The following is a 72,089-nucleotide window of genomic DNA, read 5'->3' as shown; positions in this document are numbered from 1 at the left end:
TTTAAAGATTTTATTTATTCATTTATCTTTAGAGGAGAAGGAGAGAGGGAGAGAAACATCAATGTATGGTTGCCTTTCATGTGTCCCCTGCTGGGAGTTGGCCTGCAGGGAACCGGCCTGCAACCCAGGCATGTGCCCTGACTGGGAATCGAACCTCGATCCTCTGGTTCGCAGGCCCGCACTCAATCCACTGGGCTACACCAGCCAGGGCCTAGAAGGATTCTTAAACTTGTTAAACCATCAGGAAAAGCTAGTTTATCCTCGTGAATCCAGGGCTATGTTTCCTCATCTTTAAATCTACACACCCATGACTGGTAGTATACCTGGTCATCGTATAAATGTTTATTAATGAAATGATGCTTTTCAAGAGATAGGTATTTATAATGTCAAAAGTCAATGGGGTGTAAAGGGTGGAACTTTTTGATAAGCAATGTAAAAATCTCAGTAAGACTTGGAAAATATTTTGAGCATTTTAAGAATGACATTTACTGATGAAATGCTTTCTTTCAATAATAAACAAGAAAAAGGACAGAAAAAAGAAAATGCTTTTAGTAATGTGATTTTATTGTCATATGAGATTGACCTTTGATTTCTGATATGTTTCATAAAATATTTCCTGTACTATCATGTAGAGTTTAGCAAGTTTTTAAGTTCAGAGCCAAATTTCAATTTCACTTATTTTTACAACACTGTAAAGTACAAATGCTGGGCTACCTACAGCTTTTAGATTCCTCTCAGGTGTTACTTTGAAAATTTAATCGTCTGGGCCATTGAAGACCCCCTTTCTAATTCTTGAAGATGACACCGAATTTATGCACGACTGAGAATCCAATGTAAGGATTAATCTTGATTGCAATTTATGATTCTTCTACACCATTGAAGGTAATTATGAGGAATGTCTCAGAGAAATATTTTTTACATATAGTGAGGCTACAAAAAATTACAAGTGTTAGAGATAAAACATTTTCTTCTAAGAATATATTCTTAAGAATGTAAATAACCTCCTTTAAGAAATAATTCTCTACCTTAAAGTCACATGAAGGAAGGATAATAAATAATCTAAATTGTTATCCAAACTACATAATAGTTGTAATCTTGGTGTATAATAAAAGTATTCCATAATTTTAAGCATGTAAGGTATTTATTAAAGATATCACTACTTTTATTTACCTTTGACTACAAAGGTAAAAAACAGTTCAAATTTAAATAGGTTGTTAATATTTTGACAATATTAACTTATTGCCGATCTCTTTCTTGAAACCAGAGAGCTTCTGGAGATGCTACCCATCTCTAAAATATTAGACCTATTTCAGGTCAGTAACTCCTCCCATTTCTCCTGACAGCCCATAACTTTGTCAGCCTTGGTCAAGTACATATATTGGCTATTTTTTTTCCTTGATAGAATAAGCCCTAAATTTAGAGAGGCTAGTTTGGTGTCATAAGCCTCCTAAATTATAATTCCTTATATCAATGGAGAACTTAATTTACACGTGCCTTATTACTCGATGTTCAAAGCAACCTGCCAGGAGAGTCAAAAATTATTATTTTTTGATATGGGCTAAGAAAACAATACTCTGAAAGGCCTTATCCAGGTAGACAGTCAATGGTCCAGTGGGACCTCAGTGCAGAACCTCAACTCCTTGTCTCATGTGCCTGCTGCTCTATCAGGTTGCTGCAGACCACAAATATAGTTCACTTGAGGGATTGATTGCAGAACCTACAACTGCTGACTTAAAAAGGAAAGTGTAAATTTATTTTATGTTGTATTAGAAATTACAGAACATTGTGAAGGACAGAGACATAAAGTATGGTTATTGTCCAAAAAAAGCCTTTGAAAAACAGCACATCAGAAGAATATATATTTCCTTGCTGTGCATCCTCCAACACACATCTGCCTAGTTTACTCAGAAAAAAACAAACAGGATACCACCACCTCTTCTGAAAAACCAACATTGCTACAAAAGATGCAAGCTGTTCTGCCTTGTGAACCAAAAATATTGCTGACTAAATCCTGATTTCAGAGTCACCATTGTTGGTGATAAGCCAAAGGAAACATTATTTAAAAAGAAAATTCAAGGACTTCCGGCCAAGATGGAGGTGTAGGTAAACACACCGTGCCTCCTTGACAACCAAGGAGTTAAAGAAGAAACATTCATCCAGACCAGTAGGAGAGGCGAAGTTGAGCAGCCGGGTGGTCCCACATTCGCATGCAGATAAACTGGGAGGAACAACTGGGGAGTGAGACAGACCATGCAACCCAGGGCTCCAGTGTCAGGAAATAAAGCCTCAAAGCCTCTCACTAAAAACACCTGTGGGGGTTGAGGTGTTGGGAGAAACTCCCAGCCTCACAGGAGAGTTCGTTGGAGAGACCCACAGGGTCGCAGAACATACACAAGTCCGCCCACCCAAGAATCAGCACCAGAAGAGCCCAGTTTGCTTGTGGGTAGCGGGGAAAGTGACTGAAATCTGAGAGAGGGGAGCAAGCAGCACTGTTCCCGCTCAGACCCCTGCCCCACATACAGTGTCACAATGCAGCGATGTGGGTTGCCCCACCCTGGTGAACACCCAAGGCTCCACCCCTTACTATGTAACAGGTATGCCAAAACAAAAAAATGGCCCAATGAAAGAACAGATTAAAGCTCCAGAAAAAAATAGAGTAAGCAACAAAGAAATAACCAACCTATCAGATGCAGAGTTCAAAATACTGGTTATCAGGATGCTCCAGGAACTCGCTGGGTACTTCAACAGTATAAAAAAGACCCAGGCAGCAATGAAGGTTGCATTATGTGAAATAAAGAAAAATCTATAGGGAACCAACAGTGACAGGAAGGAAACCAGGACTCAAATCAATGGTTTGGAGCAGCAGAAAAAAAGAAACATTCAACCAGAACAGAATGAAGAAACAAGAATTCAAAAATATGAGGACAGGCTTAGGAACCTCCAGGACATCTTTAAATGTCCCAACATCCAAATCACAGGAGTGCCAGAAGGAGAGGAAGAGCAAGAAACTGAAAATTTATTTGAAAAAAATAACAAAGGAGAACTTCTGCAATCTGGCAAAGGAAATAGACTTCCAGGAAGTCCAGGAAGCCCAGAGAGTCCCAAAGAAGTTGGACCCAAGCAGGAACACACCAAGGCACATCATAATTACATTAGCCAAGATTAAAGAGAAGGAGAGAATCTTAAAAGCAGCAAGAGAAAAGGAGACAGTTACCTACAAAGGAATTCCCATCAGACTGTCAGCTGATTTCTCCAAAGAGACCTTACAGGCAAGAAAGGGCTGGAAAGAAGTATTCCAAGTCATGAAAGGCAAGGACCTACATTCAAGATTGCTCTGTCCAGCACAGCTTTCATTTAGAATGAAAGGGCAGATATAGTGCTTCCCAGATAAGGTCACATTCAAGGAGTTCATCATCACCAAGCCCTTATTATATGAAATGTTAAAGGAACTTATCTAAGAAAAAGAAGATAAAAAATATGAACAGTAAGAGGACAACAAACTCACAGCTATGAACAACCAACCTTAAAAATCAAAACAAACTAATCAAACAACTGGAACGGAAACTGAATCCCAGAAATAGAGATCACATAGAGGGTTATCAGGGGCAGAGTCGAGGGAGGATAGAAGGGGAATGGGTGCAGAGAATAAGTGGCATAAATGGTAGGTACAAAATAGACGGGGGGAGGATAAGAATAGTATAGGAAAGGTAGAAGCCAAAGCTCTTATATGTATGACCCATGGACATGAACTGAAGGGGTGGAATGCCAGTAGGAGGGGGTGTGCGGGGTGCAGGGGAATAAAAGAGGGGGGAATGGGACAACCATAATAGCATAATCCATAAAATATATTTTAAAAAATTGATGATTTCAATGCTGTTCTTAACATATAAAATAAAATATTATTAAGCAAAATGTTATATTCAACCCTGTTTCAGAAATACTTGAATTTGCCCTGATAGAGACAGAAATGCTTGACATCTTAAGTCTTGGATACGAGCAGGTGCTCTGATATGAGTTGCAGTCACATTTCTCATTATCAGGAGACGGTGATTTAATTTAATAAAGCCTTGACTTTTATGTGGCAGAAATATGTAGCAAAGCTCCCAGAAATTGAGAAACCTTGTACTGGCCTAATCATGCCTAGCAGTGATTTGAAATTAGTTGGGTAAAGCAGAATCCTTCAAGCCACAGAGAGTACATCTACATAAATATCAGAAGCTTCAGTATGATTGCATCAGCTCTTATCATTATAATAGCAGAAACCCAGCCGCTGAAGCCAGCAAACTCCATCAGCGCCACAGTGAGACTGGCTCCACCCATAACTGCAGGGCAGAAATACGCCCAGCTACCCCCAGGGCTGTGACGACTCCAACCTGAAACCCTCAAGGCTCAAGTTTTCCTTTTTGGTGACAAAGACAGTTCAGCACTCAAATACATCTCCAAAGTTTTTATGTTCCTTTCCTGCTAGCCAGGACAGATTTTGCCTCTTTTCTGCCTTCTTTAAAAGAAGGCAGAATTTTACCTAAAAATGCAAGAATTTCCTCTAAGACTGGCCTATTACACGAAAGGGTAAAATAAATTTTATCAGATCAGAGGCAAAAGAAATGTGCACAGGCCACTTTCCTCTCTCAAACACAGGCATATCAAGATCATATTCCTTCATATTTTAAGGCAGATAGGGAAAATCACGGTTATTCTTCAGCTAGACCATTCCCCAGCATTGTAAGAAATTCATCATTGGCAGCCAATACCTTTGTCAGCCTTGGTCAAGTACATATATTGGCTATTTTTTTTTCTTGATAGAATAAGCCCTAAATTTAGAGAGGCTAGTTTGATGTCATAAGCCTCCTAAATTATAATTCCTTGTATCAATGGAGAACTTAATTTACACATGCCTTATTACTTGATGTTCAAAGCCACCTGCCAGGATAGTCAAAAATTATTTTTTTTGATACAGGCTAAGAAAACAAAACTCTGAAAGGCTGTGTCCTGGTAGACAGTCAATGTCCAGTGAACCTGGACATTGTTCTTCATTGGGTTGTCTTTTTATTGGTTTCATCCATCTTGCTTTGAAACTTGTGAAGATTCTTTTATTTAATCCATTAATTATATGGCTGAGAAAAAAGTATGTATTTATTTTGTTTTGCTTTGCTTTGGAAGGTGGCAAAGTTCTATTCAGGACTGATTTTTTCTTTGCCAGCCATTTATTTGACACAGGCCTGCTATGGGAATTATAATGATTTCATAAGCCAATAGCATATAGGGTAATATCTCTTAATAAGCCAAATTAAAAAATAGCATACTCCAAACAACTGACAGATTAATCACACTATTGTTGCAGGCAAGGGGAGATGAAAGAAATAAAGTAAAAATGTAATTTGAGGTGTGTCTTTTGTATGAGTCTGGTTTCTCTGGAGAGGTGGCCTAACTACCCGGGAGGTGACTTCCAGCTGCCAGAGCAGAAACACAAGTTCCTTGTCACCTGAGCACTTGGCCAGGGAACGGAGGCACCCTGCGCTGTTCCCACCCAGGGGCCACTGCACTTTTTAGCCCCACTGCTGACCACGGTCTCCTTGACCACCGCGAGAGCAAACGTCTGAATGCCCTCGAAGAACTCTTTAGGTCAGCAAGGTGCGCCTCTCCCACAGAAACTCTAGAACAGCCCTCATAGACACTCAGTAGTCATAGTCTGAGGGTCCCCGCACCAATGTCTTCCCCACAAGCTCTTATCAGAGAGGGCCTTATGCTATTAAGGGCCCTCCACACTGGGGCTGCTGGCTGTCTCGGACAACAGATGAGATGAGGTGTCCCCACGCAGCTTACCTCGCTTTCGGAGCAAAATGACTTTCCTTCTAAAAGCGACTCAATTTGTCTTTGTCATAATCAAGTGGGTTTGAAATCAGATTAAACCCAGACACTACAGGTCCCCTGTGATGGCCAGAGTGCCCCGAGCCCACCCAGAGAAGCTTATCATTCTCATAGACCTCTTGTCTTTTAGAGCAAAAACAACGCTATCAGCCCTTTATCTCTTAAGTGAATATGTTGTGGTTTTGGTTTGCATTCCCCCTGGGAGGGGAGATAGGCTGAGGAAGAAATCCACATTCATTATTGTCTGGAGCACAACCATTTGTGAGAAGGTTGGCCAAGGACAGAGGATAAGGGAGTAAGTACCTAATCCCCATGGAGTTCAAGCCCGTATAGAGGCTTGACCCAATTAAGGTAACTTACTAACTTCTTAAGGCCTGAATGTGAATATGTACTTGTAAGTACAGATTTGCATGCTGTTCTTTTGCAGAGGTCAAGCTCATTCCTCCTGCTTAGCAGGAACATCTCATTCCCTCCCAACATAGTCCCTCCAGCTTCAGGAAGCGCTCCCGCTCAGGTGCGCTGCAGGCCACAGCCGTGGCTTCTCCAGCTCCTGCCTAGCTTCGTGACAGTTTGTTCTTTCTGCTGCTCTTCCAGAACATATTACACGTGTAACCACCAAGGACAAGCGTGCACACGCACACACACATACATGGTAGCCCCTTCTTCCTCACCAAGCAGTTCCGTTTTTATTGTTGTTGGAGTCAACACTTTGCACACGGGAGGATCCTGTGGCTTTCTGGCCAATAAGACACAGAAAGCAGACTTGGGGTGTGGCTGATGGATCTGGGAGCTCTTTTGCTCTCTCCTTCTTTTAATTTAAAATGCAGGCATGATGGCCAGAGCTTTAGTGAACACCTTGTGACAGAGCTGCAAGGTGTGGAAAGGGGCCCACGGTACCCGTCTTGGACCGCTTGCCTCGAGATTCCACGTTACATTAGAGAAACGTAATCGCCTCCCCACCGTAGGCCACAGCCCTCCAGGTCCATGTGACTGATCTGTTGCTCAGCTTGGCCCCAGGTATATGCTGCTTGATGTATGCCAAGCATGTTACACGTTCTCATTTCATCTTCATGAGCCATTGATTCATCATTGTCCCCACTTTACAGAGGAGGAAAACAGAACCAGACTCGAAGTTACCTGCCCCGATCATTCTTACCTTTTATAACTTCAAGTTACCCCATTATTAACCAGTATGGCATGGTGCCCCCGGCACGCTGCTTTTCAGAGGTCATTCTCTTTAGACTTGTTACTTCAGTCAGCTCTGGGGCTGACACCAAAGCTCTTCTGGAGTCATATGTGGGTTCAGCGATGGTGTGGGCTCTTGAGTCACACTGAGCTCAACTCTCAGCAGGACTAAAACTAACCGTTCGACTCTGGTCCAGCTACTTAATCTCTCAGAGCCTAGTACTGAGGAAATGAGTCTGTGGCAAGAATTATGAAACACGTATTATTAACCAGTGAAAACTGTGTCTGATCATGGTAGGCGTGCAACAAGAAATCATTCACTGCCACAATCACTGCTGCATTCACTATATAGTCTTAGCTTTAAGGAGCTTGTACAAATTAGGTTACAGGGTTTGTTTGTTTGTTTGTTTGTTAAATAATAGCAGCCAGCCCTGGCTGGCTTAGTGGATCGGGCACCGGCTTGAGAACTAGAGAGTTGCTGGTTCAGTTCCTAATCTGGGCACATGCCTGGGTTGCGCAACCACACAGTGGCCACCACACATTGATATTTCTCTCTGTCTCTTTCTCCTTCCCTTTCCCTCTCTCTGAAAATAAAAAAATAAAATCTTAAAAATAAATAAATAGTACCCGCTAAAAGACCATTGGCTTTCACCAGTAACTGGGAATGAACATTTCAGTAACTTTTTGATAGCTACACTGAGTAAAGATTGAAGTAAAAGCCCAATTTGTGTGCTTGGGATTGGAGGGATAGAGTGCAGGGAGAGAAAGAAAACAAATAATTAAAGGGCGAACGAAAAAAATTAGTGTTCCATTCCCTGGGTTGGGTGAACTCCTGATGGCTTTATAAAAGTAGACCATTCTGACAAAGCTGGGGAAAAACTGGACAGCATCTGAGCCCAGATCTCCTGAGACTGCCTGCCACTGGGCAGCCAGCGAGGAGCAGAAACACAGACAAAGCAGAAGGGTGGTAGCTGTGTGAATGGAAGTTTAGCAGAACTTAAAAAAAAAAAGTAGGCCAAAGACAATGCAATCAGTCTTCTGTGCAAGACAGAAGGCAGAGATGGAGACGGAAGGCAGAGATGGAGACGGAAGTCTTCTTATTCAGGGGGCACTTATTGAAACCATCTGGAACTGACAAGAAGGAAACACCCACGTACAAAATGGATAAGAAAGGAAAAGGTGAGAATCAGGAGGGGAAAGCACTGAGGTAGCCTTTTAGCCGGTGTGTGATGTAACATTTTTAACAAGCAGGAAGCTGCTTTTAGTGATCCTGATACTCACCTACAAATAGAAGAGATTTATGAAGGAATAAAATTTTGGAAAAGGTTCAAAACCAGAGAAGGAAATGGCTCAGGACCAAGATTCTAATTCAGTTTCCTGTCCCTCAGCACACGCTGACAACTTCAGTGGGGGTGAGTCTGCCAAGGACCGGTCCAGTTAATTCCTTCCTTGTTTTACTAGTTCATTTCCTTCAAAAGTCTTTATGTAACATTTACCGTATTCCCCAGCAGTAACCACCAGGATACATTGGTCTGGATCACTTACTACCCACAGCAAGCTCAGGCGTTTGGTGCCCCTGACTCCCACAGCGGAGAGGTCAACTGAAAACCAGATGACTATTTTCTCAGAGATGAAAAGACACAAAACCTGAAGGCTTATCTTTCAGTGAAGAGGCTTGGCTTACACGCCATTTCTTAAGAAATTATAGTGTGACGTAAAAAGATAAAGCAATTATTATGCATACTTCAATGGGTTTGCTCTTCCCCCCCCTTTCCTCAACCACAGGAAATTGACTGGCTTTCTGCTCGATCTTCCACCCCCCAAATATCTGATTGGACGTCATCAGGTGTCCTTATCTTTCTGTATCACCATGAACTGAGAGCTCTTTTTTAAGGGTGGCTCTTCAACATCCCCATCACACCCCCTACACCAGAAGACTTTCATTTGCCCCTTTGCACATCTCCCCTGAGTGCTGCCTTGACTTCTGTAAATCTCAACAGTACCACCTGAAGAAAAAAGGGTCCGCTAAATAATTCACTGTGAAGGTACTGATAGTTTATAGGAAGAAGACTGCAAAAAGACTCCCTTTGTCTGGGCAAGTAAGGATTCAGTCATTTAAAATCATCACTCAGCCCTGACTGGTGTGGCTTGGTTGGCTGGGTGTTGTTCTGCAAAGTGAAAGGTCACCAGATGGATCCCTGGTCAGGGCACATGGATTGACTGATGCTTTTCTCTCATGTTGACGTTTCTCTCCCTCTCTTTTCCCCTCCCTTCCCCTCTCTCTAAATTAAACAAAATTTTTTTAAATAAAAAATAAGCCCTGGCTGGTGTAGCTCAGTGGATTGAGCGTGGGCCTGCGAACCACACGATCGCGGTTCGATTCCCAGTCAGGGCACATGCCTGGGTTGCAGGCCAGTTCCCAGCAGGGGACTCATGAGAAGCAACCATACATTGATGTTTCTCTCCTTCTCTCCTTCCCTTCCCCTCTAAAAAATAAATAAATAAAAAATAAAAAAATTCTTATTCAAAGGTTCAAATCTCATTTAGAAAGGAAACTGTCTACTACGTTTGGTTAGCAGTTGCCCCAAGCCCCACGTGACTAACCTGCCTTATTTTGCCCACCTTTGTTACTCTCTAAGGACCACATTACATGATTTTAGACAAGAGTGTGGCCCGATTATTTCTAAGTGGTGGAAATAATGCAAAGCACCAGAGTTTTATTAGCTATGTACAGAAGGTAAGAATTTCTGGTGTCAGAAGAATGCGTGCCTACGTTGAAGGCAATGCTTCACTGCCTGCCCCTTTCTCTGCCTGAGAACTACACTGAATAACGGATGTAACCCTCAACACAACATATAACGGGTGAACATGGCTTCGTAGAGAGGAGGAAGGTCAAAACCAAGTGCCTGCAGAGGGGACAAAGACAGGGAGGAAGCCAACTGATTCCTGAAAACCCCACTTTGAGGGAAACCCCCATTTTGCTAATGAGGAAGTATTTACCAAGCCAAAGTCAGGGGTGATGGGAGGACAAAAACATTTTTCAGACAAAACACTTGCAGATTGTGTTCTTTCTCCCGAGGCTCCTGAGGGATATGGTTCATTAAAATATAGCTGTAAAGCGGACCACAGGGACTCTGGCAGCAAAGAAAAGCAAGGGGGTCTGCCAGGGCCTGGGAGGGAAGGGGGGTCGCAGGGCACCCTGGCACACCTCCACGCTGCAGCAGGGAGTCAGAGGGCCACACGCAGGAGGGCGGCTTCCAGGAAGAACTGGAGCTAGGGTGCTGTCCAAACAGATCTGTCTTGGAGGAAAACGAGATGGCGAGGCCTTCTCCAGAGATGGTGGAGAACAGTGGAAGTGTAGGCATAGGTTCAAAAGTGTGGATATAGATTTTTTTATACTAATAAAAATTCAAGAAAAATGAAAAGGTGTACAAAAAAGAAACTGCCATCATTCAAATAACTCTGAAGGACACACTTTCCATAGTCCTCGTAGTGGAAAGCCTGAAAAAACATTTCAAGTGCCTACTGGGAAAAAGGGCAGAGGAAAGAGGGATCTCAGGTTGCCCAAATGAGCCATTACCGAAACAGGAAGTCAGTGGATGCCAAAGATGGATGAATCAAAAGAACACAGTGCACACATACCTACTTATGGAGAAGGCACACCAAGTTAACTACCAACAGAGTACAAGTGATTGCTTTTGAGTAGAGACTGAGAAAGAAGTACAGGAGACTGAGGCTTTTTAGTCTAAATGCTTTAGCACCATTTGACTTTTTTTCATTTTGATTGAATATCGGGGAAACATTGCTTAATAAAATTGTAGAGTTTCAAGTACACAGTTCTATAACACATCATCTGTATATTGCATTGTGTGTTCACCACCTCAAGTCAAGTCTCCCTCCATACCATTTATTTGACTTTTTAAACTAGATACACAAGTTACTTCGCTCCAATATGGAAAGTTTTTTAAATGCCAGCAAGTCATTTAAAAAACCCTTTCTTACATTAAAATACCTCTCCCTTCTAATGATTACATCTAAATTTATTTTTTAAAAATACAGCAGAGATTAAAAAGATGCAGTTTTAAAAACAGTGAATAAAATTAAATTTGCTCACGAAGCAAATTAAACACCAAGAGCAAAAACACTCACTTCCTATTCGTGGCTTAAGCAAGCTGCATTTCCTATTTCTGACTTGACTTCCTAATTAAAGAAAAACCTTCTAGTAAACTATTAATAAAATGTCATTCTTGTCGACACCCCCCCCCCTAAAAGTATCACTCTAGGGGAATCAGGAAATGTTTAGTATCAGGGTAAATATTAACCCATCTGGTCCTAAGAATGAGTCCTAGATGCCATTTCAAAAATAACCTGAATGTGTCCGAGCAAACACTGCCCGATTCTTCTGCCAAGTGCATCCCGTGTGGCGCCCCTTCTTCTCGAAGGATGCCCTGACCCCATGTCAGGCGCCCGCCTTGCCCAAAACAATGCTTGTGCAATCACCTGCTTACTCATCGGGCTCTCCCAGTAGAGTGCGAGCCCCTGGCAGGCTGTTGCCATGAGGTACCACCTTGGTTGCACCATGTGAACACCATCACCTGACAGCCAGTAGCTGCCCAATAAATATTTAAGGAACCGATGGACAAATCACTGAGCGGGTAGCAGCAGACTCTTGTACAAACTCCTTTGAAAATGTAAATCTAGGTTAGTATGTTTTTAAAAGAAAAGGATAAAACGCCTACATATAACTGCTGGGGAATCTCTGCATAGCCTTTTATAAATATGAGGATACTTACTGGAAAAACCAAATGCCTTTTTCACAAGAAGATTTGGTTCTTCTGTCATATATATATGGAAAAGAAAAGCCAATACAATTCTTCGGACTGTCTTAATTCCCTTTTAAAGTAAACGCAACCTCATACTTTTAACCACCACATCCACAGCCCAGAAAAAGAATCGGAATTTGCTACCAGGACCTCAGCAGAAAAAGGAAATGGTTATCCCAGTGAGAACAGTAATGGCACACCAATCACCATGTTCTACAGCAAACACACATGCCTTAGCTTCGGAGAGGCGTGTCTGGGTACCCAGATTCGGTGTACACATCATACACAGTTAACATTGAGTTCAACACACACTGTGTTGCAGCAGATGCCTAAATTGGAAATAAAATTTCTACCTAGTATGACCGTGGCACAAATTTATTTTCGACAATAAATGACACCAAAGCAGTGCCTTGCAATGGGGGGAAGTGCAGGCACAAAAATCACCTAGAAAACTTTTTCAAATTATATTCCTCCATCCTATTCCTTCTCCCTGTCTTTGAGCTTTTTTTTGTTTGTTTTTGTTTTTGTTTTAATTCTTCAGCGCCCCCCCCCACCCCCGCCCCACAGGAAGGCATGTTCTCCCAGCTCAGAACCATTCTTTTCTGAGCTACAATTATTGACTGAAATATGTTTATACTTCTGGTAAACTTCTATGCTCTGGGGACAGCAACAAACATAAAGATTACTTAGGTTTTTTAAGCATGGCTCAGTGTAATGATAGCAAACCCATCCATCTGTTACATTGACTTGACCACTTGGTTTGGTTACTGGGGACAAGGGTTGAGACAATAAAAAAATTGTAAGACCCTTTTTGGTCTCAAACACAGGTGAAGTAATGAGTGAAGTCCGCTGAAGCAGAGATGGGGGTTCCGGCACAGGTTGGGTGGATGCCATCTCCCTTCTAGATGTCCTGGGCCAGCCCCCTCAGTCCATTCAAATGGAAGTCAGGTCCCAGTCTCTGGAATGGCAAATACTTCAATTTACTTAACAATGCAACGTCCCCCGAGAGGTGGTGAGGCTCAAAAAGAGCACGTGTGTTTAGTCCAGGCCCTGCCAGGAAGATCCTGCGTGACGTAGAGTCGTCTGGACCTGTTCCCCAGCTTGTCTTCCCACAGGTGAAACAGCCTGAGGTCCCTACCAAAGGCCTAGGATTCCTCCCACCCGCAGCCCCCCCTCCCCCCCAGTTTTTCTGTTTGTTTCTAACCCCCAAGATCTGGAATGTTTTAAACCTTACATGTAGTCTCATCAACTCATGAAAATCATAGCAATCAATTAAGGCTCATTTTGTGATTTTTATATTTTAAGCATAACTATAAGTCTTAATTTAAATGTATATGCTGTGCCCTGCATTTTACAAAAATGTTAATGACAGATGGTGACATAGCATTACATTTTAAAGAAAATCTCCCACTCAAAATTATAACTACGCTTTTTGCTTTTATTTTTATTGTATTTTTCATTACCAGTTAGTATCCTTATACTGCCCCCCCAATCACCACACTGTTTTCTGTGTCCATGAGACCTTTTTCCTTTTTGCCCTACCCCTCCCACCCCCACCGCCCCACCCCACCCCCGTAGCTGTCAGCCTGCAATCCATCTGAGTCTGTCTCTATGCTGCTTGTTAGTTGTTTGTTCATTAGGTGCCACATATGAGTGAAATCACATGGCATTTGTCTTCTCTGACTGGCTTATTTCACCTAGCTTAATGTTCTCCAGGTCCATCCATGCTGTTGCAAAGAGTAAAATCTTCTTTTTTAAGGCTAAATTGTATTCCATTGTGTACATATCCCATAGTTTTATCCCATCATTTACTGATGGACACTTGGGCTACTTCCCTATCTTGGCAATTATAAATAACGCTGTAATGAACTATGTTTATATAGCTTTATCTATAATGGAAATAATCCAAATATTCACTAGCAGGGATATTTATTTGATTAAATAAACATGTTGATAGGATGCAACTATTGAAAATTATGGATAAAATATTTAATTACATGAGAAATGATACAGTAAAAGTTTATTCAGGGTTTACTTCTTAGTTATGAAAGCTGTGTGTACTTGAGTAGAAAAAAGAATGTTAATAGTTGTTTTTGCAATGTTAATATTTTTTGCAAATGTTGTGGCTTAACTATTTCCAAGGCCCAAGTAAATAAACAAAGTGGAAGGAGCTATACAGTAGGGAGTAGTGGGGACTGTGGAGAACTGAGGCACGCATGCCCTTCAGTAGCATTCAGTGTGTTTCACACCCTTGAGGCCAGACAAAGCAATGAATCACTTTATGATTCCAGGACTCAGGGGTTAGTTTCTTCCCTGTTTCTGTACTCTGCAAATCTTCTACAGTAATCATGTGATACTTCTGTAAGCAGAGTTATTTATAAATTTGAAGATAGCTATATTGGTAAAATCCAGGGAAAGGCTTTTATATTTCACTGATGGCAAAATGTTTTGGTAATATTATTTTTTCAACAGAAATATAGGAATTATTTAGGTATAATTGTAGTATTAACAATGAAAATAAGTCTCACAAATTATGGACTAAAAGTAGAAAAGATCAGCCTCTATTTTTCAAATAAATACGTAAAGTCAGATTATCCCAAAGTTGTACAGCGGGTCCGAAGTGGCCAAAGGGCTTGTGACACAGCACTGAGAAGTCTGGCCCGTGCTTTCTGACAACAGACCTCTAAGCAGTCTTGGTAACCAGAGTAAGTGCCTTCAGGAGATGAAAGTTAAACAAAGTCGTAACTGAATGGGCAGGCCAGCTCCGTAGATGGGGCACCTTCACTCAGATGGAGAAAAAAGGCAGAGGTGAGAATCAGCCAGCAAGGCCAGTTCCTGGTGGTGGTGGTATCGGCCAAGGGGGAACCGGCAGACGGCCAGCAGTCGGGCAGCACTATTCAGAACCAAGATGGGCCAGGCTACCAAAAGCCACTTGTACTGAGCTGCTTTCAGAAACATCTCCAATCCAGCGTGCTCACAGAAGTATTGGAAGGTGATCCTGAGTGCCTGCAAGATGCTTGGTGCTTTTTGTTCATCTTTATGCCCAGGTGAGACAGACAGCATTTTTCCCCACTTTATAAACTTTATAGCTATACCTCTTCATTTTATAAACTAGTGAAGAGATGGTCAACAAGCCCACTGACTTCAAAGCCTGTACAGGAGCCATGCCCATCCTGTCTTTAATCCAGTCTCCAACCCTGACGGTAGGTTTGCTGACCTCAGGATGGCCTGTGCAGGCAAGCCAGGCACTGGGGCCAAAGGAACCTGCTTCAGGGCTGGGGTGCTAATCACCAACCCTTTACCCCTGCAGAGGTTGTGGCTGATCTGAGATACAAACTCTTTTCTTAAATATTGTTACATAGATCAGATGCATAGGTTCAAGGTCATGATCAGCTGTGGGTTTGTATGTGACTAACCCAAACTGAAGAAAATCCTAATGACGTGAATAAGGTTCCCTTGACAAGCAGAAAAAATGCGGTAGGTGCTATGCATCCAAAACGAGTCGCTTATCAACACATTTTTGCTAGTGTTGTGAAGTGTTAAGCCTTGAGCATAACAATATTGACTGCTACACTGTGCAAAGCCAACTATTGAAAGATTCTGATTAATGTTAATGACATTGTATTTTTAATAGTATGTTTCCATTATTTCAAAAAATTATTTTGTTTTTATACTTGTTCCATAATTTCTAGACTGGAACTGAAAATAAAAACCATGTATTTTATTATATAAATATAATAAATGCAAATCTGCAGTTTAAAATTTCCCCCCACATTTCAGCTCATATTAGTAACAAATGTATCTGTCGACACACGTGACCTCCACAGGGTTAAGCCAGGCCAGTTAGAATAGTCTAGTGTCTTCCCCACTTCTCCCACAGGACCATTCCAATAGAAACTCCCAGGTATCAAAAGGTGCACCCTATGCCTCAGAAAGCTCCACAAATAATTAACATTGCTAACTCATGAGTATGCCAAAAATACAGTACCAGGTGACTGAAATTAGAACAGTTGCTCAGTTTTGCTTTGATGTGCTTATCTTTTAAAAGAGTGAACTTATTAAGACACACAAGGTTTAGAAAAAGTCTAGCCATTGTTAATAAGAGAATGGTTTGTGCAATATCGATGTAACCTGGCAGCCAAGGAGAGTGAACTGCAATGCGCATATGCTTGAACAATGACAACTTCACTGTACTAGTCAGTGTGTACTGTGTGGGTGTCACACTGCAAATGACTGAGCGAGTAGAGCAATGAATCTGCATTTGATTATGCACTAAGCTTGAACATTCTTCCATGAAAACCATTCAGGTGATTCAGACAGCTTTGGGGGACAATGCAATGAGCGCAGTGCAAATAAAAGTGTGGCACATCTGGCTGGTGTGGCTCAGTGGATTGAGTGCCAGCCTGTGAACGAAAGGATTGCTGGTTCGATTCCCAGTCAGGGCATGTGCCTGGGTTGCAGGCCAGATTGCCAGTAAGAGGTGAGCAAGAGGCAACCACACATTGATGTTCCTTTCTCCCTCCCTTCCCCTCTCTAAAAATAAATAAGTAAAATCTTTTTTTTTAAAGTGTGGCACAAACACTTCAAAAATGGTGAAGAATCACCCTGGCTGGTGTAGCTCAATGGATTGATCGCGGTTCGATTCCCAGTCAGGTCAGTTCCCAGCAGGGGACTCATGAGAGGCAACCATACATTGATATTTCTGTCCTTCTCTCCTTCCCTTCCCCTCTAAAAATAAATAAATAAAATTTTAAAAAAATGGTGAAGAATCTATTGAAAATGGTCCACGTTCCGGAAGGCCTGCAAAAGCAGAACATCTGAGAATGTTGTATGTGTATGGGCTGAAATCATTTAAGATCAGAGACTGACAGCTCAAAAACTAGAAGTTGATCTGGGGATTCCAAAAACGACCCCATCCAAGATTTTGACACAGGATCTTTGCAGGAAACATGCTGTGGCAAAATTCATTCTGTGGCTTCTGCTACCAGAGCAGATGGAACATCGTGCTGCGGTTGCTGATGACTATAGAACTGTGTGGGGTCTGAAGGTGCCTACGCTGACGAGGACTGAGGCATCCATGTCCTATGAACATTGTCCCTTGTACCTTGTAGCTCCTTCAATAAATCTCTCTCATATTACATGGATGGATACTTTCTGAGAAAATCTTGGACAAGGGCGGAACTCCAAAAACCTCAGAACTTATTTGTAAAAAAATTGTGTACATATTCTTACATGTTTCAACTTCAGACACCTTCAAAGTACCCTCCATTGCATACAATACACCTGTTGCGACATTTTTCCCACTGCTCAAAGGCTTTTGAACTTGTCAATTTTGATGCCTTTTAGTGCTTCTGCCTTTTCCAGTTTTAGCTCTTCCGCATCTGTGGAATGTTCCCCTTTGAGGACATTTTCATCTGGGGAAACAAGAGTTGCTGAGGGTAAGATGAGATGAACAGGGAGGGTGGGGGACGGGAGTCATACCATTTTTAACACTCAGTGTGGTGTGGGCAGGTGCACTTGTAAATCACCCATCATGAAATGGGCAAAAGCATCCAGTCTCCAAAACAAGTTCACTGAAGCTGAATGTAGCTTCTCCCACCAGCCGCTACACTGATGAGTTCCTGGAACACTTTCTCACGTGGGGGGAAGGCGAGGCGGGGGGGAGTCTGTGCTACAAGGGGCCTGCCCTCCGGAAGATAATTCCATTTTCTAGGGTCACCCTTCATACATTAAATTTACAATGTACAGTTTGGTCCATCATCAAACAAAGTAACAGCTTCTGGTTATTAAATAAGCATTATTTCCTGCCATTTTAATGTGTCTTGATTAGAGAACAAAACAAGACATTTGTGACTGTGATAAGGTCCATGAACTTGAGCACGAAGTTGACTTTTTCTGCGCCNCAGACACCTTCAAAGTACCCTCCATTGCATACAATACACCTGTTGCGACATTTTTCCCACTGCTCAAAGGCTTTTGAACTTGTCAATTTTGATGCCTTTTAGTGCTTCTGCCTTTTCCAGTTTTAGCTCTTCCGCATCTGTGGAATGTTCCCCTTTGAGGACATTTTCATCTGGGGAAACAAGAGTTGCTGAGGGTAAGATGAGATGAACAGGGAGGGTGGGGGACGGGAGTCATATCATTTTTAACACTCAGTGTGGTGTGGGCAGGTGCACTTGTAAATCACCCATCATGAAATGGGCAAAAGCATCCAGTCTCCAAAACAAGTTCACTGAAGCTGAATGTAGCTTCTCCCACCAGCCGCTACACTGATGAGTTCCTGGAATACTTTCTCACGTGGGGGGAAGGCGGGGCGGGGGGGAGTCTGTGCTACAAGGGGCCTGCCCTCCAGAAGATAATTCCATTTTCTAGGGTCACCTTTCATACATTAAATTTACAATGTACAGTTTGGTCCATCATCAAACAAAGTAACAGCTTCTGGTTATTAAATAAGCATTATTTCCTGCCATTTTAATGTGCCTTGATTAGAGAACAAAACAAGACATTTTGTGACTGTGATAAGGTCCATGAACTTGAGCACGAAGTTGACTTTTTCTGCGCCAACCCAGAAGCAGTGACAGCTACTGTGTAATGTGACCTGCGCTTCCCCCACCCCACACTGCATCTTATTCCTACAGCAAACCCCAAACCTCCCAAAACATCATCACCATCTACGGACAGGTCACTTAACACAACATGCACAACGTAGGCTCAAAAGAAAGCAAGACAGATAAAACAAATGGTGACCCTTATGTATTTAATGGCTCCAAACTATCATGGTTACACTGTATTCAGAAAAAAAAATATTTAAGGTAGTAAATAATGTATCTCATATATGTTAGAAATAGTTCTATCCAAAAAAAAAAATTAAAAGGCATGAGACCTAAAAAAGGTAAGTTTTTATTAGCTGAAAAATGTCCTCAAGGTCTGAGTCTCACTCTTCAGGAGCATAGAATAAAACATTTCTATAGAAGACACAGGAACACAAATAACTTTTAATGGTTTTAGTAAATAAAAGCAAGCTTGAATCTATGATTGAAAAATGAAAATAATTACAAGTATATATATGCAGAAAGTACAAGTTTCGAGAGCATGACATCAATCAACTGCTGTCAAAATACATACTTAAAATAACCCAAAATAAAGCTGCTCAACAGTGAGGCACAAAATGTGACAAAGAGGGAGGGGGACAGGCCAAGAAAAAGAATAAATGAAAGCGAGCAACGCCCCCAAAGGTGTTCTTCCAAACAGGGACTTGGATCAGGGGAACAGACACAAACCTGTCTAGAGATGCGACCAATGAGCTCATAGAAAGTGATGAAAAGTCAGGTATAAATCAAAAACGACAGCCCCAATCCCAGAGAGCCTTACATTTTGCTCAGACATTAGCTAACCCCTAGGATTTGCTTAGTGCTATGGTATCCATCATTCTCCACTGGAATGAAATGTGGGACAAACACATTACTGCCTGGAAAGTGTCTCAGAGCTAATGCACCCCTGAAGGTCAGGGTCAGCAGTATATTACTGTAATCACATAATGTATTTCTTGATATAGAAAAGTAACACATCTAAGGAGAAATGAAAGTAAAATTTATTTTGAACAATCAGCAGAATCTCAAACTTTCACATGAATGGATGTTGACATGCCCATTAATTTGAGACTCTCTCTTCTCCCTGCCAGGGGTTATCCCACCACGCTCTTTGGCCCAGGAGTGACCAAACTGACCGGTCTCACGGAGTCTTCCTGCCCAGGGCCTCACTCTCAGGAGAACATTCCATCTCTAAGACTTCTTCACAACTGTTTTTAAACGACGGAATCTGCCGAGAACACTCTGACGAGAGCGACCACCCCAGGACTCCCTGCCCTCAGGTGGCACCCGTCCACTTTCCTGGCTGCCTCGCCGTTCTGAGCAAGTCCTTCCCCCACCTCCCTCTAAACTTACTGTTATGGCCTTTTGTATCAGCTGGATACAATCTGTTTTAAATCAAGTATCCCCAACTTCTGCCTCCAGAGAAATCTACAAATTAAAAACAAAACAAAAACAAACCTTTATGAAGGAAGAAATGAAAACCTTTAAAAAGTTGTTTTAGCAATAGGTAGCAAAAAGTCTACCAGAAAGAACTGCCTCCTAATTTATCAACATTTTATTGACAATTTGCGAGTCTCACGAGACCTTTTAAGAAATATAGACTAAAATACGTTAGAGAAAATGCCTGAAGTGTGTATTCATATATGTAAACACAGCAGCACTGACAGTTCATAATAAGCAATCATACAATAAAAATGTGCCACGAACCAGTGGTGATTTTTACAACCAAAAAACAGTGTTAAGGTTCAAATCATGATTTCCTAATAAAGAGGAAGCAAGGTAAAAATAAGACATAAAAATGCAGGTACAGACATCCAAGTAAATATTACAAAACTAAACAAACACAGTGTAAAATGAAATACAACTGTAGACAAGAATTTAACACCTATGGTAACACATGTAGGCCAGGTACTCTATTTTCATGACAATAAAGCCACAGTAAGTTATTTGCTAATACCCTTTGTTTACTGAAGGATGACAAGTATGTCTGCGGGTGGCAGGTAGGGATTATTTCATCAAAAAGCATTACAAGGCTGAGGCATTAATGATACCACTTGTACATCAAGCAATAATTCCAATACCCTCTCATTAATCTTTGATAGCTGATAATTTGAGTAGAAAGACATGATGAATCAAAATATATGTCAGTTTTAAAAAGAAAATCCTTCAGTGCAAAGTCAGTATTTAAATGGTAAACAGAGAATAAATTTCTAATCTGACATAAGATTTTTTTTAATTCCAGGAAAAAAAATGCATGAATGAGTCCCTCTCTATTTATGGAGATGCAAACACAGTGACCAGAAGCTCAGTCAGAAAGGCCCATCGGCTGCAGCACTTAACCATCCAGAGGCAGCAGCTCGAAGGACATCACGGAGTCTATGAACCAGCTGGAAGGAGCCACCCACACCTTGCCCTGCCGGGCCCGCTCTGGGCGGTGACTAGACAGATCCTCGTAGATGATATACTGCGTGCAGAAGCGCTGGTCGGAGTCTGGGTTGGCGTGGTAGGCGACTGTGTTGATGGTCTGGGTCACGTCGCTGTCGGGTTTGGGCTTCCTGTTGAGGACCTGGCCCCCAGCTGCAGTGACGAGCCTAATAAGGTTGTCCTTTGGATGGTGTTTGAAGATTCCTCCAAAATAGAAGTAGCATCCATCAAACAGCTTTGGCAACTAAAATAAAATTTTTTAAAAAATAAAAAAAGATTACAAAAAACCTGTGAAAAGCAGATCAAAATATTTTAAAACACCGCATACAAATGAGAGAATTAGAATTATAGTCATGAGCAGTTACACAGCTACTTACAGAGGTTCGGGAACAAAAGTGTACTAAACTTCCCCACTCAACCACCTCTGGTACTTTTCGCTCTCCTCAAATTTTAGGAGTGTTTTGCGTAAAACAAACACACAAACAAAAAACCCCCAAAAACTGTTCATCAAACTTCTTTTGTCAGAAAGTATATTCATATTTAATAGGACTTAAGGTCAAGGATTGCTGTGTATCTGACATATGCTTCAGGGAGAAGGGCTTAGATGGCAGGAGTAACACCTTCTCCATGGACCGTCATCTAGTTCTGCGCGTCCACATTCAGGGCACTGGACGGTACCAGCCGGAGGTCTTTAGGGCCGCCGAGTGGCCATGCGGCCTGCAGGGGTCAGAGGCGTATTCCTTGGGGCACAGCACATTATGAAGCCATGGCTAAGGGTCCAATTGCCTATGAAACACACTTCTGTGTGCTTTATGAATAAAGGCTTCAGACTCCCCCTGCAGAAAAATTTGCCATTTCTAACGTACATCGGCAAGACAACGGAGTGTCATCCATCACAACTGCAATCTGAGGCAGTAAAGACACACGGCAAGCACATCCGAGCAGCAGCTGTGAGTCTTCTTTCAAGTTACTTCCTGCATCTGCGACTCACCTCAGATTCTGAAGGTTTATGGGAACGTTCAAGATGCCAAAGATGCATTCACAGTATGAAATTATTACCTTCTGGATCTTCCTGCTCATCACGATCATCTCTCAGAAACAAGTGTTTGAAATAAGTACAATTAAAATTTTAATCAGTCACCTGTACTCGCTGAGAGGGCAGGCGAAGTTTTTCCCGATGGTGATAACAACATTCAGACAGAACAAGAACAATGAAAGTAGCGGCAAAAGAGAAATACCAGCTGTTCTCTGTTGATCCTGCTTCTCTGGGGTCCCCCAGGAACCTCAAACTCCTCTTCCTGCTCCCATTCCCTGCTTTGTAGACAAGCGTTCACCCCTGACAAAAAAAAAAGAAAGGCAAAATAAATGTCAAGTGAGCATTACTTCTTTCTCATTGAAAGTAAGCAATTTACCTATATTTTCTTCTTCATAAGTAGTGTTTCTAAATAGAAACTTTATGCCAAAACAAATGCAGTAAAATGAGCTTTTCATATGTAAGAAAATATAAGAAATCTCTTCTTCAGAGGACTGAGCAATGAAGTAGTACTGAACAGTAACAAATGTATTTCCTTGCTGAAAACCAAAATCAACACAGCATTTCACAAATAGGAACCTAAATTATCAAAATGAAGGTGAGTAAACAGTCCCCGGTTTAGCTCAGCCCACAGTGATCTATCTGAACTTGAGTGTTGATCATCTGCATGCTTGTTTCCACAGTCATGTCTAATGTCCTGTTAGACTACACGCAACCTGACATGAAGCAAAGTGTTTTGGTCCACTGCCCCGAGCTCAGCTGGCCAAACAGGGGCTCCGCGGTACTGGTTAAAATCACCAGTGAGCAGAGCCCAAGACGTGTTTGGGGTTTGACAGGTACACAGTGAAATCACCACTCCAGCGACGACTTGGTGCTTCAACTGAGATGTTCAAAGGTGCTGCTGAACACACAGTCAGGAAGTTTAATAACTCAATGCTCCATCTCTCCAAAAGCAGAACTTTGTCGGGAGACTCAATTTTTTCTTGACTTGGGGCCGTTAATGCATATTCATATTCCACACTAAACCAACTTGGCCTACCCATGACTCAGTCTGCCCCGTGACACTTAATTTCTTAGCACAAGAATCATAGGTGGCCAAGTTTGCTATGCTGAATCCTATTCTAAATCCTATTCTTCTCAATAATTTATCTTAAACATCATGGTTCTATGAAAACTGTTGTTTTTTTGTGTAGTAAAAATTATATTCTACAAATATTATAATTTTTAATAATCACTCACAAAGTTTTTGACTAGGTCAAAGTACCCCACTAGCAACACTGCTAGTGTGTTCACATTATGTCATACACTGTTTCCATGTTGAACACCAACCCCCAAAAGCACCAGAAGTCTAGCTAAATCCCGCCTTACTTCAAACTCATTATTTTACACGGAAACTATACTTCGACTTTTTACCACCCAGGACCGAGCCCCACATCTGAACCTCCTTTCCCAACGATACCTGCAGAGCACTCACGACAGAATCTTTAGACAATGGACAGGTCAATGGGTCAGCTGGTAAAGACAAGGACTCAACACTGAGCACTGCTATGGTGTTCGCCGAGGAAGGTGAATGGCTACTGTCTAACTGCAGAAGCAGATCAACGGGCTACATTTATGCTTCTTGCTTAGCCACTATTGTTTTATTTACTGTCCAAAAAGCGTACAAAAATGGTGTCTGTTCATCCTGGTAATGTGCTGACTTCAGTCCCTCAACAGGACGCAGCCCTAACCGACCCCTAGCACGAGGTAAGCGTGGCATCGGGGAAATGAGACGGCAGGCGGCAGGAGGGCAGCGCGGCACCTCCCCGGGCCATGCCAGTGCCTTCGGGAGCGAACACGCCCCAGGTCACAAAACGGTCAGCTGCCCGGCAGGCGTGCAGTGAACTTCGGTGAAGCGTGGAAGGAAGTCCGTGTCTATTTACTGAGCGGCATGAAGAACGCCTTCCTCTGAAATTCTTCTTCTAAGTGCCAGCTCTCTAGGCCACCAAGTATCAACTAAATAAGCAAATATAGAGTGTTTTTCCCCTGAAAACAAAGTGCTCCATTAGAATTGCTGTCATAACATTTCTTAAAGGCTGGGGGTGACAGCTAGTCCGAGGGCTGTCAAGTGTCACGTCTGCAAGGGTCCGGGTTCCACACAGCTGTGAGGCACCTGCCGTAAACTGGTAGGAAGTTGTGGAGACGACAATGAATGGGAAAGCGCAAATCATATTTAAAGACACAAAAATACAGTGGGTATGCTGGACATAACCACGCGAGTTACCTTCTTCGGTCCTTCGCCATGCTGCAACTCCTGGCTGCTGCATCTAGTCAGCCTCTTCCTTTCCTAGGAAAGGAAACTTAAGCCCTAAAAGATCTAAGAAACTTTCTCCATGACAAGTGAAATGAGAACTCACATGTCCACAGTTTGAAAACATGTATTCTTCTGTAATCTTTATTCTTTATTATTTTTCTACAAAAATCTTAGTAAACACAAGGCATTCTCTACTCAGATTTAATATATTGTGACTCTCTTACAATAAATCACATAATCAGTTAATATATGAGTAATAGGAGGGTCCTAACTTTTAAGAGATTAGCCAGAGTATCTGAAATGGCAAAAACCAAAAACTGCCGGGTCCCCTGGAGGAGGGGTAGGAGAACATGCATCTGGCCTTGCCGTCAGTGGGGCCATGATGTGACTTTATTTGCCCTAACTACTCTCAAAGCGGCCACTCCAGTTTGAAGCCTAGCAGTTTCGTAATGAAGATGTGCTGCACAGTAGACTTCCATGATAATTACAAATTCATATCAACCCTCTGTGAACCCCTTGAGATAGACTGCACTGACTGAACGAGTAAAAAAACAAGAACGAAATACTTTCAAATATAAACTTTCAGCAGTTTAAATGTCAATATATTAACATCATCAAGGAAATGGAAGAATCTCCCAGCCAAGACATTATCTAATGAACCTGCCTAAATAACAGATTAGTATTTTAAGGTTTTATTTACTCTATAAAATTAACCTGCAACAATACTTGAGCCTAATTTCCATGTTAAATACCAGAACTTTCCCAACATTCCTACTCAGACACTCATTACTCAGAAACTCATCTAAAGGATGATGTGTGTGTGTATGTATGTATATATATATATATATATACTGTAACATATATCAATATCTTAAAATAGGTCATTGTTCAATAGGTACTTTTTAAAATTAACCAAAATACATTTTATAGTCATCATATGTACTTAACAGAGTCCTTATTCTTCCATTATCTGCCACTAAAATAGCTGAGCACAAAGACACTCTCACTTTTTTTGGAAGAAGGAAGCATATGCACGACCACCTGTCAGCTTTCTCAGCTATTACTTTCCAAACTGAAGTGACTTTACATGAATAAGTTATGCTACTTATGCAAACAGATTTCTGCATATGCCAGAATGTATACACCTTAAAATGTGTCACTATCCTTATAAAACTATGCTTTATATCCTTCCTTACTTTTTACGTTGCATTATATTTTAAGATTTTGACTGAAGCTATCGTTGTGCAGAAATAGAGGAATTACTTATCTCATTCAAGTAAGAGATTCTTTTAGCCCAGATGTATTCCTCATCATGTCTACCATTTCAGGTAAGCTTTCCTTTGGCCTGATTGTATTTCTTTTTTTATATATGGGTAAGTAGCCCCGTTCCCAAAGTACTGCTTAACTTGAAGTTATTAACTCAAAGTCATTAAGGTAGCTCTGGCTACTTTAGCAAAACCTGGAATCTTTGCACACTGAAGCAGCTTATGGATTCCGGGTTACAATAATTTTTTTCAAAGAAGAACTTTGTACTTTACTGAAAGGGATTTCTTTGTTCTAAATCTCCAATAAAGACCCTACCTCCTACCTCATAAGCATACATATAACTATAGGTGTGTGTTTTCATTTTAGCTGCATGAACGAGTGATGACCTTCATGGATCTGTATTAAGCTTGGTGACTTTCTGTCATTTTAGAAGAGAAAAAGAATCACACAAACAGGAAGAAGCAGGAAAAAGGGGGTTCCTGAATCCACTGCTACACACAAATGATTACAGGACACAGTGAAGCCAGAATAAAGCTGTGGCATGAAGATCTGCTAAACGTACAAAGGGGGAAATTACCTGCCACGGTGGGCCACAGAACGTGCTCACGTCTTTCAAAAGCTAGAGCAGTAAACAAACCAATGTTTTAAAGAAGTGTTATCTTTCTGCAGCTACTGTAAACAGTAAAATGAAAGCTCAATGCTCCGTTCATGCCATTACAAACATCTAGTTTTGGAGCTGAAATAGCACTGCAAATCACAATTGAATACCATTCCCAGTTAACACCAAACATCCCAAAAAACAATTAAAATGGGATCAAACATCACTCTGTGTCAAAAGGAAAAGTCTTAATAAATGTCACTAGATCTACACTAGGCACTTATGTAACTCAAGACAACAGCATATTAGAAAAAAATTGAAGAATTTCCCTCTATTAAAAAACAACACTGATATTATAAAAACAAAAGAACTTATTTTTAAACGCTTTACTTTTAGGCTTTTTAGTTAAATAGGATGTGATATCACTGAACTTTAGAAAACAGAAAATCACTAGAGGAACATTTTAAGCCCATGACAAAATTAAAAAAAAATTTACATTCATATCAATTCCTGAATAACTAGGTGGCAATCAAAAGAGGAAATAAACACATTATTATGAAACTCCATAGTAAAGAGTGAAAGAACAATGAAATAAAGGCTAAAAGGGAACATAAAAGCTAAATGCTCTCATCATGCCAACACAGACATCCAGATTTGGGACATCACAGAAAACTGTCACAGGCCATTGGATTTCATGATTCTACATAAATGCCATTTAACAACTGGTCATTTCTGGATAGGTTTAAGCCAGCATTCTAATTATAAACATATTGATATATAAAAACTTATTTCTTCATATGATAGTATATATTGTGCTGATTTTACTTAATGCATATTAAGAAATAGGTCAAATTCCATCACAAAATATATTACTGTATCATAGAATTTTCTTAGGAAAAACTTAGATAGCAATTCTAAAACAATTTTTATGAGTAATAATATAAAAATCATTCTTTTTACAGATGTGGTTAAAGACCAGAGTTAGTCAAATGCCCAAAAAGTTCTTAAGAAAATAATTTCAAAATCCATGTAAGATGACTGCAGGAGAAGGGGGGGTGGAAGTGGAGGGACATGTACAGGGAGGATACACGGTGATGGGAAAAAACAAAACGAAAAAGTAATTTAAAAACTCATACATGGTATTCATTTTCAGTTATGTCTTTACAGTTCAAATATTTATGGAAGAGTATCTCCTGATTAGGACAACCACACATGGAGATGCATCTGCATTTGCTAGGTCTGCGTGACGGGTACCACGGATCTGGCTCTCGGATGGAGGAAACACACACACAGAGTCTAAGTTCCCTGACTGAGACGGGAGCACTCGCTGCCCTGCCCGACTACTGTCTGGAAAAGACTATGAAGAGGTATCCTTATTAGAACTTGAGAAGTTGAACTGCTTCCTAAACAACTTGAACTTCATTGAACAGGTACAGTTTCTTACACTGTTATAAATAAACAGGCACCTACTTATTAATCCACCACTGTTTCTTTTGATTATTTCTTTGCTGTTTGCATTCACACACTTATATATATTTAAAGTAAAGGTATAATTGTATATCTTAAAACTAAAAAAAAACCCTGTTTTTATAATACTACAGTCTTAATCATACAAAAATATAAGTTTTTTCAGAGAATATCTTTAAACATTTCAAACTTCTCTTAATACTATCATATTGGGCTTATTCTCCCTACTTCTTGCTATTAATAAATAACAAATAGTCTTTCTCTTTCTTTTATTGGTTTTACTTGCTTAGGGTAAATTCTCAGAATGGAAATTATTAGATCAAAGGATGTTAATTTCTCTTTGGACTCTATATTAGAAAATATGGGGATATGAACTTCAGTGAGACATTCTATCCACCCTTTTATCCTAAAAGAACCTCTGATACTAGAATATGTTATTCACTACTGTGAGAATCACCAAATAGCATACTATTAAGTCAGCTTGAGTCCATCAGTGATTCTATAAAAATGACATGGCCAAACCATTAAACTGACAAAATTGTCCATTTCTTAAAGAAGGCAGATTTTATGGACATGAATCACATAGCCTGTATATGTAACCAAATGCAAGTTCAGCACATTCACAAGAACTATACACTCAAAGTTAAGTAGTAAATGCCGTAACATTTGAAATCTCACATGGTTTCTGTATCGTTGAGACCTTATTATTATGAAAATCTATTCCTTCCTATAACCACTGGCAAGATTTCTGGCACAGATTCAGTACAAAAGCATCTAAAATCATGAAACCATTTTAAATCAATTTTTTAAACACTGAGATCCAGTAAGACCCGCCACAGATTTGAAAGGGAAAAGCTGTAAAAGTAAGTGTGAGACAGAAAGGAAAACTTTTTTTCTGACAGAAACGGTTTCATACTTGCTTATCAAAGTGCTTATCATACTTTTCGAGCTCATCGTGATGGGGAGAGACTAACAACAGAGCCCAGTGACAAGGGAGGACGTGCCTTGCTGGTCACAGCCACCTGGCTGGATACGAACACATCGTGGGCACTAGTGTCACAGGACGGGGGACAGGCACATTTAAAAAGGAAATGAATACCAACTGCTAAAAGGAAACAATTTTACAAACCAAGTCAACTTCAAAAGACAGATTAAATTAAGAATATCTTATTAATAAATCAAGCATTTCTACCATAAGCCTTCAAAGCACAAAGCCATAAAACAAAGTTTTAAAAAACTAATTCTGACCCATTATTTGCTTCTTAAAAAGTTTCATCAAAAATATCCACTATTCTTTTTTCTTTAACTGTTTAATTTGAAATAGTTATAGATTCACAGGAATCTGCAAATAAGCATACAGGGAAGTCCCGTGCACCTTCCTCGAGGGGCCCATGTTAACATCTTATGCAATTATAGCACAATACCCAAAGCGAGAACTTCACATTGATGTACTTACTCCATGCAGCAGATTCAGTTATATGCGTACTCGTGTATGTGTGTGTGCGTGAGGTGTGGTGTGTGTGTATGTACTTATCGTTTAACTACACGTGTGGCCTTACTAGTAGGATCAACGACAGTTAACTGTATCATCGTAAGACTCCTCCCATGATACCTTTTCCATCACCATTCTTATTATTTTTCACTGTAGTGTTCCCCATTACCACGTGTCCCCCTCACACTCCCCTCCCTCACAGTTCACACACAGCCGTCCACGTCCACGAGTCCTTTTTGCTCGAGCTCCCCACCCCCTAACTCCCACCAGCCTGCCCCAAGAGCTGTCAGCCTCCTCTGTCTCTACCCTCGATTTTTCAAACCATCAGTTCACAAAAAAAGACCAATCCGTTGTCCTATTTTAGCCACTGTAACAAAAGTAGATGCTTTCGCTGCTGAAGAGTAGAAGACAACCCTGTGTGAGTTTTCTTTCTATTTGTCTTTAAGCCCTAGGGGAATCAAGGTTAAGAAAGCAAACAGGAGCAGGGAAGGTGGAAGGCAGCTCCGAGGGGCAGGGGGCAGGGGGCGGGGTGAGGTGGGGGGGGGTGGCTGACCACATCAAGAAGCAGGCAATGGGGGTGTTTCCAACAGAGATTTAGACAATAGCGGAACAACTGTCCCCGGCCAGGTAGTACAAGCTGTCAGGCTTCCCCAGCAGCTTCCTAAAATATACCACATGAGCTAAGAAAGCAAAAGGGTGTTTACATAAGTTTTTAGAAATCACAGAGGGAAAGCAATAAACTACTTTCATTTCATAGCAGTATTATTTAAAATATGCATTTATTAAAGTTAAACTTATCATTTGACACCGATATGAATTGCTTGGGCTTAAAAGTCTACAACACAATCCATTTATGCTTTATTACAATAGTTAGTATTATAGAAAAAGACTTCAAAACCAGAACAAATATGTGGCCATTTACCAAGAACATCAAAAACGATACCACTAATATGACAAGCTTTTGAAAAATGAAGTGTAACTCCAGATAAGAAAATTGGTATAAATTCTTGAAATAATTATTGGCAATGGTGAAGTATAAAAAAGAAGATGAGTTTACTTACTCCATTTTGTAACTCTCCCTAACCCGACACTTACACTCAAATTTCAGGACCCAGCATCCACTGAGAATCCCAAGCATACATTTTAGGGTGCTTTGAACTGTGTCACCAGGAACAATGACGTGAGTTACTAGGACACAAAAAAGACAGCAAAAGAAACAGGGATGTGAACCAAAATAATTCTTTAACTAGTCTGCTATTTTATAACCAGTCTACACTTTATAAACTTTTATCTGAATTTTTTTCAAAAACAATTTTTATACTCAGGTATAAAACTTCTTTTAATATCATTCTCTAGCCTAAGCACTACTATAAAAAAATCAGATCATAAAACAAATATCTTAAAACCACATTAGCATAAATTATTTCCTTTATTTTCAAATTAAAACTGAGGGATTAAAGCATTACATGCCTACAATTTATTTGTCATTAGCAAAGTTGTATGTTTGCTCTTCTACAATATTGTTCCCTCCTAAACTAAGGGCAAAACTTTAAACTTCACATTTCCTGATCAAAGGAAGCCTGTAAGTAGTTTACAACTATAGAAATACTTTCAGTTATAAGATTCGGCGTATACAGCCACTTCCCAATGGAGTTCTACAAAGGAATCACCTATTTAAAATTTTTCCCTACCAAAAGTAAATAATCCTCACCTGTACTGTCAAACTCAGCACATTTTTTAACCTTAAGAATCGCTGCAAGGTCACTGAGCTTCTTCTGTTGTTCTGAAGAAAGTCCACTGCCTATGAGTACAAAGGGTCCATCCCTACGCTGACCAGCATTCACCTGTTAACAAAAAGAGGAAATGCCAGTGTTAAAACAGTGTTAAACTAGAGAAAGACACTAAACTGACTTCTGCTTGATGTAAGCCTGAATTTCATTACTTAGCTTACCCTACCTACTAACTGCTAACAATTTCTACTGAGTCATCACTGAAAACCTTAATGTTCAATTTATTTAAATAATTATTTTCCTATTTCTTTACTGCCCCCAATTAAAACGTTACTTGGGATAGCTCCTTATACCCAAGCCATCTTGTTTCCTTGATTCTAAATTGGGTCTCTTTAGGGTTTTACACTTTGTTTTGTCATTAATAAGCCTTTTTTTTTTTTAGGTAACCCAAAATAGCCACTTAAAATGATCAATTCCTTATCTCCTATCCACTAACTTACTTTAGTAGAGTTGAACTCGAACTTGATCTATTTAAACTGAGATTATGGGAAAAATCAAAAAACACTAAGATTTACTGAACAGCAGTGACTCAAAGACAGAAACAAATTTTTAACACTGAAACAGCTATCTTTCAAAACCAAGAAAATGAAAATAGACAAAAGAATACAAAAGTTAGATCACATTCTCCATAATAGTAAGTCAATGCAGCTCACGAAAAGGAAAGTACTCTATGAACAAAGACTTGCATTTTCACTTCAACAGAAAGACTTAGAACTGTATCACAGAACACAAAAACGACAAAATCGAGAGAAGTCACCAATGGGTAGCATTAGAGATTAGAGGTGGAAGATTCAAAAGAAAAAACAGGATAGTGTATCCAGTAGTAGCCATAGACATTTAATAAGCGGAAATGAAATGAGACCTGAAAACTCCTGATAAAAACAAACAAAGAAAGATTGGGCAAAGAATAAAGGAAAGGTAAATCAACTGTACTGAAGAACGAAAAGTCAAACACAGCACTGTACTGATTTTCAAACACAAGACGCAGAGCCACCACCCCCCCCGCCCCCCCCCGCCACGTGTGAGTACATAAATGTACTGGACACCCAGGGCTCCGAAGAACTGGAGCGGAACACTGGCAGTGTGGCCACCAGTTCAGTTCAGCAACGGGATTCGAGGAAGCAGGTATTTGTCTATTCGCTTCACCTATCAGAGTGGTGGCCATTTATCTGGTCTGATGCCCTAAAATACCACATCTAGGTTGTTGGCTACATCCATAAATGGATGGATCTCAATAATTCATTCACTTGAAATACATTAAATGAAAGTCATGTGTTAAGTATATATACAAGACATTTTTTAAAAAAATTTTCATAAGAGTTTTAAAACTGCAATGTTCCATACTTTTACTGCTCCAAGCTCGAGCTACAAGGATGTTTTCACGGGATGTACTGTGCACACCAACCAACAGTGTTAGATGTTTAGTGTAAACACTGTCTACACTAAACACTGTTAACACTCCATAACCAGAAAACAGTTCAGTGTACTTTATGGATTGTTCAATTACTACATGATAGTAATATTTAAAAAAACAGTATTTCAATAATTCTTGTCAGTTATACAATTAAGTGCCACAAAATAGCTCTACCTGGAACATATTACTTTATCTAACTCCACTTCAGCTACATTAGTTCTCTATCCAAAATACAAGAGTAAAAACATATCGATTTTAAATGCAGGATACTATTTCTACCAACCCAAGGAAAACACCAAAGTGAGTCAAGCCTTTTCCTACCACAGTCTTTAAATTTGAATAAAAAAACAGAAACTGACACTAATTTTCCACAGTTAAGAAATACTATTTAAAAAAAACAAACGAACAACATAAATCAAACTGCTGCCAAGGCCCCATGTCTGAGCAGGGGTGAGGGGAGGGGAGTGGGGGACATCTGGTTGATAAGCAGAAGTCTCAGAACCACGAGGTTCAAAAGACATTCAAAAACCATCCCAACTGTTCAATACCCCGATTTTATAGCTATTAGATACTGTGTGCACTAGTACTGAAGTCTTATTTAAAGGATAATTCGATGAGGAATGATTGCTCAGATGAATTAGTTATTCTTAATGAGTATCAAGCATAGGGTTTAAAAACCATGAAAGAAAAAGGATAAACATGCTGCTAAAAGGGATCGCGGGCAGAGAAGCCACAAAAAGAACACAGCGAGCAGCTTTTTAAGTCTTTGGCTTAAAGACTGCTTCTCTAATTCAAAAGAGCTTTCAAATTTCTAAGTGGGAAGTAAAGGAACTGGAACCCCACCCACACCTCACCCCTTGTTTCAGGGAAAGCAAGGTTAGGAAGGACCCTCCAGTAGTCACTCATCCATTCAGCACACACCCCTGAGCCCCGGCTCTTTGTCAGGTACTGTTCTCAGTGCTGGGGCTACTGAGAAGGGGCCACTGCAGACAGAAGAGGCAAGTGCCTACCCTCAATGGTTTATATTCTCGCTGGGGAAGAAGAAAACCAATGCAATAAAAATAACCTCAGGTAAGCAGCACTGGCAAGATGCTAGTCAGTATACTGCAGTGCAGGGATCTCTTTGGTGGGACGACAGTGGAGTCAGATCTGGAGAGAGTAAGGGGCCACATGGACACCTGCTTCCTCCCATTTATTCCCGGCAGAGCCAGGAGCTGGCTCTAAGGACCTGAAGTGGGGCACGTTTGGTGGATTCAAGAACAGTAAGACAGCCCATGTGACTGAAAAAGAATGAGTGGAGTCTGGGAGTGAATGGAGGAAGGCAAACCCCAGAGGTCTGATGCTAAGATATCTCATAAAGAAAAACCCCTTCAACTTAGAATTTGTTACCATTCGTTTTCTTTTCCTTAGTCAAGTATCTACCATGAAGATAATATAATGATACCCACTGGTTGTGTCCATGTGACACGCGAAAAGGACAGGTTTCCTACATCTAATACAGACACAACAGCACCTGGAGAGGTGGAGTGGGAGGAGGCTAACCACTCTGCTCTTTTCTCAACGGTATTAATAGCCTCAGATTCTAAGAATGACATCAAGATATCTCTATTTTTGACACATTTAAAATAATCTTTCTCCAGCTTTTACATAAAAGGGATGTTGGCAAATGGCAACTTAGTTATGCTATGTTCTGCCAGAGGAGTTCAAGTTCAAATGAATAAAATAAGTGCCAATTTAGAGTTGTTAAGTATGCTTAGAATGAATGAATACTGACCTAAGATTTCAATAATTTGTGTTCTAACTGATCCATTAAAAAAATGTTTTTATGGCTGATTAACCCTGGGTAAATCACAACCTTTCTAGGTCTCAACTTTCTCATTTCTAAAATAAGGAAATTGACCTAATTTCTAGGGTCTCTTCCAGTTCATTACCACTGCCCTTACTAGAGGAGAAGTTTCTCTTAATGGTTCTAGGTGTCCACACATCCCTTTCTCTCATTTCCCCCATCTGAGCAGTTGCTAAATAAGGTGAGTCCACTGTCCATCTCTCCCTAAAACCTTCTTATCCCCCCATCACACACCCCCACCTGTACTTCTGCCCTGACAACCGCACACCTGGGCTCCACCACAATGGCCTCCTGGCAACCAGGCTCAGTCTCATCCCAGCCCGTTAAGAAAGCACTAAGAGTGCCCCATTAACCAGGGAAATCAAGTCTAATAAGCTCCTCGTGTGGGAACAGAAGGCCTTTCAGAACCTGATCCCAACCTAGCTCTCCACTGTCAATTCCTCCCCTCACACTCACCTCTAGTTTCTCAAATTTCCAAGGGCCTTTATGCTTCCTTGTCTCTCTGAGCTGCTGTTCTTTACATTGGGACTGACGTCCTTACCTGTACACCTGACTGCAGTGGGCAACGCTGGTTGTCCACTCAAAATCCATTCCTCACTTCCTACACATTATAAACATCCTGATCTCCCACCATGATGTGAGTGTGTGTCAAAACCAACTGTGTGACCACAGAGACACAGGGAAATTCACTGGAAGGCTCCAGGAGAGGTGTTCGCCCTCCTTTGAGCGTTGCAATCACTCTGTGACCACTAGGGGGAGGTGAGTGGGGACAAGGCTGAGGACGGCGAAGTACAAAGACAGTAAGAATTTCGGTTTTGGGTGCAGCCACTTAATTGCTGAACTAACCAAGTGAAAAGCTATCCTATACTGGGATTATCTTTAAGCATTTGAGTGAAAGTTTTCTATTTATAGCTAATAACATTCTTTTTTTTATTAAGATATGACTGACATATAACATTGTATTAGCTTCAGGTATACAACATAATGACTCGACATATGTCTATGTTGTCAAATGATCAGTGCAATAAGTGTAGTTAACATCCATCACCACGCACAGTTACAAACTTCCTTTTCTTGTGATCAGAACTTCTACAATCTCTCTGAACCACTTTCAATCTGTTCTCCGTATCCTGGAGCTCATGTTTTTAGGGGATTTTCCTTTGCTGCATTTAGATTCCACATTAAGTGAGATCATACGTATTAGCATTGTCTTTCTCTGTCATTTCACTTAGCATAGTACCCTCAATGTCCAGCCCCATCCACAATGAGCATTTGGGTTGCTTCCATAGCTTGGATGTCATAAATAATGCTGCAATGAATGCAGGGTGTGGATATAGCTTTTCAAGTTAGTTTTTCAAGTTAGTTAGCTTTTCGTTTTCTTCAGTTAAGTACCCAGAAGCAGAATTGCTGGATCATATGATAGTTCTATTTTTATTTTTTGAGAAACCTCCATACCATTTTCCACAGTGGCTGTACCAGTTTACATTCCTACTAACAGTGAGTAAGGTGCGCCCTCTTCTCCACATCCTCACCAACACTTATTTCTTGTCTTCTTCATAACAGCCGTTCTAACAGGTGTGATTCTCACTGTAGTTCTGATTTTCACTTCCCTGATAATTAGTGACACTGAGCATCTTCTCATATGCCTGTTGGCCACGTGTATTACTCTTTGGAAAACTATTAAGATTCTCTGCCCATTTTTTAATCAAATTGGTTTTTTTGTTACTGAGTTGTAAAAATTCTTTACACCAACAGAATCCTACTAGATACCTCGCTGAAGCCTTTACCTCTAAAGGCAAAGGTCAACTCTTGGACACACTCTGTGTCGCCTCCTCTATGAAGTAACCCCTGCTTCCTCCCGAAATTCGCTTCTTTCCTCTGCCTGGTTCCACCGTACACTGTATAGTTTCTATTATGAATTTAGTACATGTGTAATAAATATTTTTACATCTGTATTCCCCTCTAAACTACAGATTTCTAAGGAATAGGCATTCTTTGCACTTTAGTTTTTACCTCCCTAGGCTCAGGCTCACACACCCAACTGCCTACTCAACATCTTCATTTGATGGCATACAGACATAAAATTAACAAAGAGAACCATTCATTTCCTTCTCCACAGCAGCAAATGGTACCACCAACTCCTCCATGGCTACAGTCATGCCAATTCTACTCTTTCCCCATACTTGGTTAATAATCCATCAGAAAATTTTGCTGGCACTCACTCAAAAATATATACCAGACCTAATCACTTCTCATAACCTCCAATGCTACCTTAACTCAAGTCATCGTGGCATCTCTACCCTGCACAATGAAAGTCCTCAGCAATCCCCATTCTTGCCCCCACCCCAGTCTCTCTTACAAAGCAGTTAAGAGTGACCTTTCTAAAGCATAAATTAAATCATGTCACTTCTTTGCTTTGGAACCTTTCACTGGTTTTTCATTACTCGCAGACACTCACTGGTTGCCAGTAAAAGTGACCTTCTCTCTAACCTTCAAACATGACAAGCTCATCCGCGGAGGGGCCTATTCACTTGCTGTTCGTTCTGCTTGGAACACTTGTCCTCCGGTATCCGCTCGGCTGCCTCCCCTCATCATGGAGGTGTCAAATCAAACATCGGTCTCCTCGATCCCCTTAACAAAAGCAGTGTCTTTTCTGGAGCCCACTACTTCTACTGAATCACACTCTACAAAGTCTCTGTCACAGCACTCACCTTCAGTTCCTGCAATTATTTACATTAGCTTACAAATGTACAGTCTGCTTCCTCTCTCTCATTAGCAGTAACCTCTTTCAGAACAGGAGTTGCTATCCTTCATATTTATTGTGCACGAATGCTGCCTAGTATATGGGGGGACCCCAATAAATACTTGTTGATACATTTATTCCAATTGTCTTCAAATTCACAATAACTACACACAGAAAGTGCTCAACAATTGTTCAGTGAATAAAAGCAATTTGCTAACTGGAAATTTTTCCATTATGCTCCTTTCATAACCAATTTCAATAAGAAGATATAAATTTAACAAAGGTAAATCCATACTTACTACTGAGCAACGGCTAGCTGATGATAATTCATTCTTCTCCGGTAGCAGCAACAGCGACTTCACAATTTCACTCTCGGTACAGTCCACAGGTCGCAGACCAAATATGTTACTGGCAGAAAAAGTGCAGATGGGTTTAAGCAAATAAAATATGTGACTTGGTTCCTAACTAAATAGATGCACTACCAAAGTAATTTTTCCACTTCCTTAATAATACATTAATTTACGAAAATAAATGAGTAACTCAGAATTCACACAAAGCATAAAGATCAAGTATCACAAGCTGCTGAATTCAAAGGGAAAAAAGAGGTGAAATTTTAATTTGACACTGGACCATTGCAGAGTGTGTTTTTAATGGAATATATTGTTATTTACACATTTTTTCACAACTGTGTTCCTCGGTGTTCATATTCATATTTTACAATATAGCTTTATAAGCATTAATCACTATATGTGAGATATTTTTAATGCAAAGAAGTCATTTACTGTGCAATTATAGGCTCTATCATCTAATACAGAAATTAGATAAATTCACAAGACAAGTACGTGGATCCACTAGGAGGAAAGTCAGTGCCACATGACAATTTAATAAAGTAGCAAACAGGAGATTTTTTACATTGACATGTATGTACACCACAACCTGTAGTACTCACAGCCCTCAGGAACAAACCAGAATGGTGCAGAGAACAAGCTGACGCAGACCTCTCACCCAGTGCTGATTCACAAGTCACAGAATATTACACTGGAGGAGACTTTAGAGACAGGGTGCAACTCTGCTATTTTGTTGATGAGAAAACAAAGAGAGAAGGCTCCACTTGACTTACTCTCGTGTCTTCCTTGTTCATTACAGTAGTATTCATTATTGCGCGTCATTAGTCTTGAATTCATCAGTAAAATGTAAAACTACACAACTATTTTCTACTACTCCACTTCCTTACATATGGTTCCAAAATTATTTTAATATATTACACAATGGCAGAAAGTTTTCTAAAATGGACATTTCTTTCATACTTTTTCATGGTTTTTAAGATTATGGTATATCCCTGTAATGGCCACTAAAGTTCACATGAAAATGCAATGTATGAAACAGGATATACAATGATAAACCTGGGATAATACCAGTTTTTACAATTGTACTGAATGCGTAAGAAAAGATCTGGAAGGAAACAGTGAAACATTAGGGGAAGCGGGAGGAGGAAGGTATCACCTCGGATGCTGCATGGAGGACATACAGATGAGACACCTGGGTAAGAGACAGAAGCATCTACTACGTTTAGGGACAAGGTCATTAGTGACCTTGGAGAAAAGCTGTTATGGTGGCACAATAGGAAAGCTAGTGGAGTAAAAAAAAATGACCCACAGCAAATGTTTCTCTAATGACAGCCATTCACGACTATCAGGTCCTGTCTCCATTTCTTCCTGGGACAGTGCTGGGTAAACACTGATAAATTTGTGTCCTCAGATTCCTCTTTATGCTCGGGTCCAGTAATGCGTAACCTCTCTCTGGCAACAGTCTTTCCCCAGACAAGGTCCACGACAACCGGTTCTATCTCAGCTATCTGATTTACAGCCTTGGCCTGAGCCATCATCCTGGAACCTGGGTCGTAGTAAATTCCCACACAGTTAGAGCAGACAATCTCAGCTTACTTCAGACATAGCTGATCTCATCACTGTACTTAATACTTCTCAATTTCTTTCCCTAAATGATTATGCTCATATACCAAAGACACAATCTCTTCACAGACATACTCTGTAAGTATGACAATTCAAAAATAGAAATCAGAGCTAAAAAACCAAGACATTCTATGTCTTAACCCACCATGTGCAGAAATGAATTAAAAAGAAAAAAGTCGCACTACACACCATAAAAAACACTATATACATAATGAATTTTTAACAAAGAGAAATATAGAATTTACACATCAAAGAAATAAAATACAAGAGCCCAATTATGTGCATTTCAAGGCATAGTAACTGTAGCATACTTATGTTACACGAATACAAATCAAGTCTGCTATAACAAAAAAAAATGTTAATGAAAGTACTTCCCAGTACTTACCATGAACAACAGCTAGAGGGGACTTTAAAGTAGAACAATGGTCTTATAAGGTGCTTTTATTGGAAGAACTGCTTCATAGAATGACTAGCAGGATTCTAATTTACATTTACTGCCCTCACTACACACAGCTTACTATCTCATCAGGACTCCAAACTCATGGTCTGTCTCTCTACTGAGATTATGGACGGCTTCTGCACGCACGCAATGCACTAGAACCCAGCCCCCTGTGCTCTTAATGAACTGGAGGGTGGCACGTTACAGATGCTCTAGTCTGAAAGACGACCGGTTAAACCTCAGCCCCGCACCATGGGCGATGAAGCCTATGAGATCTCATCATGTTTCTGCCGTGTTGTAGACCACTAAATCAGCAATGAGACACAAGATTGAAGTGGCACCTCCAGAAACCCAAAGCAAGGGAAGACAAGGCACATGCAGGATTTATCCTTTCTAATGGGGACACAAAAAAAGTCATAAAACATTTTTTCACATAATGATATATTTGAATGAACTCATACTTTGCATGAAAAATCAGTTTAAAAATTATAGTTAAATTTATTTTTTAATATAGCTAATACATGGAGGAAAAGTCACATGACACACACACAATGGACTATCAATGTGATTGCTTATTAAGTGAAGGCAGTGACGAATCGGTTACTGCCCATTACTGCACAAGGAAGTTTTCCCCTAGGTCTGACCCAACACCACGGACTCACCGTGAACATCAGTGATCTCACTGGGAAAGGTTACCGAGGGACCTTATACACTGTTTGGGTTTTATATTCTTAAATATAGCATGTTCTCTGTTTTCTGGCATACTTTAACCTAAAGCCTTACCATGTATGCTAGGTGTTTGGGGGAGACACATAAAACTTAGAAAATACTATCCTTGCCTGTAATCTTTCTGGGGACAAATACTCATTCAACAGGTAAGTATAAAACTGATCAAGTTTAAACCAAAGGACAAGTAATGAGGTGAAATGAGACGGATTCCAAAGAAGGTGAAGAACACAAATTAGCAAACAAAATGGCCTTGAACCCTGGACTAGAAACTGGAATTTGGTGGTTGAATGTGAAGGACCCGTGGGGGGCATAACCAACAGCACTGTTGAAATGAATGGAATTAATGGAAGAAAGCCTCTACAAAGGCTGAAGGGTCTGATCACTGCATGTCCCTGCGCAGGACCAAATACGACCTGGAAAACTGATGGAATAATGAGGCACGAAGCAGCAGACACTGAAGACAAAAGCGGCATGTGGCTGCGAACACGGAACGCACAGCATTTGTTAAGCTCTCCGGACCAACGTAACACCCATTTAACGAAGGCTGTGTTCCGCATCTTCTCTGCGGAATTCGCCTGTGGCGCGGGACAGTGTATTAACACCTGTCACATGCCCCACTTTTGACCACTCAGTTCTCTTACGCCCTATCAAAGAAAGCCTCTTACTACTCAGTGACGTCCAAATGATTACAGAGAAAATGTGCTTTATCCATACTAAGTCCTAAAAATTGTATTTTTCTGGTTATTGAAATACTTTACACAATTACTAACCAAAAAGATACCTTTCTGATTCTGAATTTTTCCCTGTTTCTTCACAATATAGTACACTGGCAAATTTTACCAGTTTTCCCGCACTAATGTATTCCTGCTCTATTCCTTTAGCTGTGATTTTCCATCATAACTCTGAAAACATATTTCATGTAAAACTTTTAATGGTAATGATTGAAGATTTTAAACTTATGTTAAAATCCTGGCAGAAGACCTACGTGTTCCTAAGTTACTGTTTTTTGCTGTCAAATGCTATGTGGCGTATTAGAGAATCATTGCTACTGACAGAGGTTAACAGATGCTATGTAAAAATTACCGTATATATTAATATACATAACATACATATGCCTGGATGGTCAATAATCATGTAATTAGTATTTATTTAAAACACACAGAATGAGTACATGTATATACACATGGGGGGAGTTAGAAATATCATTTGGTAACCAGCTTGGCAAATATTTACTCTACAAGTACCTTTAAGAGTTGTTTTACTCACTAAAGAACGAATGAGATGAAAGGCAGTTTCTGTCTCACAGAGCTCAGTGAGACAAAGCAGGGGAAATAAATAGGAAGGACTTAAAAAGTCTGGTAAAACTTCTGAGACATGAAAGGAGACTGAAAAGAAGGGGGTAGAGAAGTAGGACACAAGTATCCCAGGAGAGAAGAAAGCGTGTGCAAAGGCCTTGAAGCAAGCTAATATGGAGAAAAAGAAAAGAAAAACAGCAAGGAAGACAGACAAAGAAAAGAGGAGGGAGTGAGAGAGTGAGAGACAGAGAGAGAGGAAGACAAAGAGAGAGAGAAAGGGGGGGGCAGAAGGCACAGGGGAAAGGGGTGCTCTGGAAATGTAAGCTGTGGCCAGATTAAGAAAGATAAAAAAAGGGTGGTGTTAACGTTGAACCTTATCCAAAGGGCAAAAAGAAACCCTGAACACCTAGCTCTCCACATGGCTGAAAGCAGGACGGATGGCATCAACAAAGCATTACGAGTTGGGGTCATAGAATCAGATGGCCTGAATTTAGATTCCAGCTCTACCAATGAGCAGCTGTGTGACTCTCGAAGAGTTACTTAACCTACTAGTAGTGCCTGTGTCTTCATCTGTAAAATGGGAACAACAATACAACCTACTTTATAGGATTGTTGTGAGGACCAAATGAATTTATATACCAAAATGCATGTAAATCAGTGCCTAGCAGACAGTGAAAGCTGAAAGCTCAGTAACTGCTAGCCATTAACATGACCAGGTTTGCATGTTTGAAAGACAGATAAGTTACATGTGTAGTGTTGACCTTCTTCACTTTCCCCAACTTTAAAATATACTTCATGGGTGCTTTATAATGATAGTCTGTATAGCATAAGTATAAAGACAAAGAGTATGTACCAGATGTCCTTGGAAAACTTTTCTTCACTAGGGTTCTTTGTGGTCACTAAGACTGAGGAAAAAGAAATACTTGTTGGTGTTTAGAATATAGTATATAACCCTTTAATGACTTTTCCCCTCAAGAGTGACATACTAGGTCCCTGTCTACAACTGTGCCTATGATGAGTTACACCACTACTGAAAGGCAGAAGGGAAAGATGGACAAATTTAAACTTGAACCTGGCACAAACACACCACTCAATCCGAAACACACATAAGCAAAAAGGCATTTTCACTAATGTTAAGTCTCTCGCAACTGGCAGGAGACTGTCCATGAGTGAAAGCCTTTATGAACAACCATAAAATCGCAAGCACGTAGGTTTTAATCTTTCAAGTCACTTGCCTTGCTGGGAAGCAGGAAAAAGCATAGAAATGCAAAAGAGCAACACTTTTTTTAAAGCTATAAAACAACTTATCTCTGCTGTAGCAGATTAATTTTTTTAAATAAGGTAAAGCTATTGAAAGGGCCAATGGTCCATATAACATTTTCTAATTAAGAATTCTACATCCTTCCAAGGAAAACTTTGCTAATGGCAGACCGAAGAACCAAATCCTAAACTATATATCTGTTTTTAAAAAAAGCAGCATGTGATCTTGTCCATTTACTCAGCAGGACTCTGATGGACTGGGAGCTCTTGTCTCAGGTTCACCATGGCCACCGGGGTCTGTTTAAAGGAGGCAGTAAAGAGGAAGGATAGATTACCAAGCCCTTATTATATGAAATGCTAAAGGGACTTATATAAGAAAAAGAAGATGAAAAATATTAACAGTGAAAGGACAGCAAACACACAGCTATTAACAACCACACCTAAAACAAAAGCAAACCAAGAGGACAGCTAGATCAGGAGTGGAACCATAGAAATGAAGAACACATGGAGGGTTAGAAACAGGAGGGTGGAAGGGGGAGAAGGGGGGAGAAGGCACAGAAAATAGCATAGGTGGTAGGTAGAAAATAGATAGGGGGGAGGGTGAGAATAGTGGGGGAAATATAGAATCCAAAGAACTTGAGACACGTGGTTATAAACTAAGGGGGGGCAGAATGGTGGGGGAGGGAGGGTGCGGGTGGAAGGGATTGAAGGGGGGGAATAGAACAACTGTAATGGTATAATCAATAAAATATATTTTAAAAAAAAAAAGAGGAAGGATAAACAGCCAGGGAAGTTTTGAACAGGTATCAACAGAAATATTCCCAGGCAACAAAGAAGTATAGAAGACAAGCGTCTTTTTCTCAGTATCTGCCACTTCACCAAGTAAACCTACTTAATCCAACACATCCACCTGAGAGGGCACCTGCAAAAGCAGACGCACTAACTGTCCCCTGCCCACACCTTGTGTATTAACAAGCTTCACAGTGCAGTGAAGACTCTTGGTGTGTGAGCCTCAAGACAGGTTCTGTGTTTTGGCTCATTAATTCTCACTATGCTCTGAAGAAATAGAAAAGTAACAGACAGCACCCATGTTTTATAGGTGAGGACACAAAGGCACAGAAATTAACCTGCCTGAGGCTATAAAGTCAGTAACAGAGTCACAAATAAAAGCTCTATTCTCTAATGCCCTGACCAGTGCCCCATTCATTAAAGTAGTCATGGCTGATTTAACAACCCAAGAATAGAAACCATTCTATTTCACCTGACCCAAGTAACCATTTGTTTTATCAAATCGCTTGCTACACCCACAAGAGGCTCTTATCTGTTAGGTCCGTATCTGTATATGGATCTAATATAACATGTGTGCAAAGCAAAAAGAAAATTTTTTCAAAGAATATTTATCTCCTGACTTTGCCCCAATTATCTTTTCATATGATACAAATATTAAACACTTACGGAAACTAACAGCACCAAGGTATAATACATCCCTGTGTTATTAATTTGTGTTATATGGTTACCTATAAAAATTACAGCCTACAAACTCTGCATTTTATATTTATTTGCTTCTGTAACCAGAGCAAGCCTGACCTTTTGTGTCTTCCTCCCAAACCCTGGGGAGGAAGCAATGGGGACACAGAGAGATGATCCTTGTATTTTCATTTCAACTACCTCATTAACTGAAGAGTAAAATAGTAAGTAAAGAGACATGAACCAAGTTATAGATTAAAGATATAAAATCCACATGCAGCACTTGCTTAACAATCTTTATAATAACAACTTTAAAATGCAGCAGCCAAGACCCACTAATGCATCGCTGCCCTGACACTACAAAGCAATTTACCTAAAGCTTCATTTGAATGATGTGAAAAATCTAAGAAATAATTTGACTGCCCTTGCCTAACATCGGAATCCTTACATATTTTAACTGTTATTATTCTAAATATGCAGAAAAAGCAGAAAAGGAATGGAATATTTAAAACAACTCAGAAGTATTAGGAAAAATATAAAGTAGTTATTTCTATGCTTCTTATTAAAAAGTATTAATCAATCTAAAGAATATAAAAACTAAATTTGTACAGAATTTATAAATTGTATAACTATTTAGTTAAAGCTTCCAAAATACATTATATAACTTCCAAAATAAATTGTATAACTATTTCTGAATTAAAAGAGCATATTTCCCTCAAACATGTATCATGAAGGAAAAGGGCATGAAAAATGCTGGTTGTAAATACAGAATTTAAAGGTCACATCTAACTTTAGTTGTGAAAGAGAAGTGAGCCATCAACTGGATAATAAAGTCTTTGCTTCATCACAGACCTTGATCTAGGCATTCACATCAATGAAAAAAGTCTCCGCAGTGAACTACTCACACAGCGTTCCGGGAAGCTCCATAGGACAGTAAGAGCTTGACTACATCCACATGCCCGTTCTTAACCGCATCGTGGAGTGGAGAGTCATTCTGATACCCAGGGGTGTTCACCAAAGCCTTGTGCTGGAGTAACAACTCCACCACCTCCAGGTGCCCATGACTGCAGGCTTCATGCTAATTTTTAAAAAAGAAATGAGTGATGAGCAAGAGTAATGGATATCATCATAATAAAACCACACTTTATAAAAATGAGTAAGAACCACAGTCAGCCCTGGCTGGTGTAGCTCAGTGGATTGAGCGTGGGCCTGCGAACCAGAGTATCGGGGTTCGATTCCCAGTCAGGGCACATGCCTGGGTTGCAGGCCAGTTCCCAGCAGGGGACTCACGAGAGGCAACCATACATTGATATTTCTCTCCCTCTCTCTTTCCCTTCCCCTCTAAAGATAAATAAATAAATAATTTTAAAAAAAGAACCACAGTCAGTAAATTGGTTCTTACCTAAATACTTGTACAGGCCATAAGTTGTTGACAAAGTCAAAGCCACTATTAGTAATCTTTGTGATACGATACATCATGATTAAGATCTATGCAATTCATGGAAAAAGATGTCTTTCATTTGAGCTTTAGGTCAAGAGCTCTTTTTTTAGAAGAAAATGTAGCTTTAAACCAATTATAGCTCCTACATTATTCTACAATAAGAAATGTAAAACAAGAAAGAAAAACTTAGAAAGTATTTAAACACCAAATCATGCATAAACTCTGAAATTCTCCAAGGCTGAACAGAATTCGCTAAATTGGGTGGATGACCATAAGGTAAGTGGTGTTACAGACACAGACAGATTACTATATGCCTGGTGTCAACGATAACAGAAATACATAGAACAGATCCTCAAAAGGGCTTACTGAATGATGGCAGGACCAGTAATTATGGAATGTTCAAAGATATCTCACGTGCAAATCTTCCTTTTTGTCTAATGATGCTAAGAATGCCCCTCTGCTATAACCTGACGAGTCTCCGGCATGTGGTGCTATTCAATTCACAATAGGTGATATGTGCGAAACATCTACAGGTCTTATTTGTAGGAGAAAAGAATCCAAATTAGGCACCAGGTCCTCTAAATCACTCGCCAGATTTTACTACATTTCACCTTAGTAGCTTAAAAAAAAAAAACCAACAACTTTTCTTTGAAAAGGTTAGCCAGGTCATAGAGTCCAAACAACAAAGATTGATCCAGACTAAACCCTCCCAGCTGAAACTTGGCCAAGAGAAGTCATTATGTACCACTTTAAAATCTCTTTTGCTCCTGGCCTAATGAGGATCTCCCAATTCCCGTGAATTTGCAGTTCCCAGGATAAGGGCATCCACTTACCCGCTGACACATCTAAGGCTGTATTCAAGTCACATGCTTACTGTCCTAATGTCATTTGCCCATATAGCACTTGGTCCCATGTATTTGTGCCCGCCTTTTTCCAGACTATTCTCCATGCTGCATATTAGTAATAATAAGCAGAGACTTCTAAAAATGACTGATGAAGCAAAGTATCACTGCCTCTATATACTTGGAATTGGATAGGGTATATGAGTGAGGCTGAGGCAGATCCTCGGTACGAATCACTGCCTTGTGATACATTCCAACCCACCAGTTCCTCTGACCTCTGTTCCACGAAATGTTTCCGATTACACGCAACGCTGCACAATAAAGCCTGATGTTGGTTGCAGCAATTACCTCTCCACACTTTTGCTAAATTCAGCAGTATGGTGTGGTATACTGGGTTTCCTAAATCTAAAGGCAGTCACAAAAGGTACTTCATTCCGTGCCTATCACAACTGACGAGCTAGATGAAAAATAATTATTTTCTCTTATTTGGAGAAAATACAAGTTTTCAGATTAAAAAGAGTGTATACATGGCAGATGAATGATACACATACAACTACATAACTACAACTATCAAAACCGTAAGACATAAACAGGAGGGGAATAAAACACAAAGAAACAGAAAACTACCAATGGCGTCCATCCAGCGTGGTCTTTAACATTTGGGTCACTTCCATTTTGCAAGAGGTATGCAACAGAAGCTATGTCGCCCTAGTATAAGAACAAAAAAGAAAAAAATTGAAAATCATACGGAGAATAATAAAATAATGAGATGTTTTGTGTTTTTTTAAAGATTCTGCTTAAGATAAAATAAATCTTTTTCTCTTATGCTTACTGTTCATGAGTTAATAATGGTAAGTTTTGTATGAATTAACTGTTTTCCGGCACCAAGTCCTGGAACTCAGATGGTTCACCCCTGAATAGAGAGCACAAGATCTCTGCAATGAGCAGCCCTTATCGAAATTCATTTCAAAATACCAAAAAAAGGACACTAGCCACAGATCACCTGATCATAATAGTTTTTAAAGTCCTTTCATTTGTAAAATATATCCTCTTTTAGCACACATGAAAATGGTTTCTGAGTATTGTTGGAAACAAAACTGAAGTCAAGGAAAAAGACTGCTCAGCAAATCTAATGTTAAAACTGCCAAAAACTGTTGCCTTATGGGCTGTTTCTCTAATCTTTAATACCCTAATTTAGCTCTTATTCACCATTCACCTTAGTTATTTTGAGATATATTTCTAGGTAGAAGCAAGGCTTATTTTCTACAAAAGTAACTAACAGAAATTTCTCTGAAAAATAAATGTTAACAGTTCTATTTGACAGAAGTTACTCATGACAATGCTGTGTCTTGTGAAGCACTTCCTTAGGTAAAATGAAATCTCTCCTCTCCCACTCCCAGCCCTGATACTCTTCTGAAATGAGTTATCTTCTATAGGTTAATAATGTTGAAGTCATTAAGACCTCCTAATACAGTATTATTAGTTTCTAACTTTTTAAAAATCCTCATTCCAGAATATGTTTATTGATTTTAGAGAAAGAAGAAGAGAAAGGCAAAGAGAGAAACGGAATGTGAGCAACATCAAGTGGTTGCCTCCTAAACACGCCTCAACAGGGGATCCAAGCAACCTAGATAGCAGGGCCCTGACCCAGGAGTGAACCTACAGCCTTTGGCATACGGAACGACACTCCAACCAACTAAGCCACCAGGCCAGGGCTCAAATACAGAATATCTTAAAACAGTAGCTTGCTTAATTCTCTAAAAAACAAATCCACATGCAACATACATTTTTCTATGTTCCTAAATTAACAAAATGACCTTAAGTATTCAATACACCTAAAAAATAAAGATGGTATGCTCCAAATCAAATGCTCCGGCAGGTCAAATAAGAAGCATTTTCCATAGTTCTTAAGGGGTGCAAATTCTGTTAGTTCTTGTGCAAGTTAACATATATTTAGCAACTTTAGATTTAATATTCAATTCAGTTCTAAATGAGCTCAGAAAAACCTGTCAAGATACAAATATAATTTTTTTAGAACAATTAGGGGTAGATGAATAGCCACAACCACACTCCCAACCTTTAACATGAAAGTAAACACAAGTGGACAAAAATCCTTTTAAGAAAAAGTTCCCATTCTAACTGCATGGTCATCATTAAACTATATTCACGTAAAGAAGGCTGTATATACAGTAACATAAACGCAACTGTGGAATGGAAGACCACATGGGAACGGTCACACAGGAACACAGTGACAACTCAGAGACGAAAAGAAGAACGTCCCATAAGGCTGCTGGACGGCAGCACGGCTCTCTCCTGTAACCTCTGCACAGCATCAGAGACGTCTTCTGTTAGCAGTACGCCCCCAGACTCCCCTGAACTGCACAGCTGACTTGCAAACTGCTCTCAATACCCAACCTGCTTCCTCTTCCCTAGTACTTAAAAGTCTGTCATATTTGTATCCTTCTCCTTTATGTAAATTTAATGTCATGTGCATAAACAAAATTATGATAATTAGATAGGGTCCACAGTAACTGGGTAAGCTTGAACCAATATGAAGTTTCCAGGAAATAAATTAACTTCTGCTTCTGATTGCTTTGAATTACTTTCTTCTGTAATAGAGTATTTTCTGAGTAATAAGCACTCACTTTTACGCTCCTCACAACTTAAAAACAAATCGAGATTATTTTTAAACCACAGCAAGAAAAAATAAATCATCTAAGGAAAGTATTTACCAAGGCTTATAAGAAACTTTAAATGAATTTGATATTTTGAAGTAACACCTTAAAGGCTGAAAATAAGGACGCCTGTGTGGCCCCTTGAATTTTCCTACTGCCAACCTCTCACCCAAAGCACTCTTCGCACATGCCCACACACACTATCAAATCAATCAACATCCTAAAAGCACACACACACACAAACAAAATCTTTCCCTCATTATAAAGGTTAGCTATCACTACTCCAAAATACTATTAATAAATATCTTTATAAAAGAAGTACAGGACATTATGGTTAAGTGCAATAGTAATAATAATGAGTTACCCAAAATGGTTAAGCTTTCCACATTTATAAATTGACCAAGTACCTAAAACTTCTTTTAACAACTAAATGTCATTACAAAGAAAGTCTAGTCATCTGGAATGGAACTCTAAAATATAGTAAACATTTCCCTGGTTTCCGACCCAGAGTTTACCGAATAAAACACTCCACAGATGATTCTGACAACCAGTCTTCATCACATCAGGTCCTGGTATCACAAGGGTGACAGACAGAGGGGAAAATGGGTACTGACTCCAGAGGTGTTCTAGAGATTCAAATCTTGAAAATATCACAGAGGCCAGTTTGCTTTTGAGTCCTTCGCTGCTGTCCCAGGAAGCCGGTCTGAAGGACCTGCAAGGATGCACCTTCACACACAGTGTAACACGACTGCCTTGAAGCATAATGCATCACAGAGTCAGAGCCTGAAGAAGCTCCTTGCCAGGGACTTCCTCTCCACCCAGGAGAGCCTCGTTGCCTTGGTCATGTTAAGCACATCATGCCTTGTAAGTTGCCTTCAAAATATTCTGTTACGTCTGCATAATAAATATATCATATGACACGTCAACTTCAAGCCTTTCTTGTATTTCATAATACATCCACGGCTGTGACACAAATTGTGAGTGATCATTACCATTTTAAGTATCTATACTAGAGAACTTTGGGAGGCTTTTCCCAGCACCTACAAATTCTCCAGCAAAGGTGACATAATTAACAAATCAAAATTTTCTTCATGCGTAGAGAAATGTCAAATATTGAGGTATTTTTTTCATTAAATCAGAAGAATAGAGTATATATTTTAGTTTCTACTTAGTCATAATGCTTTCTCGTAATATCTCATTTATAATATATTCTTAGTAGCCTTTTAACCATAGGTAACATGCACAATCAAAGAGAAGCATAGGGAGTAAGAGCCTAACAGTTCTCAACTTCTAGTTAAAGGAGAATGTTCACAACACCCCTAGAATGTAACAAAATAAAACTACAGTCAAGATATTCAAGAACAGTCCTGTGCAGGTTTCATTCAAGTGATGCTGAATATCCCCCAAACTAAAAGCTAGCTAGCTGGCCTGTACGCCCATGACCCTGAGGGGAAAAGGATATGAGAGCTGACAGTCCAGGCAGCATCTGCTGAAGACCAATCTACATTCTGGCGGCCTGAATATTTAGGCAATTGGGATGTTTCATAAGATCCTTCCATTGTCAAGGTAAATAAGATAACAGGTGTTTTACATCATCCAGAAGACCCACTTCCAGGAATTTACCCTAAAGCTATACCTGCTCACATATGAAACAAAGATTGCTTACTACTGTACTGTTTATAAAAGCAAAAGAAAGAAAAACAGGCATCCATCAGTAAGGAACTAGGTTAAATAATGAAAACTCATGGAAAACTGTGCTACCACAAATATGTACAGAAGTGTGTACCAACAGGCCATCTGCTTATTTGCATAAATTCACAAGATACACAAGAAAATAAGAAAGGGAGTTAGCTGGAAGGACTTGTCGGCAATAGTGGCTGGGGCAGAAGTGGAAGTGGGACCTTCCACTATAAATACTTCAGTTTTTATTTCTGAAACATGAACTTGTTATTCATATTTTGAAATTAAATTTTAAATGAAGAATATATACTAGAAAACCACAAAATTTAATTGAAGGTCATATTATAATCAGAAAGCTAAGTGAACGTAAGCGCACACAAAATAATGTCCCCATAGAGAAGAAACTAATGCTGCGAATTCTGGAAAGAAAAACTTCAGATGTGAGCTAAGCTTTGAGGCTAGGTACAACAGACGAGGACAGAAAAGAGAAGGCTGCAGAGGAAGGCCGTAAGTGGCAGAGAAAAGAACTCATAACAGTGTTGAATGCTTCTGAATAACTGAAAAGGTTAAAGTTCAGTGTGACAGCAGATGGGGTTCAGATGGTGGCTGAGTCACTCATTTATTCAACCAATGCCATCCTATGATGTGCCAGGCAGTGTTCTAGATACTGAAGATATAAAAATGAACGAAGAGAATTCCTGTTCTCTAAAGAGAGAAAACAAAGATACTGTCAGGAAATAATAGTCACAGGAAGAAAGACAACACAAGCTGAGGGTTTGGCGAGGGCTGCTATTTTAGAGAAGGCAGAAAAGCCCTCTGTGAAGGAGTGGAGGTAGAGCAGAAACCCGAAGGAGGAGGGCTCACAGTGCTATGCAGACGTGGAAAGGCCTGTGGATTCCATGTCAAGTGGGCCAGGGAGTAACTGGTAGGCAGCAGAGAAACGACAAGTTCTAACTTAGACAGATTACCATGTCTGTCAAATAGAGATCTGAATGCAAAAAAGCGGGGCAAGAAAATGCTTCATGGTGTGGTTGGAATAACGACCACCACCCACAAAAAAACTGTCTATGGCCCAATCCCCAGAACTTGCATGTTACCTTACATGACCAAAGGGACTCTGCAATGAGATGATAGGTCCAGATCCTACAAAGGAGAGGTTCTCCAGCACTGTCAGGGTGGCCCTGGTGCCACCAGGGGAGTCTGCAAAGGCAGTGTGCATTTCCTGGCCAGGTCAGGAAGATGATGCTAGGACTCCACTCTCGTGCTGGCTTTGAAGACAGAGGAAGAGAGAAGCACAAACTAAGGAACAGTAACAGTCTCCAGAACTAAGAAAGCTCCTTAGCTGACTGCAGCAAGAAAATAGGATCTCGATCTTAAAACCACAAGGAACATGCAGTTCCTTGGAACAAATCAAGTAATCAAACAATGGATTCTCTCGTGGAGACTCCAGAAAGTTACACAACTGACCAACTGACTTCAGCCTGGTAAGACCCATATCAGATTTCTGACCTAAGAAACAAATTTGCCCAGTTTAAGTCACTAAGTTTGCAGGAATTTGTTGTGACAGCCCAAAGGACACCAACACAGGAGGTCAAGGCAAGAAAACACAAGTAGCTTCCACTGGGGTGGTAGCTATGAAAAGGTTGTGGCTAACAAAGATGCCTAGAGGTAGGTTTGAAGCAAGACATTGGCGAGTCTGGTTAACAATATTACCAAGGTCAAAGATCACTCTGTAAAGCGTCACTGCGCAAAGGGAGCTGCCTAGCCTGAGGGAACATGCAGAGTGTGCCCTCGAGTGCACGCCAAGCATGCATCACGTGACTGTGGCTCTTCCAATCTGAGGGGACAATGGAAACGTGGAAAACACCAGTCTGCCAAGACACTTTAAGGAAAAATAACAACCATAAACAACGACGACAAAAATCTTTTTTTAAAGATTTTTATTTATTTATCTTTAGAGAGGAAGGAGAGAGAGAGAGAGAGAGAGAGAGAGAGAGATATCAATGTATGGTTGCCTCTTGTGTGCCCCTTGCTGGGACCTGCCCTGCAACCCAGGCATGTGCCCCGACTGGAAATCTAACCATGATCCTCTGGTTCTCAGACCCGTGCTCAATCCACTGAGCTACACCAGCCAGGGCAAAAAATCTATCTTTGACAGCAAAAAACCTGGTACTTCCCCTTATTTGCTTTGGCTGTCTGAAAGGTGATCAAATCTATATTCATTATTCAGCTGCAGAAGCTCTATCCCTTTTCCCTGTTCATTTTTAAGTAGTTTTAACTTCAGAGTCCCCTCTAATCCTTTTCTCAAGTCGATGGGTGAAAATCATAAATTAAGATAGCAGAACTGCAATATTTGGTTTCCTAGTACAAATTATTCATATTCATCTTCAAATAAAAATTAGGGTAAAAATGAAATAAATATTATTTACAAAAAGAAAAATATACAAATAAATCCACTGAGTTTCTTTCAAGTATTTGTTCTATTAAAATCAAGCTGGATAGGGAGTGTACATCCAACTTATAACAAATTTTTTAGAGAGACACTGTTGTTAAATAGTAACTTAAAACAATAAAAATCAATTATGTTTTTCGTAAGTATACTCTATCAGAATCAGCCAACTAATGACAAACAATAAGAGCATTTGATAAGTTTAAGAGAATCAAAATAGGCAACTCTAACCACTGGCAAGACTCTCAGTAACCTAACAACCTTACAAAACTTGGATGAAACAACCTTCTGTGGAGAAAATTCACAAGCAGCCTCATGCCACCATTTTTCCTGTTTTAAGATTCTGCTGTTGCTTTTTCCCATGACCTCAGCCAAGGGAAGGCAAACTGTGGCCCGCAGGCCAGGCACTTGATTTTGTAGGTGAAGTTTTATCGGTTTCACGTCATGCCTGTGGCTGCTCTTGCACCCGCAGCAAAGTCGAATAGTCGTTAGAGTCAACCTGCGAAGCTGGAACTATTTACTCTAATTGTCCTTTTTGGAAATAGTTTGCCAAACCATGGCCTGGGCTCTAGGTCCTGGAGATCCTCATTAATAAAGATGAATTCTTCTTACGGTTAAAAGAAAACTCTCTACCAGTGTTAAGTGGATGCTTACCTGGTGGTCTGAAAGTAATTCCCAGGAAGCAAAGTGTAAAAACAAAAGCAGCCACATTCTTATGTATTATTCAGAAAAATGAACAGAAAATAATTATTATTATGTCAGCTACTTATGTCTATGAAGCATTAATAACATTATAATGTTAAGATTTATAACAGCTTATGTTAAGATTTATAACAGCTTATAGTATGCATATAAATATTATAACAAAGAAGACAAAATATATATATAGTCTGAGTTTCTTTAAACATGCTTTGCAAAAATCAAAATAAAATGTAAGCAGAGCTAACTGAGAATTCAAGTTGTTCAAAGGACATGTAATTCTAACACGTGGTCCTATTTCAGGCTCTCCCTCAACCTGCATCAGATACAGAGTATTCTACACCCATCGTTTATTGGAAGATAAAGCAAGGAAAATAATAAAACACTAACAGTCGGGAGAAATTTCCTTTCGTGCTTTTCCCTTTCTCCACACAACAACACCGGGTTCCCTGGACTCCATGTCCACTCCATGTCCTTCCTACAGGCTTTATGTCACCAACCTCGTGAGGGGGCTGGTTCCTTCCAGACTCCCCAAGTTCCCTATCCACACCAAAGACCCAGGGTTGCCCAAAGGACGTAGAGGAAGATCCCAAAACCTCTCTCAATTTGGCACTAAACTCCCCCGCGTCCTATTTTCTAACAGAGTCTGTAAAGCCGTGGTACCAGCTGCTCCTCTACACGTGCCTGTGTCAGTTTCACAGACCCCACCCCACCCCCCCACCAGCCAGGCCCCACAGGCAGACACCGCCACACCCAGAAGCTCAGCTCCAGTGACCAGGCCAGTCAAAGGAACTGCTGGCCGCAGGGCACAGAGAACCGCCTTCGTGGTGCGCAGCCACCGAGCCCCCAGGAGTGTCCAATCTACAGAAGCCCGCCACCTCTCACAGTGTCCCTAGCTCTTTTCCCAGACATGTTGCCAGCAGTAACTTGGCAATCATCTACATTCATAAAACCGTAAGGTGAAAACTGAATGAAAACATCACCGAGCAGGCGAAAATGAAAGCACGCGCCAGAGGAGAAGCTGAAACATTAAAACACGGGTTTCTGCAGCAAGAGCGTGTTCCTGGGGCCCAGGGGCCGCCGCTGTGACTGAGATGGGCGGCCCGTCCCTATGAATCTACTTCTTGTTGGGTCTTTAAGGGCATCACACCTGGGGTGGACTCATTATCCTAGTAAGCTGGTCTCACTTCTCACAAACACCAAAAGCATTGTTTAATACTGCGTCTCTTTCTGAAATTGTACTTCCAAGTCAGCTTCCTACCTTAATTGAAGCAATATGGAGCAAAGTCTCCCCCTTATGGTTTCTCTTCATGGCGGGAAGGTTACTACTGGGCAGCAGCTTCACGGCCGAGGGGCTGGACAGCATCCGTCCAGGACCCGCACCGGGAGGCGCGGAAGGCGGTGTGCCCGGCGAGGAGGCGCCGGACTCCCCCAACGCGTCCCCGTGTCTCCGCCTTGCTGCGTCACCAGCTGCTCGCTTCCCCAGAGGTGGCAAGGCAGAGCCGGGCACCGGGCCGTTCCCCGAGGGCCCCGTTTGCTCCCCAACGCTTCCACTGGCGCTGGCGGTGCTGCTCCTCCACCGCTTAGACACGGGGCTGGACGGTCTCCCTCGACGCCCGCGCTTTCCTTTATGACCCCCGGGCACGGATTTCTTAGGCGCGAGATCATTCTCACAGGGACTCTTCCCGGGAGTCGCTACCTCATCCCTGCTCTCAATTTCGGGAGACTCTATATGCTCAGCCAGTGGTAAGGAGACTCCGGGGAAACTCCCAAAACATTCATCTTCCGCGACAGAGCCACTGGCCAGCAAGTCTATCTCACCATTTCTCTGAGGACTGGCAATAACGGTTGGTTGGATGCAGAAAGATACCAGCTTTTCCTTAGATTCCTCTTTGGACTCAAGTTCCCCACCCTTTTTGTCTGCCTCTAAATTCCACTCTTGGTTGATTTTGGTTAAAATTTTCTTCTTCTGTCTTTTTCCAGATCTTGTAGCAGACTTCTTGGCCCTCGCAGAAACATCCACTGGAGGACTCGCAGAAACATACTCATATGCGGAGGCCTGCTGAGCATTTTCATCGTTTACCTTCTGAGGTTCAGTTTGCACTGAAACTTTACTTACAACATATCTGACCTTCTTACTTCGTGGACTAAACCACATTTTTATTGAATTCTTCTTACTTTCTGCATCATGAAATAAACTTTTCCTGGATGTATCTTCTTTTAAATCTGGTAGAAAAGGGAAAGAAATCTGTTACATGAACTTAATCTCTCTCATCTTGAGCTCCCCCAAAATTTTGTTTATGGTTTTCCTAAAATGTATCACACCTTTTACTAGAAAACTCTTCCCCAAATAACTGCATGGCTCACTCTCTCACCAACTTCTGGTCATTGCTCAAACGTCTTTTTTTGTGAGACTATCCCTTATGCCTAACATCCCAGTTAAACTTACAAATCCTCCCCTCCTACTCATTTCACTCCTACTTATGTTTTTTGTGTCTTGTCTCTCCCTTCCCATCAGAACACAAGCTCTCTGAAGGCAAATACTTCCATCTCTCCTCTGCCAAAGACCCAGTGCACATAGTGTCCGGGACATATGCTCAATAAGTTTGTTGAATAAATGAGCAAGAGCTTACAATTCAGGTAAAGAAAGCTGCAGCTCACCCAGCCTCAATTTAGGGAAGGGAAATAAGGCTTTACACTTTAGAATGAATGGTCACTCTGGCTGCTATGCAAGGAGGAACTCTAGAAAGGAGAGGGGGAGGGGACACAGTAACCATTACATGGCTATCATCCAAGATTAAAATCACAGTGGCTTTACAAGGATAGTAGCAGTAGACATGGTAAAAAGTATCAGGCACATCATCTAAAAGACTATTAACTAAACTAAGAGGCAAGAAAAGGTGATAAAATGTTCAAAGATGCAGTGGGGCTTACAACATGTTTAAATGTTTAAGGAACCAACGACAGCCAGTGTACCTGCCTGCTTTGCAGAGACCAAGGAAGAAAGTAGTATAATGATGAGACTATAAAAATTGGCTATAACCAGGCCATGAAAAGGCCTGCTGGCAATGTTAAAGACTTCAATACCTGTGCCAAGAGCAACAGAAACCCAATAAAATGTCTTACTTAAGTCAGGTGGCAAGACTACCTCTGTGTTTTTAAAGGATCACTCCTGGCTCGAGTGTAGGAAAACAGATTGGAAGAAGGCAAGAGTAAATGCAAGAGTAAATGTTAAGAGGCCAAAGTGGGAGCGTAAGTGATAAGAGACTAGGGAGGTGGTGATAGAGAAAGAAAAAAAGTAGAATTATTGAAAAATAAGTAGGAGCTAAAATTCACAGGACTTGGTGATCAAAGAGCACAAGGGGATGGAGGTGACCAGGATGATATCCATGTGTCTGGCTTACACCACTGCATGCACCTCGAGGACATCAACAACATGGGTGACCGGAGAGAGGACCTGCCCGGGGCCCTGAGCATCCCTGCACACCCTCACATGGTGTACCAAGGAGGCGGGGCCCTGGCCGCTCCTCATCCAGGCCACTTCTCAGGAGTGTCACAGCAAGCAACTCCAACAGGTGTGGCAGTATCTCCTTGGGGACGGCGCGGGGGGGAGGACAGGAAAGCAGGCCAATTTCTGCTTATTACAAAAACATTCAATTTTCCAAGCGCATTGTATGTGAAAGAACCCATGATGAGACCTTTGTCAAGTATGATCAAAGATGCAAACCTGCTAAAAAATTGGCAAATCAAATCCAGGTATTTCAAAGAAAATGTGATAAAATATTTGCACATTTTAAATGCATACACCCTTTCACAAAGGAATTTCACCTCTAGTAATCTATCTTATAAAACATACAAAATATTCATGCATGTGCCTGCCAGGGATGTATAAGAATGTTAATCATGGTGATGTTTGTAGTAGCATAAATGAGGAAAAAAGTCAGCATTCATCAGCTGGGTGAGTTAACAATGGAGCATTTATACTACAAAATCTAAGCTAACTTATATAACTAACTAACGTGAAGACTTTGAAGGCACGTCTGTCTAAGTGTGGCAAAATCCCATTTATATTTTAAAAATTCTATTACATTTATATTCAAGTATTTTCATAAATTCAGAAAATAAAATGAGACAGTTAAACAATGAAAACAGTCCTTCTGAAAAAGAAAGGAACCTATGCTTTCTGGTTGAGGGAAAAGAGTAGAAAGAAATTTTTTCATGTTTTACCCTACACACTCTATACCACTTATATCAGCTACAAAAAAAAGAATGTTCTCATATATTTATTCCATAAATTAAACAAATGTAAACAAAACTAGTGTAAGAGGAAGCAACCACGATTAGAGGGCAAGGACTTTCAATCCCACCCCCTGACCTCCAAGAGGGGAGAGCAGCTAGAGGTTGAATCAATCACCAATGCCAATGATTTAACCAATGGCACCGATGTATGAAAGCCTCCGAGCTGGTGAACAGATGAAGTGCTGGGAGAGTTATGTCCCCAGAGAGGCCATGGAAGCTCCACACCCCCCACACACACACACCTTCTCTGTGTATCTCTTCCACCTGGCTCTTCCCAAATCACTTCCATTTGTAATGAACGAGTTATGTAGTAAGTACAATATTTTCCTGAACTCTGTGAGCTACTCTAGCAAATTCATCAGCCCGAGAAGGTTGTGGGGTCAGGGGGAGGACAGTCTGTGAGATCTGATGCCATCCCCAGGTAGACAGGGTCCAAATTGAGTCAAACTACAGGACACCTGGCTGGTGTCACTGCATGGCTCATTGTGTGTTAAAGCCCCACGCCTGGTGTCCGCAGTGAAGCGGTGCCGTGGTGTGGCAGTGCAAGACTTGAGGAGACACACAGAAGTGAGTTCTCCTTGCCTGCACTGTGCATTAAAATCTCTGTACACACCATATTTTAGACCTACCAGTCCTGCCCATTAACAGATGCTCAAGAAACCGCCAGTGAGGGAACCGTACAACCAGCACTCCACTTGCATTCCAACAAGTGACCTTTAAGTTCTTCTGCTTTGTTTCTGCCTCTAAGCTCACATATTTTGCTTTTAAAAATATTCCTTCAAATTCTCCCCTTACAGACAGGTAAAACCAACCCAGGCCACGAGCACAGTGGTGAACATATACTTAATATTCATAGAACTGATGAATAAATTATTTTATATCCTTCCTTAAATCTCGAGAGTATTTATACAAGGGAGGTCAGAATTCATTTTAAGGGCTAAAAGTTATCTTGAGGATCACTCATCCAATTCTGTCAGTTTAAAGATGAAGAATGGAAACTTAAAAGCGGGAGTTGGAGGGGGGTCTCCCAACTCACAACCCAGTGCGCTCTTCTCTCCATGGTACCTGGGTATCAAAGGGCCCTGTCAGGTGCAGAAGCAAAACCTGGAAAGGCAGGGAAACCACCACCACAACCACCTTGCAGGTTGAACGATGACTAACCAGTAATCTCATGGGGCCTGATATTCGCTCTCCCGATGAACAACGACGTAATAGTCTCCTCTAACTGGGACACTTAGGACATGTTTTTCTTTGCTCTATACTTAAAAAAAAAAAAAGAAAGAAAAACAAAAAAGAAAGAAAGGAAACTACCTGTATTTTCACCATGTGTATGTAATGCACACTCTTTGCCCATATTTTTGAAGGAAAAATAAGGATGTGCATTATACATGGGTAAAACCTGAAATACGCTGTATCTGATCTTGTGTTTTGTGATTATTTGTATTTGTAACCTAAAATTCCTTGTACCATAATATGTATCTGTTCCTGTGTTTTGTAATTATTTGTTACATAAAATTTCTTGTACCATAATATGTCTGTTCTTGTGTTTTGTAATTATGTTTCATAAAATTTCTCATACCATAATATGTTCAAAAATAAATGCTAGCATTCCTTTATAATACAAAAAACAAGTGTCTAAATATATGTAAATAAAGAATTGAATGAAAAATAAAGTTTCTTGCTGAAAGCCTGGGCCAAAATCATGGGTGTGCATAATACACGGGAGCACATCATATACGACAAAATTCAGTGCCCGAATTACATTTTGTTTTTCTCCTCAGAGGTTACTCCCTGTTCAAGATACAAAGAACTTTGTGTGAAGCTCTTCTTACATTACAGGCTCTAAAGAAAAATTGTAATGAACCAAGTTCCAAAACTAAGTCACTGTAAGAAGAAAGCCACGGCGTCTCACCCCTAAGGACTGGCAACACCCACTGTTCAGGAAATACACATGTCTAACGTGACCAAGGTGTTACACAGATTTTTTTCTTCACACCAAACACTGTTTTATTATTTTATCCATTCAAAGTTAATAATACACTAGAAAATTAGTAAACTAAAATCTCAAAACTTCTCTAAAGCTCAAAATCAAGTCTTCTGTCTATTCTACCTCATGTTTCTTGAGTATAAAAGTACCATCTTTATAAATAGATCTGGCAATACAGTACTTTAGACAGGTTAAAAAAAGAAAAAATAGTGCATTTTGAAAAACAAATAATTAGTTATTTATCTCAGCAAAAATTACGAGGACATGACCCCTGCCTAGCAAAGAAATTCAGTCAAACTGCACTCCACTCCGAAGAAGCTGCCCCTTACTCCTGGTAGAAAAATGGGAGAACTACACTGGAAAGAGAGTGGTAACTGATAAACCCAGCGGAAAGCAAGAGTGTGTGTATGAAGAAGGGCCGACCCTCCGACATCCTTTCTGACATCCTAGCTGACCTTCACCTGGTTCCAAAGTGGTATTAGGCCAGGATCTTGGAAATCAACAAACAGAATGAGGTACATCCACTCACAAAGAGATTTAATGTCTAAATTCAACAAGATCTTCCTTTGCAGTGTAAGTAGATTTCAAACTAAGTCACTTCTGATATAATCTCAAGTCTAGAGGAAAGGTCAAAATGAAACGTTACCAGGCTTACGTTTTAAGGCTGAGAGTCATAAAGACTAAAGGTTTATCCTGTGGTAGTCTGCAAAAATTTGTATTTATTTTTTTATTTATTTTCAATATAGTTAATGACATTTTCAACTAAAAAGCCAAATACTGAAGTTTTTGATCTTATAAAACTTACAAAATATAGAATTAGGTGTTTAACAAAAATTTAAGGCTTGTAAGTAGCAGCAACACATTCAATCTAAAATTTCACTCAGGTGTACATATTGCTTAACTTATAAAGCAGCTGACAGTATATATCTATGCAATTTATAGGTACACCGTAATTTCACTAGTCATCCAACAATGCTAAATTCAGTCAAGAATATTTAATTGTGCGTATTGTCCTAACTAAGCAAGGGCCACAACAACAGACATGGTGTAAATTCTGGATTTCACACAGCACATCTCCGCTGAGACTATAAAAAGCAAAACCACCCCCACTGTTGGGAGTAAACCACACTATTCAGAGCTACAACCGGTTTAATGGGTGAGTGCTTGTAAGCATGTTAAATTACCATAGTCAATTCACAAAGAAAAACACTGGTCCTTCCTCTACACAGTCAATTCCACAATGACGGCATCTAAGAGGACTTGGTTCCCTGAGATGAAACATTTCTGACTGCTCCACAGACTGTCCAGGAACAGAGGTGCGCATGTTGCCAAGGAGCTGCTTAGCCAAGTTTATTCTTAAAATTGAATAATAAACTATAGAAAAGGGAGGCAATTGGAAATGTGATTTAGCTATCATTAATCTACATCAAAGGAGTATAATGATGTGCATTGTGTGCCTTTCAAATTATCCTCTATTATAGGTTTCACAACATGAGTGGAGAAATCTCTTTGACAAACTAGCCCCTTATTAAAAAAATCAAAGGAAAGTACCCTGCTACCATCTGTGCAACATTAATGCCTTCACTAAAGAATGATTATTTTGTAAGTTAAGAAGTACTCAGTTCTATCTAAAAAAAAATAATAATAATAATAAAAGCAACACAGGTATTCAAATGCTCATCTTCACCAATTATAGAAAAGTCATAGCATATGTGAAACACCATATAATTCACCACAGAAAGACCAGCATCTCTCCCTCAAAGCAGAAAATAAAACTGTGATTCTATGAAAGCATAATTACAATTTTTTAATGTCAGCAACACCAACATATATTTTGCTGGTCAGAACCTGACCAGCACCTGCAAGGTCTGATTTAATATGACGGAGGCAAGAAAAAATAAAAACTTACATTTAACTCCAATAGAAGAAAGCAGATTATGTTACAAAGAATAAGGCAAAATTATCCATAAACGGTTGTCAGGAAAATTTATGACCGTCTTTTCGCTTTAAAACACACTGAACCAAGGAAAATCTGTGCAAGTATTTAGAAGCTCATTTTAGAAAGTATTACTGTAAATCAGGCTTCTTTATCTCCTATATATACCACATACTATGTCCATAACTTGACAAGTTCTTCCTAATTATCCACCTTAATTACAGTAATTATATATTTTATAGTAAATGCAAATAACAAGGTTCACTTGGAAGATAAATTGTGAACTACGGCTTTAAAAAAATACTGAAATAATAACTAAGGGTGGGGGGGTGGAAAGGGGAGGGAGGCGGGGAGCATGGGGCGGGGGGGGCGGGGCGGGCAGGGTTGGGAATATAAGACAGAAACCTGTACTTGAACAAGAATGAAATAAAAATTAGATATAAAAAAAATACTGAAATGTGGGGGGTGTCTAACCATTCCTCTCAATTCATCTTCAACACTTGACTATTTGATCACATGATTCTAGAGCTAGACCTTAGGAATCACTTAATCTAATACCTTTGTTTTATGAGATCATTTCCAATTTTCTCATTATAAAGGAGATCAACCATTATTTGATCCAACTATTATTTCTCTCTACTCATTCACCTTATATCACTTGTTTCAGAAGTAATTGCTGGATAAACATAAAGGTACCATATAAAATATACTGAATAGGTAAACTATACAGAAACACTCAAAAATCCCAAATGCCTTTCAAGGCCAGTTTGTTTCAAGGGACACTGGGAGAAAACGTTGATGACAACGCAATTCACAGTAAGTAGAAAAAGCTCCGCACCATGGATATTAGGTCTGGATTAAAAACTTATATTGCAGATAGACCTTACATTTCTCAACTTCTGTGAAAGTACCAAAGGAGGATCTTACCATTATAAAGTGAACTGTCAAAACCAAAACCTAAGAATCTGTTTTAAAACTGTTTTTGTTTTCATTACATTTAGTCTCTGGGCTATGAATGAAATCTTTGCACTGCTACTTTTCTCCAACTCGGTTCAGCAAACGCAGTGGACACCCACACTTCTCACAAAAGCAACGTGCTAAAAGACAAACAAAAAGCAGGACACTTACTCCTACAACTGAGGACTTTAACCTAGGTCCTCAATTCCCTCAACTACAGAATAAAGGGATTAAAGATAACCTCCCAGCTCCTGAAATTCTGATTATATATTATCCAAACTGTGACATTTCAATTCATCTTCAAGTAAGTAATGTTTTAAGGCCAGCACTACTCAAGTCTGCTAAGGGATAAAGTAATTGCTCACTATAAAAGGAAAACAAATACAAAATAGCCACAAAATGAATCACCAGAATTCTCTCCCCAAACTCCATCTCTACTCTTAGATGAGAAAGATGGCATTCTAAAGGGCCTCTGATCCCACACAAAAACTTGTTCCAAACTCAATGATTTTCCTAGAAATTTTTGATGATGAAATATTAAGGCATTTCAACACCATAATGATGATTCAAACCCCACTGACCACAGTAAAATTTCTGAAGAATTCATCCATCTTACTCTTCTTTGCACCCTATGGCACCTACCAGGTGCCTCAGTCTGCCACAATTTACTATTCATCAAGAACAACTCCGCTTCCCTTCTTTCACCATTATAAATGTCACATGATTTGTTACCGGTTAAACTGTGTCCTTCCTAAAACTCATATATAGGAGTCCCACCCACAGCACCTCAGGATGTGACCTTATTTGGAAAAAGGATCATTACAGATGTAGGATGGGATGAGCAGGGTGGGATTCTGATGCAGTATGAACCGTGTCCTTTTTAAAGGTGGAGATCTGACCCAAATATGACAGGGAGAACGCCAGGGGAACAGGAACACCACCATCCACCAGGCGGAGAGAGAGGCCTGGAACACACTCAGCCCTCACAGACCCTGAAGGAACCAGCCTCACCAACACCTTGACTGTGGACTTCAGGCCTGCAGAACTGCGAGATAAGACACCCAGTTCACAGTGTGCTCCTTCGCTATGGGAGCACTAGCAAGCTAAGTATCACTATAGTACCACTAATAATCACTACACAGCACCTGGAGAAGAATCAAATCCAAACATCCTGACAGGACACAAATCTCGCAGGAACACCCCAAATTCCCACGTTTGGCCAATGTTCCTAACAGACCGCACATCGTCTGTAAGGATCTCATGAAAACCACTTTCACGGAGACATGAGCATCTTTCATGTCGTACAATTAACTCAAGAGGCTCACTGACCCTCCCCCTCCACCCCCTTCACTGCCAAAGATGCAGGGACTCTTGATTAAGAACTGGCGCTTTAATCAATGTGACAGGGAGGGGGGCAGGGACCAGATAGCACGGTAATCTCTTTCATTAGGAAATAAACACTATCAGCACTGTCTCCGAGTAAGAAAGAAAGGAACAGACGAACTTAATAATAAAACTTTTCCTCATTGTGCTCTAATGAGATTAACAAAACAGTATTTTTTCAAATAGGTAAGTACTTCTAAAAATGTGTATGTGTATAATTCCACCTGAAAATCAGTAAAACTTTTTTAGCACTATAGCAATTTTATCATAACAGAATGGAGTCTAATATATTAATTAAATAAGGAGCTGAAGAAAACTTTATAGATAATTATGATTTTAATTCTTCTTAAAAGTATGGACCTGGTCAATAAGACAAAGTGTTCGACTTTTCTCTTCATTTTCTCCAATCACTTAATCCTTTACTAGTTGATACCACACTAGAAAACTAAGATCCAAAGACTTTACAACAGAGGTCCAGGCCTTCTATACCAGCAGTATCAATCATCATCAGTGGCTTCCAGCCAGGCAAGAAACGGTCCTCCCACGTAGAAACACAGTTAAATTGATGTGATCTGGTCAATAAAAGGACAATTCCAAAATCTAATTATGAAGCTTCAAACACTTTATGTTCCACAGGTAATTAGTTCTCAGCAGAAAGCACAATAGGAAGAGACACAGTTAATCCACAGAGTCTAAGAACAAGTTGGAAAACATTAACCCCCATTTAAAGAAAAAAAAAGATGAATATTACATTTTTGCTCTTTCAAAGTGTGCTCCATGGAAGAAGATTGTATTCTCTCTTGCAAAGGTGCATTTAAGTGAGTTGAGGACAAAATCAGTAAATTAAGGACAAAATCATTATATACATCACACAGAAACTGTCACAACTGAAAAAGCAGGCAGGGAAGGCAGTGAGAAAGTCTCTGGGCTATCAGAGGAAACATGGGCTCTGGTTCTCCTGCTTCTGGTACTAACTATGTGTGACTTTAGCAAGATCAGTTGACCTCCGAACCTTGGTTTCTCGTCTATGAAAATGGAATCAGACTTAATTGTATCGAAGGTACGTGTCACTCAAAATGATTCCAAACACTATAAATCTGAAAAACTGAAATATGCCATTCAGAATTCCTGATACATCTTTATACATTTTACATGATCAATACGAATTCATCAATTACTTAACGAAGAGAGACAGATGAAATTTCTCACCTGAAAGCTCATTCTCATGTAGCAAATTGCGAAGTTTACTACAAAGCTGAATAATGTTGTCCAACTGTCTGTTTATCTTCACATCCTGTATCCAGGCTGGGGTACTACACACTGGACACGTGGTTCCGATGCAGTCACTTACGCAGTCACTGAAAAAGGATCAACAATACACAGGTGTAATTATCAATGCAATCAGCAGAATCTGAATTCCAAAAAGTAAATATAAACAGTGTTTGAAGCAGAAGCAAATGAAGAAAAGGTTGTTCTAACAATGGGCAATTACAAATATTTTTATAGTGCTTTTTAGTGTGATACACACACAAAATCTAAAGTTGCTCAGGTTATTTGCGATGAAGAGATTATGTAGCCAGACATTATTAGTCTGTATAACTTTTCCCCTGCAAATAAATCTAAAACTTCTAAAGGGCAACAGCACAAAGGAAGACACAAAAAACATATTTAGAACTTAATAAATAACAGTCATGCATCTCAACCTCCCTACCCTTAACCTTAACACTGCGCTTCATGAAATACCTACAATTACCGCAGGGAAAGGTATTTTTTTGTTTTGTTTTTGGAGAAGTATCTAAAAGCTTAGTAGTTTTTGAGAAAAGATCTTTGGTTCTTTCAAGTACTTGTATGACTGCAGATTCAATGAAATTCCCTTAGATTATCTACCCAGGAGTTACATAGTTAGAAGGGTTTCCTAACTACGCAGGTTAAAACCCTTTGCAAATCTGATGAGGACACACACAAGCTCTTATTTTAAAAAGGTGAGGGTGGGGAGGGTCCCAACCTCCTCTGAAGCCTATCTGTGAATTCCAAAACAAGAAACCTGCAGATCCACTTCTCCCTCAGCCTTGCCAGACAGGCTCTAGCAGGACTGCTCAAGGTCACGGTCGTAAATCGTCACTTCCCCCAAACACTCTACTCCTCTGCGTGTCCTACTCACTTAGTGCAGAGGATTCTTACAAGACGAGCTCCCTTTGGAAACAGCCTATGCCATCTCTAATCTTTGTATCCCTAGATCCTAGCGTGACTTCTGAATCAAAGTAACTCAACAAACGTTGTCAAACGAATCTATAAACTATACTGGGGCTGGCAGAGGCCGCCCAGATCACTGGATACAATACATGTAAAATTCCTTTCTTTAAAGAAACTTCTTTGAGTTTGTTTGCTCAGAGTTAAGAAGTCTTCACTTGGAAGCCGATTATATAAAGTATGTAAACTAATTCCTCAGATTTAAGTCAAATGTTGTGTAGTATTTAATTATTTGAGGAACACTAGTGAAAAATAGTCAAATCCACTCATCGAAAACCATTACCACCCTGGCCAGGTAGGTCAGTTGGTTGGAGTGTGGTCCTGATAAACCAAAAATACAGACTCAATCCCTGGTCAGGGCACATGCAAGAATCGACCAATGGCACCAGCCAGTGTGGCTCAGTCGGTTGGGCGCCATCCCACAAACCAAAAGGTTGCAAGTTTGATTCCTGGTCGGGGCACATGCCTGGGTAGTGAGTTCAGTCCCCAGTCAGGGTGCATGGGGAAGGCAACCAATCAATGTCTCTCTCAGATCAGTGTTTCTCTCCCTCTTCCTCCCTCCCTACCTACCCCTCTCTCTAAAATAAAGTATAAAGAAAAAAAAGAATTCACCAATAAATGCATCTAAATGAAACAACAAAATTGATGTGTCTCTCCCTAGCTCTAAAAAAAAATCAATAATTAAAAATAAAAAAGGTGCCCTGGCTGGCGTAGCTCAGTGGATTGAGCGCGGGCCTGCGAACCAGACGACCGAGGTTCGATTCCCAGTCAGGGCACATGCCTGGGTTGCAAACCGGTTCCTTGCAGGCTAACGGTACCAGCAGGGGATGCACAAAAGGCAACCATACATTGATGTTTCTCTCCCTCTCTCCTTCCCCTCTAAAAATAAATAAATAAATAAAATCTTAAAAAAAAAAAAAAAGAAAACTGTCTTAATATATTGGTTTAAAAAAAAATAAAAAAATAAAAAATAAAAAAGGTTATCTCATTTCCAGATCAAGAAAATGAGACCCGTTACAGACTTACCCAGCACCACACCAGTACCCAGACCTGTCTATTTCATCTATTCTACAATATAATGTCAGTCTCATAACTGTTCTCTAATTTTTTTATACACATTAACCCAGCGTTCTGGGGAAATGTGTCATTTCTCAGTCAATCTGTGTCACTGGGTGAGCCAATATTTCCCAAATGACCAATGTACAATATCATAAAATCATGCTTGGATAAAAGAATCATTCCAAGTACAGCATTAAACCAATGGAATTTAACAGAATAAGAAACCCACTGACACGGTTTTAGATTCTACACTGTTACAAATTTAAGAAACTCTCACTTGCCAAGAAGTGATAAAAGTACCAAAGGAGAATATTCAGATTATCTCATTATACTTTTTCCAAAAACAGATACATGTAAGATCAGATTTCTTCACAGTTCAATCAAAACCAGATATCACAACAGACTAAACTATAGGCAGATATGAGAATCTACAAAAATGTAAAATAGTGCCATTCCTCTCACTATTTTTTCTTTGTTTTGTGAAAGTTATTTTTACTTAAAAAGTGTTATTTGTGTTAGTATGCAATGGGCTTATTACTGTTGTTTTTAAATGATTTAGTATTTTTAAAACCTCTATTTTATATGGTAAATACACACACACACACACACACACACACTCTTTAGGGTCCTTAATTTTTAAGAGTATAAAGTAGTCTGAAACCAAAATCATTGAACCCCCCGCTATGCCTTAAATGACTTACTTCTCAAAGTGAGTATGTAGTGTACTACTTTTATAAGGAGTTGGCATAAAGTAATTGGAACCTACACAACACTTTCAATGATTTTAAAAAGCTGCACCTCTCGGAAAAGCACCTTCCCCAACTTGTATGTTTCAGCTGGACTGGAATATATCAAAACAATCTTTTAAACTGCAAGGTATTTATGACATTGCTCATCAGTTTTATACAACTCCAAATCTGCGAAGAATACAAATAACTACCTAATTCTTGGTACCAAAGAATCAAACTGAACCACAACTGTACTGAATCGTTTCTTTCCTACAATTGTCATCTAGAGATGGCCATTTTCTCTTTTAAGGTGTCTTCCTGACTCTCTTAACCTTTCACTGGCCGTTTTAAGTGCCAGACCCCTTTGGAATCCAATTAGACATTGTTATGGATCTCTCACCACCCCCCTCACTAACACACACACTTTATATACAATTTCGTAACAGTTTGTTATGCTCCAGCAGTGTTGTCACAGTGAGTGCATTAGCCTGAGTGGGAACAGGGAGCAGGTTACGTTTCATAAGGGGAGGCCTTTTGGAAAACATGACATTGTAACTGATGAAGTTGCTTCACACAAATGTAATGAAAGTACATTCCAGGTAAAAGAAATAGCACGTGCAAAAGTCCTGGGGCAGGAGTGAATTTGCTGTCGCATGAACCTAAAGGACATGGCTGGAACAGGTGAGCCAGAGGGAAGTGCAGTCCAAGAGGCAGGCAGAAACTAGGTCTTGCCCAGGGTCTTGTGGACCTTAGCGCAGAGTTTGGATTTCATTCCAATCACAACAGAAAGCAGCCAAAAGGTCTTAAGGAGGGCAATGGGTACGGATGTGATTTACATTTTTAAAAGATCACTGACAAGTATGAGGAAAGTGGGGAAGGGAACCAGTTATGAACTTATAACAAAAGTTTGTGGAGAGATAATATAATGATGGCTTGGACCAAAGTGTAGACAGTAGTAAACTGAGAGAGAGAAGTGAGAAATTCAAGATTTGGGGTGCAACTGACAGAACATGCAGATGTGGGGTAAGGTAGAAAAGAGCAGTCAGATACGACTCACGGTTCTGTCTTGACCAACTCTGCATCAGCAGTGCACTCACTACCATGAAGATCACTGAGGCAGGAACGGCTTACAGGGGTGATCAACAGGTCTGCCGTGAACGTATCAAACCTGAAATCCCTTTCATCATCCAAATGGAGGTACCGGGTAGGTGACAGGTACTATTCCCTACCTCATCCTCCGGCCAGAGATTCCCCACGCAACAGAACTGTTTCTAGAAACAAAATTGGGACCCCAAGCATAGCTGCCTCCCACGCCATCCTGACCCACTTAAGTCACATAGTCAATTGTTTTCTGTTCTTAAACTTCACACTGCAGTTTGCTCATGCCAGAGAATTTCAGTCACAACTTGAACTAATGAAAAGATTGATCGAAAGGTTATATTAACCTTGCTCAAAGACAATTAAACTAAGATGTTCAGTCCTTAAATTGACTTCTCCTGAATAAGAAACAGAATGAAATGAAAATCTAATGTTACAGTCTATGAACCACAGTTTTCATATGACTACATGGATATAATTTCACAATAACTGTTGTAGCTTCAATTGTGTCCCCCAAAACATTTTACTTCTAGCACCTATTTGTGTGATCTTATTTGAAAATAGGGTCTTTGCAGATAGTCACGTTAAGATGAGATCAGCAGGGTGAGCCCTAATTCAAAGTAACTGGTGTATTTACAAACAGGGGAAACGTAGAAACAAAGACCAACATGCCCACAGGGGAGAACACCGTGTGAACACGAAGGCTAAGACCACAGTGGTGCACCCACAAGCCAAGGAATGCCCAAGACTGCCGGAGGCCAGCGGCGGCAGCAGAATGCAGGAAAGCAGCACGGACAGAGTCTCCCTCGCGGCCCTCAGAAGGACGAACCTGCTGACACCTTGCTCTCAAGATTTCTAGCCTCCAGGAGAGAGACAATAAATTTCTGCTGTTCTAAGCCACCCAGTTTTTGATGCTTTGTTACGGCAGCCGTCGGGAACTAACACAGCAGCTATAACTCGGAAAGTCTACATTCAAAACTAACTGGAGCAAAATAAAACATATCTGAATTAAATAACAGATACTGATTTTTCCCAAGTTTAGCAAAGTTGCTTATTAAACTTTATAACTTTGATCAACTCATCCTCTTTAAGCTTTGATTTTCTCACTTGTAAATTAAGACAATTATAAGGGTCAAAATGAGATAATGTATGGTAAGTTACTTTGCAGTCTAAGACAGTTACACAAATATAAGAAATATTATCATCAATATGATTACATGACTGTTACTGGTCAGAAATCACTGTTGCTACATATATGTCAATATAATATATATCAAGCCACAACTACTCACCTACAGAAGATGTGCTCGCATCCTCCTAAACACACAGGCTCTCTCAGAATATTGTTGCTGTTTGAAGAAAGAAAAACAACCAAAATTTAGTCACTGATAGATGAACATTTATACCCAACATTTCCTAAATCCAAGGTCTAACTCTACCTACCATATTTCTTTCTTTTCTCAAAGCAGAAGATATTAAGGATGCATCCATCCTGGTTAAATATTGTATCATAACATACCAGCTGAATTCAAATACCAACTACCAAATTCTGTACAAACTGTAACACTTTTAATAACATTATAAAGGGCAAGTCACAGAAAGCAGTAGCTTTATTCAACTATCTCAAACTTCTTTTGATAGGCAAAACCAACCACAGGCTGCTTCTTACTAAGATACATCTTCCACCTAATGATTCAAAATGTAAATCCTAAATTTCAAAATGAGACCCATAGCTGAATGACCATATAATGTACCTTCCAAGTGACAGCATTTCTGAGAGTGAAGAGGAGTGATAACTGATGAGGAAGCTGGAGCAGGTCTAATCAGACCTGTCCCAAGGAAATCAGGACATCTGATCACCTCGTCTGTAAGAATTCCACGTTCCCATAACAAAACACTGGTTCTGGCTATTGGTAAGCAGCCCCTACTTCCATAGGCACCTTGTCAAAAATACAGCCATTCTTTCAGTTCACAGGAAGTCAACTGTTTTATTCTTAAGCAAGAGCAAACAGGAAACATCAGGCTGACAATCACTCTGCAGACTGAATGAGACCCACAGTATCGCGTGAAGTGAGTCAGAAACACAATCCCAGCGCTGTCCACTGAAAGACTGGGTATAATCGATAACCCTGAGAAGGTAATGGTACTTATTAGTGAACACACACCAAGTCATTACATTCAGAGGGCATAACGTAGCAAGAGCAAACAGAAGATTTTAAAAGATGAACAGTTTTTTTTGTACTTGGTTTACTACACTAATCCTAGGATCTTTAGGTATTTACAGCATTATTATTTAATTATTCTTTGGACATACCACATATCAATAAAAACAATTGTAACATTTCTTATAAGATCAAATGTATCACATTGAGCATTTTAATAGACTGAAACTTAAAAGTGAAACTTGGCTTTCAGAAAGAGCACTAAAAACACAGTATGCAGCCCTGGACTGTGTGGCTCAGGTAGTTGGAGTGTTGTACCATGAACAAAAAGGTTGTAGGTTCAATTCCCAGTCAGGGCACATACAGAGGTTGCAGGTTCAGTCCCTGGTCAGGGCATGTACAAAAAAGCAACCAATAAATGTTTCTCTCTCACACTGACATTTCCTTCTCTT

At 40.1% G+C, this 72,089-nt stretch overlaps 1 protein-coding gene across 1 annotated transcript; it reads right to left on the bottom strand.

Annotated features, from left to right (window-relative positions):
- Positions 1-18,755: 18,755 nt before the first annotated feature.
- Positions 18,756-70,824, bottom strand: BARD1 (BRCA1 associated RING domain 1; the record flags this gene model as incomplete). The annotated part of the gene is made up of 10 exons (XM_037042133.1): positions 18,756-21,134; positions 22,129-22,226; positions 30,135-30,227; positions 30,751-30,883; positions 37,132-37,240; positions 44,898-45,070; positions 46,903-46,983; positions 55,040-56,004; positions 65,550-65,698; positions 70,768-70,824. Coding segments are annotated over 10 exons (2,191 nt in total), but the record flags the coding sequence as incomplete, so codon positions are not given.
- Positions 70,825-72,089: the final 1,265 nt, after the last annotated feature.

This window comes from Sturnira hondurensis, unplaced genomic scaffold (assembly GCF_014824575.4).
Source record: "Sturnira hondurensis isolate 20B ecotype Veracruz unplaced genomic scaffold, ASM1482457v3 Scaffold0003681, whole genome shotgun sequence".
NCBI classification, from domain to species: Eukaryota; Metazoa; Chordata; class Mammalia; order Chiroptera; family Phyllostomidae; genus Sturnira; species Sturnira hondurensis.
Note: the sequence above shows the minus strand (reverse complement) of the source record. Positions and strands in the feature narration are given on the sequence as shown.